Consider the following 71,291-nt stretch of genomic DNA (forward strand, 5'->3'; position numbering starts at 1 on the left):
GGGCTTCAAGTTCCTTAATATTTTCTCTCTTAAGAATTTATTTTAGTCACGCCATGATGATTTATCTGCCCCATGTTATCAGGAGGAGTCATTTAGACCTGGCAAATCTAGAATCTTGGTATCCTGATATGTTGCAGATCACCAAAAACATTCATAGCCACATTTCTATTCCTTTTATCTATGTATTTTACTTTGGGTACAAACCATCATAGCATATACTCCACCATAGACAGAAGGAATAATGAGAAAACATTGTTTTTAGTCTCCTTTGAATAAAGCCTTTAGCTACATAGAAAAGAGAAAGAAGAGATGATACATAAAAGTGAATGAATGAGAACAATGTAGGTTAGGTTTTCCTTATCATAAATAATTGATATTCATCTTAAAAGAGAAACCAGGAGATAATGCAGATGAGGTAAGAGTGGCTAATACAGAACAGACACTAGGAAAAAAAATTGAAGAAATAAACTATTTTAGGCAAAATATAAAATGTTCAGCCCTTAGGGTAGTTTGTACAGCTGTACAGAACACTAGAGATAGCCAGGCCTAGGGATGTCAATTTTAATGAATAGGATTCAGCAAATTTTTTCAATAAAGGGCAAAATGGGAAGTATTTTAGGCCTTGTGGGACACATTTACTCTCTGCCACAAGTTATTTTCCACTGCTTTTTTTTTTAAGATTTATTTGAGAGTTACAGTTACAGACAGAGAGAGGGAGAGACAGAGAGAAAGGTCTTCCATCTGCTGGTTCACTCCCCAAATGGCTGCAATGGCTAGAGCTAAGCCAATCTGAAGCCAGGAGCCAGGAGCTTCTTCTGGGTCTCCCAGCTGGATGCAGGGGCCCAAGCACTTTGGCCATTTTCCAGTGCTTTCCCAGGCACAGCAGAGAGCTGGGTTGGAAGAGGCAGAGCTGGGACACATTACAGTGCCCTTTGGGGTTGCCAGAGCCAGCTTACCCTGTTACATCACAGAACTGGCCACTCCACTGCTTTTTAAAAAGATTTAAAAAGGCCGGCACCGTGGCTCACTTGATTAATCCTTTGCCTGTGGCACCAGCATCCCATGTGGGCACCGGTTCTAGTCCCGGTTGCCCCTCTTCCAGTCCAGCTCTCTGCTGTGGCCCGGGAGTGCAGTGGAGGATGGCCCAAGTGCTTGAGCCCTGCAACCGCATGGGAGACCAGGAGGAAGCGCCTGGCTCCTGGCTGTGCATCTTCACAGCTCTGGCCATGGCAGCCATTTGAGGAGTGAACCAACGGAAGGAAGACCTTTCTCTCTCTCTCTCTCTCTCTCTCACTCTACCTGTCAAATAAATTTTAAAAAATTAATAAAAAAAGTTTTTAAAAAGTGCAGTTCATCATGCTACTTGCAAATTAAATACAAACATTTCTTAGAATACTAAGTATCTGTGCTTCTTAGCATAGTCAGAAGGATTTCTAACATAAAGGTATAATTAAGTAGAATAGAAAGGATCTCAGGTAGCCTGGAGCATCTTCACTACCTCATCCACCCATGTGATTTGGAGCCTGTAGATAATGTAGACATCAGGAAGCTTCTCACTTCTCACCAGCTGCTCTGCAGTCCTTCCAGGTACATCAGGCACAGCTGATATCTTGTAAATGAGCACTCCTGAATGTATCCAAGTTAAGAAGACACATAGGCAACTTCAAGAAGTTACAGGGGGTGAGAATTCAAGATGGCTAGATAGTGAGAAGCCACACTGACCTGACCATTAGAAATAGAACAGAAAAGCAAAAGATGGATCACATTCCCAGGGGACTGACAGAAATGTTCAGGGAAGAAGTGACAGAACAGACCAGAAACTGCATGGGATACAGAGGAGAGAGCACAAGCTGTCAATGTGGCTGTCCATGCCACCAGTAAACTCTGCATCCATGCAGCTGACTACTGCCTGAGAAACACTGTCTTCCCCAGAAAAGGGAGGAAAAAGTTGCCATGGCACCCCAAAACCAGCAATTTTAATGGAGGGAGAACTCCACAGTCAACTACAGACTTCACGTCCAGCCTGGGGAGCTGGCTGGGGTCTGAGCGGTTACAAAATACCACATGGCCTTCTTCATGTGTGAAGCCTTTACTCTTTCTTGAGGTAGGCTTTTGTTCTGGGCAGTGGAATGCATGCCTGAAGTCCCCCCAAAGCATAGACTAGGAACTTCCCAGACTGAACTTGAGATGGGGCTGGTTAGGATTCAAAAAATTCAGCATATTCTCCAGAGTGATGTGACCACAGCAGGGCCAGTTCTCTGTAACTGTTTTCAGAAATTGTTTTTATAGGCTCAGCTTTATCTCTGAAGCTTGTTTGCAGTACAGTCTAAAAAATATTGGAGAGTAGCATCCAATAGAAACCATATCAGGTTTTTGATTTTTAATTTTTATTTTGTTTTTAATTGATACATAATAATTGTGCAAATTTGTGGTAAGTGGTATGATGTTTTGATGAAAGTATACATTGAATAATAATCAGATCACTTTAGACATTTACCATTTATTTGTGATGAGGCCATTCACAACCATCTATTTTGAAATTTATAAGCCACTATTCTTAATATATACTTATTTATTTTCATTTGAAAGGCAGACAGAGGGTGAGAGGGAGAGAGAGAGAGAGAGAAAGAGAGAGAGATTTACTGGTTTATTCCCCAAATGCCTGCAACAGCTAGGGCTGAGCCATGACAAAACCAGGAGCCTGAAACTCAGTCACAGCTTCCTCAATGTTTAACTCTCTCTGTAAATCTCCTGATCTTTATTGCATGGACATTCTTTCCACTATTCATCTGGATCAAATCCATTTTCCTGGTTTGAGCTCTAATTTGGAGTATTATATTAAAGATTTTCCTAAAACGATGTGTAAGAGGGTTCTTCAAAAAGTCTGTGGAAAGTAGAACTGTGACAGTTTCTCAGACTTTGCTTATCTTTGATGAGTTTGACAGATTTGAGGACCTCTGCTAAGGGGTTTAGTAAAATGTCCTTCAATTTGCCTTTGTCTCAGTTACCTTTAGTGGCTAAACAAGAGTCACATGTTTTTGACTAGAAGTCAAAAAGTTTGCTCCATACCCCCTTTCATCTTGCACTCTTTGGGAAGAAATCATTAAGTATAACCATTATATAAGAGGTGAGGGAGGGGAGATGGTGCTTATCCTAGCAGTTACAATGCCCCTGAGCCTCATTTGAGTGCCTGGGTTGAATTCTCGGCTCCTGACTCCAGCTTCCTACTAATGCAGACCCTAGGAGGCAGCAGTGACAGCTAAAGTAATTAGGGTGTAGGGTCCTCCCACCAACATGGGAGACCTGGATTGAGTACCCAACTGCAGGCTTCCTTGCGGATATTTGGGAAGTGAACCAATGGAAGGGAGCCCTCTTTCTCTCTCAAATAAATTTTTAAAATATAATAAATAAATAAGTAGGTATAGTATCTACACAAACCACTTGTAATTCTTCTACATAGGAGATTTATTTAGCCTTCCAATTTGTTAATGATCATTGGTTTATATAAGTATGAATTCATGGCACTTATTTTATGGTTTGAGTTATCATCAAATACTGACATTTATTCCTTTGCTCAAATAGTTACAGTTTTGAACATAAAAGTTCTTCAGGGGTCCCTGTGTCCCCCTGGCATCTCAGCATGGTTCTGTGTTTTGTCCCTTTGATTGCTTTGTCCTTGTTGTTTTGAGCACTTCCCATGGCAATGACATGATGCTCCAGGCCTGTCTTGTAAATTTCTTTTCCAGGTCTAGAATCAGTCATTTCTCCATGGAGTCCTGGATCCTTTACTGGAAAATGGTGTTAGAAAATGAGATTTGGTTCTAAGAGTGCCTTCTACTATTTGGGTATTATTCCGCCTAGGTTGTCAGGGGAAGGTGGAGCACTGGAACCTATTCCTTCTAACTGTGCCCCTTAGCCAGCCTTCTATCCCCTCCCCCACCTGCTGGCTTTCTCATCCTCCAGTAAGCATTTATTAAACATTCATATAAATGTTTTTAAAGCTACTATCTGTGGGAGAGAACATGTGATATTTGTCGTTTCATGCCTGACTTAATCACTTAAATTAAGGGCCTCCTGTCCCATCCATTTTTCTGCAAATGACAGGATACCATTCTTTAGGGCTGAGTAACAGTTCATTAAGCAGACACACCACATTTTTTAATCTATCATTCTATCAACAGGTACATGGATTGCATTCATACATTGGCTATTGTGAACAATGCCACAATAAGCAAGACAATACAGAGGTGTCTCTGGATAAATATGAATAAGTGTGATAGCAAGATCATGTGGTGGATCTACTTTTGGCTTTTTGAGGAACTGCCATACTGCTTTCCATAAGAGCTGCATTCGTTTACCTTTTCATCAACAGTGCATTATGCTGAATGAATGTTTTCAAATACCCACTGTATCCCATAAATGGGCACAATTATTCCATGTTAACAAAAATGTAGAGAGGCCAGCGCTGTGTTGTAGTGGGTAAAGCCACTGCCTTCAGTGCCAGCATCCCATATGGCCACTGTTTCAAGTCCTGGCTGCTCCACTTCTGATCCAGCTCTCCACTATGGCCTGGGAAAACAGTAGAAGCTGGTCCAAGTCCTTGGGCCCCTGCACCCACATGGGAGACCCAGGAGGGGCTCCTGGCTCCTGATGGGCCCAGCTCCAGCCATTACATTCATCATTCATCTGGGAAGCGAACCAGCAGAGGGAAGACTCTCTCTCTCTCTCTCTCTGTCTCTCTCTCTCTCTTTCTCTCTATTTCTCTCTCTTTCTGCACCCCTATAGCTCTGACTTTCAAATATATAAATAAAAATCTTTAAAAAAATAAAAATGTGGAAAACCTTTATGGAATGGAAAACAATTAAAATTATTTAAATGTATTTGAGACTAACCTAGTTGATGAAAAGTAGCACTTTTTTATGTTCTAGAGATAACTTTTTGATTATTGCTACTATTTATCTATCATGTGAACAACCTCAAAATTTAATGGCTTTAAATGACAACAAACATACGTTAGCCCAGTCATAAATAAACACAAAAATCCAGGACTGCACACAAAAACAGAAAATTAGAAAGATAAAGCAAGCTACTGCTGCCCTCAGGACTTTCTAACTCAGAGACACTCTGCCCTACAGCTGAGCAATAGCATTTGGGCCCATAAGCCCCTTTTCCCACCTGTTCCGTGAGTTCCCCTGTCTTCCTCTCTTTCTGGATGCTGGTCACTCTGCACTGTCTCATGAAGTTAGGGACAACCTCCATATACAAACCTGCCAAAGTATTTCCCAAATAAAGCTCATGTGTGCACTTCAAGACAGATCTTTTCCTTGGTCAACTCCAAAATCCTTGAACTCATTCCCTGTAGGTCAGCACCATCTCCTCTTTAGCACAATTGTTCTGTACATCCTTTTGAGATACTACTGCATTTGCAAAATACACATCTGACAAAACACTGGTACCCACAATATATACAAGTTCTCAAAATTCAGCTAATCCTCTGCCTGCGGCACCGGCACAGCGGGTCCTAGTCCCGGTCAGGGCGCCGTATTCTGTCCCAGTTGCTCCTCTTCCAGGCCTGCTCTCTGCTGTGGCCTGGGAAGGCAGTGGAGAATGGCCCAAGTGCTTGGGCCCTGCACCCGCGTGGGAGACCAGTAGGAAGCACCTGGCCCTTGGCTTCGTATCGGCACAGTGCGCTGGCCGTGGCGGCCACTTGGGGGATGAACCAATGGAAGGAAGACCTTTCTCTCTCTCTCTCTCTCTCTCTCTGTCTAACTCTGTAAAAAAAAAATTTCAAAACTCAAAAACAAAAAATAAGCAAAAAAATGGTAAAATATTTAACAAACACTTTATCAAAGGAGACATACACAGATACTTTATTTTTCATCTTATGAAAACCTAAATTTTATTGTTACCCTTCAGTCGTCCCCTTCACTTTTTTTTATTTAATTTAAGGCATACAAATTTCATGCATTTCACATATACAGATTTAGGAACATAGCAATTCTTCCTATCCTAACTTCCCTCCCATCCACGGTCCCACCCTCTTCCTCCTCCCTCTCCTATTCTCACTCTTAATTTTTACAAAGATCTATTTTCAGTTTCCTTTACACTCATAAGATTAACCCTACATTAAGTAAAGAGTTCAACAAATAGTAAGAGGGAAAATAAAACACTGTTCCTCAACAGTAGATACAAGGGCTGTAAACAATCATTGAATCTCAAAATGTCAATTTCCCTGATCTGTGGTAACTAATAGAGTATCTAAAATGTAATATGTAGGTGTGAAATTGAAGTTTTGTACACTTGTGGTGCAGTTAGAGTCAATAAACACAGTCCTCATTCCATTTGAGGATCTCCTAGCTTCCTAAGTTATTTTTTAAATGTGCATATATAAAGGGTCACTTTTTGGGCTGTAATGTAAATTAAATCGCACTGGTTGCTAATGCTGCTCAGGTCATCATGTCCTCACTGATATTCTGCTGCTTGAGGAGTAGGCAGACAGAATAGTGACTCCCCAGAGAAGTCCACATCCTACTCTCTGGAATCTGTAAGTACGTTACATGGAAAATGGTGATCAAGGTAGAGATAAAAGTAAGATGCTGATAAGTTGACTTCAAGATGGGAGATGCACTGGAATTTCCTGGGCGGCCCAGCACAATGACCAGGGTCCTTGAAAGTAGAACAGGAATGCAATGGAAGAGTTGGAGGAACGCAGTGCAAGAAGGCTCAACCCGCCAGTCCTAGCTTAAAGATGGAGGAAGGGGACCATGAGCCAAAAAAGGTGAGCAGCCTCCAAAAGTTGAAAAATCAACAGATTCTACCCAGGGACACATTCTTCCAAACCTTGATTTTAACCCACCAAGACTTCTGACATCCAAAACTCTAATGGAACAGTTTGTGAGGTTGTAACCCACAAATTTATGGTGAACTTTAACAGTAACAATATAAAACTAATACAAGGAGTGCTTAAAATACCAACTAAGATGATTTGCCTATTTATCCTTTTAATTTTACAGTTTTTATTTCATTTTCTAACACCCTGTTGTTAAGTGCAAACAGATTTAGGACTGTAAGATCTTAGCAAATTAACTCCTTTACCATATAAGTTGCCCAATTTTATCATAGATTATCTTCTTATTCTGAATTCTGCTTGTCTTAAATTAGCATCATTACTTCAACTTTCATTTGATTAGTGTTAGTATGGCACATCTTTGTCCATTTTTTTCACTTTGAACTATCTGAGACCTTTAATTTAAAGTGAATTTCTTACAAATAATGTATAATTAGGTAGTGTCTTTTTTATCCATGCCAGAAACCTTTGTCTATTGATTGGGTCATTTGCACCATTAACATTTAAAGTGACTTTTTACATAACCAAGCTAATTTTTATAACTATTGTCTATTTGTTGCATTTGTCTTTTGTCCCTCCACATAATTTTTCACCTTTTCTTGTTTTAATATTATACTTTATAGGATTCAAATTATCATATTATTTTGCATATAATTTACATTTTTAAAGCTTTATGATTTACTTGGAGTTTATCATAAACATTTTAAAATAATCTAAGCTGATTTTCACAAGTCTGGAACTCAATGAAGGTCTCCCATGTGGATGGTAGGGATGCAAGGACTATAGCCCTCCCAGGGTGCATATTTTCAGGGAGCTAGAATCTGAAGTGAAAGTGGGACTTGAAGTCACACACTCAGATACAGGATGCAGGCATCCCGAGTTTTATCTTAACTACTATGCCAAATGCTCACCCATGATTTTAGCATTTCTTATAACAAATCTTGTACTGCTAAATTCTTTCTGCTTTTCTACGAATGGAATGAAAATGCCTTTCCTCCAGTTTTTGCTCTTTTAATATGTATTTATTTGAAAGAGTGACAGGGGAAGGACACAGATACATGCAGAGAGAGAGAGAGAGAGACAGAGAGAGAGAATCTCCCATCTATTGGCTTACACCCCAAATGCCCACAACCGGGGCAGGGCCAAGCATAATCAGAAGCCATAAACTCCTTCCAGATCTCCCACATTGGTGGCAGAAACCCAAATACTTGGGCCATCATCTGGTGCCTTCCCAGATGCATTAACAGGAAGCTAACTCAGAAGTGGAGGAGCCAGGACTCAAACTGGGACTGCATATGGAATGCAGGCATCTCAGGTAGAAGCATAACCCACTGCACAGCATTACCTTCCCCCATCATTTTTCTGAAAAACATTTTTACTAGATAATAAATTATATTTTCACAATATATTCTTTTCAGTACTTTAAAAATGTTCATTTACAGTTCTCTTACTTGCATTACTTGCAATATGTATGCTGTCATTCTTACCTTTGTCCTGTATTTAACGTGTGTATGTGTGTTCATGTGTGTGGCTTCCTTAAAGTTCTGATTTTGAAATTTTTTATTTTTATGTGCTATGATATATTTAGATGTGTACATTTTGTGTTCTTTTAGTTTGGTATTTCATAATGCCCAAACATTTGGCTTTTCCAAGGAGATTCCAAAAATTCATGGAAAGTTCAGATTATCTTTTAATTTCATTTTCCATAAACTTTTTGAAGCCCCTTCATATTTCCCATCCTCATTCCCCTGCGGAATACCTCAGTTCCTATCTATGAGGCCTTTGGATGCTTTTCTGTGTCTCAGTGATGTCTTTTCAGTTTTTCCAAGTAAAAAAAGAAGCATGTGTTTCAGTTGGAATAATTTCTATTTATCTACCTTCAAGTCCATTAATCTTTTTTCTGCAATGAATAAACTGATTTTAATCCCAATTAGATATTGTGAAATATGTATTTTTTATCCCTTCCATTTTTTGGCATGTAAATTCTAAAAACCCTGGAATTGTGTCACACTAACATGGGAGTGTGGATTTCTCTTAGAGTAATTTCATTCTCCTTGGATATATAGCAAAATCATATGGTACTTTTATTTTTAGTTTTTTGAGAGACCTCCCTACTGTTTTTCACCACCACTAACAGTGTGCAAGGGTTCCCTTCCCTCCGCATTCTCACCAGCATTTGGCACTATTCATAGTATCCAATAAATGAAAGCAACCTAAGTGTCAATCCTCTGAGGAGTGGATAAAGAAAATGTGGTACATACGTACAATGGAATATTACTCAGCCATAAAAAGTGGAATCTTGTCATTTGCAACATAAATAGAACTGAAGGTCACTATGTTAAGTGATACAAGAAAATCACAGAAAGACAATTACTGCACTACCTCACTCATATGAGGAGTCTAAAGAAAAGGTGATATCATAGAAGTTAAGAGTATAGTGGGGGCCAGCACCGTGGCTCACTTGGCTAATCCTCCGCCTGCAGTGCCGGTATCTCATATGGTTATCCCTCATATGGTAGTCCCGGTTGTTCCTCTTTCAGTCCAGCTCCCTGCTGTGGCCCGGGAGGGCAGTCATTATAGGTTATGTTAGTGTACTATGTATTTCGCTATTTAAAAAAACTTAGAAGACATATTTTGAATACTTTCACTATAAAGAAATGTTACATATTTGAGAATATATATTTGCTATGATTGGTTATTATTCAGTGTGTACATGTATGATGTCATATGAATATGTAAAACGTTTCTGTGTCTTAAAAATGTAAGAAAAATTTTAAAATAAGATTAATAAAGCAGTTTTTAAAAATATTAAAAATAAAATCTTTGGACTCTTTCAAGTCCTAAGTTGTATTTTTGTATGCTAATGAATTAGGGCAGTAGATTCTGGGCAGGGTGAGGGGTAGAGGAGGGGGCCTTGTGCTGGTCACCAGAAAGAACAAGGTGGGATTTGAGAATTAAGATTTTCAGTCCCAGGGGCCAGTCCCAGGGTGGGTGGAGTCAATGCCTATGATGCTGGGGTCCCTTATGGGTGCCATTTCAAGTCCTGACTTCTCTAATTCTAGTCCGGCTCTCTACTGGTGCACCTAGGAGGGTGGCAGGGGATGGCCCAAGTGCTTGGGCCCCTGCACCCACGTGGGAGACCAGGAAGAAGCTCCTGGCTCCTGACTTAGGCCTGGCCCAACCCTGGCCATTGCAGCCACTTGGGAAGTGAACCAGCAAACCAGGGGTGGAGGCTCTCTCCCTCTCTCTATCTCTCTGTTTCTCCCTCTCTCTGTGACCCTTCAAAAACAAAACAAAACTTTCAGTTCCAGAATCCAAGTTCCTAGGAGGAGAGCAGGGATGAAGCACTATGGCCAATGATTTAATCAACTGTGCCCCTGAAATGAACATTCCATAAAATCCCAAAAGGACTAGAGCAGAGAGCTTCCATGTAGTGAACAGGTGGAGGGGCCCAGAGTGTGGCACAGCCAGAAAGGGCATACAGCTCCATGTTACACTCAAAATACTTCACCCTGTGCATCTTTTTAGCATCCTTCATAATGAAAGTTTATCTTATTTCTGTGAGTTACTCTAGCAAGTTAGTGGAGTCCAAAAAGAAGGTTGTGGAAACACTAAGAGAGCTGGTGAGTCAGAAATACAGATAAAAACAACCTGTGTTTTCAAGTATCATCTAAAGTGGTTGCAGTCTTGTGAGAGCTAGCCCTCAGTTGGTGATTGATGCTGTCTCCAGCTAGATAGTGTCAGAATTAAACTGAATTAAGACATCCAGCTGGTGTTTCTTGCAGGATTGACTGCTTGCTGCTGTGTGAGGAATCCACCCCTCTCCCCTTTCCGGTGTCAGGAGCAGTCTTCATAATGATTGTCAACTTAGCAAACAGGAAAAGTCCTTGAGTTTGTTTATCCCTGAATCCTCAGACTGATCCAGTTTCATCTTCATCTCACATGTTATAGTTTTCATTTCTAGAAACTCAATTTGAATCTTATAAATTCATATCTCTATCATTTTGAACATTTGGAGATAGTTGTAACTTCTACTTTAATGTTCTTGTCTGTTAATTCTAATAGCTATTTCAGTTTTGTGTCATTTTAATCTATTCATTTTCTCTTTGTTGTTAATTATATTTTTTTTATTTCTTTTCATGCCTGGTCATCATTGATTGGATATCAGACATTATGCATTTTACCTCATTGAACTTTCTTCTAGGATGAAGTTAAGACATTGCTAAACAACTTAGGACTTTTGGATCTTGTTTTTAATATTTAATCATCAGAACTGTGGCTGTTTTGAGTCTAATGACAATTATTTCCTACTACTAAGACAAGAATCTTAAGTTCCTCATGTCCTAGTGTCAGTACCCAACGCCCACTGAATTTGCAAAGTTTTCCAGCCATGCTGATAGGAACATATACTATTGCCATCCCTGTTTGAATACTGGATACTGTTTCCTGTAATTGCTTGTTACAATGTAATTAATGATTTTGATTGGAAGGGGAAAAAGAAGAATCTTCCCCCTACTTAGAATTCCCCAAAATATAATTATTTCCTTTATTAATATCTTAGGCAAAGCAATGCAATTTTCCTCTCTTCCTCCTCCAGTATGTGCTCACTTCATTATGGTAGCCCCAGAACCACATCATGTTAACATCATCACATTTGTGAGAACTGGATTGTAATTGACATTTTTTTCTTTCGTAAAATTATCTTTGAATTTAAAATCTGATCTTGTCTGGCTATCAAATTAAAATTTAAGTTTTCTCCTTAAACATTTGTAAATAGCACTGTTTTGTAGTTTTATTCAGTGTTGCTGTTTTGCTCTTGAGAAATATGATGTTCATTTAATTTTTATTTATTTGAACATTGCTTTAGCCATTCTAGTTTATGTGTAGTCTGAAGAACTGTGCTGTATAGAATTTATTCTTTACTAAACAAACACAGAAAGAGTGCAAACAAAGCTTACAGAGCCAATTGACAGAATAATTTTACTTATATTGAATCTTTTATACAATTTTTTTATTTGTTTATTTGAGAGAGAGAAATTACAGACACAGAGAGGGAGAGACAGAGTGGAAGGTTCTCCATCTGCTGGTCACTTCCCAAATGGCCACAATGACTGAAGCTGAGCACAGCTGAGCTGAGCTGAGCCAATTTGAAGCCAGGAATCAGGAGTCTCCCTTGTCCTGGGCCTCCCACACAAGTACAGGGGCCCAAGCACCCAGGCCACTGCCCTCCTGGGCCACAGCAAAGATTTGGATTGGAAGAGGAGCAGCTGGGACCCAAACTGGCATACTCACATGGGATCCCAGCCCACCATGCCACAGCACCGGCCCCTTATGCGGAATCGAATACTAAAATAATTGCCACATCTTTCTAATTGCACATATTTGTTTTTATTCATGCCATTCTTTTAGTAGTTCATTTTAGGAAATTATCAATCTGGAAAATATTGAATATAAAGTTAGAAGTTACATTTACAAAAATAATGAAAGAAACCTGATTCTTCTCTGCAGACTGTTCAAAGAACACCACTTTTTAATGTAACAATCTCTAGCCATGAGTACCCGTGGAGACCCCATGCTCAGTGGTGCCTGGGGTCACTGATCAGGACTGGAGTCCTGGGCTGCAGCATTTGTGTGAGATCTGCCTCTAAGTCAATCAGCGGGCTGTGCACGTACGGAGAGCTCCACAGGTTTACGACTGAAGTAAGGATAGAGTGATCCAGAGAAGCTGGATTTGGTGAAGGAAAAGATGTGGTCACCACTCACTATGTCATAGAAAGAAACGTCACTATCCCCATAATCTAAGAAAATCACAATCTTTTGTGGATCCTTTTCTATACGGAGAGACTCATCTATAAAAATCTCTTGTAAACAATAGCCAAGAGCCCTGTATGCACCTCTCTTCTTCTCTAAGACTCTGAATTTTTTCCTTGATGGTTCGCTGGATGGTGCATTCTTAACCGTATTTTCTTCAAAAATGCCTAGCGTCCACTCATCAGCATCCTTAATGTCCACTTCCCAGAAATATCTCCCTGACGTAAAATCTCTTTGTTCCACTGTGATGAGATTCTGTGACTCCTCCCCGTGGTTCTCTTTTCCTTCTGTTCCAGAATTGTTCTCAGAAAGCCTTTCATTATGTATGGTCACCTTGGCTAGAAGAACAAAAAAGAACCACCACGGAATGTTTCAGAAAGTCGTTGCACAGATAAAACTCTAAAGAAACAAAGAAAATGAGGAGCTAGTGGTACAACAACACCTCTCGAGGTGTGTATGTTCAACTTGAATGTCCTCTCAAGGTGCATTTGAAGGGACTCTTCTTGTTTTATATCATCTTTGTTACAATTAGCATCTGGGCAGAGTGCCAGAGTGAGCCAGGACTTGCAATATTTACTTGAGAATATTTCTTTTCCATGTTCTTTATAAATTAGGACCATGGTTTAATTTATAGAAGAATAAATGTCTACATACTTATTCATTTAATAGGTCTCATGTAAACTAATCTCTAAAAATAGCAGCTGACTCTGCATTTCCAGCACCTATTACTTTGGGGTCTCCTCAGCTGAAAGGTTACGTTAATTCCTGTTTTCAAAACTAAGTGGACCCCACAGACAAGAAAGGAGGCCAATATGTGGAGATGGAAACACAATCAGTTAATAGTTCAGGCTAGCATTTGATGAGCTTCATGGTCTTCCATCTCTTTACCAGAATAATGGTACCTTGTCTTTTCCACTAGAAAATGGTGTTAATAAGGGAAAATGAGGTATGGAAGGTACATTGGAAAGGGGCCAAAAATCACTCACCAGGCTGGAACTTTTCCTTTCTCCAGTCTGAAAAAGAGCAATACAAATTAAAGGGCATACACCCAGGGAATGAAAAACAGAAAATGCTTCCTACCCTGGATGGCTACTTTCTCCTCCCAACTTTCCTCACTTCCTCCCAAAACCCCTCAGTCTCCAGTAGATCCAGGAACTACAGGGCAAGTGAGATGCTGTCTGTGCTCTGTCTCAGCCTAGGTAGTTTTCTAAACTGTTTAAATCTATGCTCTTCTTGGTTTGTCTTGAATGGGTAAAATTCTATCTTAATATATATTTCTGAATACAAAATATACTATCTATTTTTATGTTTTAAGAATTATTTGAAAGGCAGAACTACAGACAGATGGAGGAGAGAAAGAGAGAGAGAATCTTTCATCTGCTGGTTTACTCCCCAACTGGCCATAACAACAGAAGTTGGGCCAGGCCAAATCCAGGAGCCTGGAACACCATCCAAGTCTCCCACATGGGTGGCAGGAGTCCACGTACTCGGGTCATCTTCACTGCCTCCCCAGGCAAATTGACAGGGAGCTGGATTAGAAGTGGAGCAGCTGGGACTAATACCAGTTCTCATATGGGATGCCAGTGTTGCTGGCAGCAGGTTGGTCTACTGCACCACAAAACCAGCCCCTATATTATTATTCTTTTATACCTTATCTGTTTATTTGTGGTATAAAAATACTGATACAATAGATTCATTGTTTGACCAAAATCACTCTGAATTCTCCATCCCCCTTCTCAGCATGAACAGACTAACAAATCATGATGAGGCCTACACCAGCCTGTTGTGAAATTCACCAGGTAGTAACTACTTCCCCTTTCACTTTACCTCTAATTACCACATTGATAACAAATACATTTCCACAAGTTGCAAGTGGGCAGGGGTATGCGCACGTATGTGTGTGTATTTGTGGGTCCCTGTTTAGTGTCTATTATTGAGCTCATAACACTAGAGATATAGGCAAGATTTAGGAGCATTATTTACCAGGATACAGCAGGGCCTTCTTCCAATCTGAAACAGAACAAACCCAGGTAAGCCAAGGTGAGGTAGTAATCTGTGATCTCCCATTCCTTCCTCTCCTCCTCTTTTTCTTCCATTATTTCATCTTTTGTCTTTTCCTCTAAGGAGAGGAGCTAAGAAAGGGTCAGACACTGGGCGTCAGGTAAGGGAAAGGCCAAGTCTCTTACCTTCGAGGTACAGTTTCTTCCGCTGTTCTGAAAGAAACAACATCCCATGAGAGTCCCAGACAGGCATGAAAGGGGAAACAAACTACAGGGGCATGAGAGGCAGCAGGACTCACTGAGCTCGTTTTCGAGGCTTTCTGAAAGAGAAGGAGAGATAAAACCCGTCAGCTGAGATTTTAGCTGCCCCTGAGTTTGGCGAGTAGCCGGATGAATTAGATTTGGCCTTCTCTTAAGGATCTCATATTCTGGGTGAGAAGGGGCGGCAAACATGGATGCCCAGTCTAAAACAGGAAGTGCTAAGAAAAGTAGGGGATGCCTTGGGGTCACAGGGGAAGAAATAGCCATGCTTCATGAGACTTTAGAATTTATTGGGTTTGTCAGAAGCATATTCTTGAAGTATGAGTAGGGAGAGAATTCTGGGGAAAACATGCACAGAAGGAGAGAGAAACAGCTCTGGGTGTGATGCAGCCACGGTGTGGTTTGAGGAGCCACACTTTAGAGGCCTCCTGACCACGGTGCCCTCATCCAGCTTCCCACAGGGTTTTCTCCCCTGCACAGGACTCCTCGCTCTGTAGAGTGCCTGGTCCCCTGTGTTTCCTGTGAAATCTTTGATTTCCCTATCTACCCAGTCCTCCCCAGCTTTTGCATGAACCTCTAATTTGCCCTGGTAACCCCAATTTACCTTTGCTCTTAAATGCCGCTTCTTTTCCCTTCTTCATCTCCTCTCTTTCTTTAGCTTCTCTTTCACTTTTCTTTATCTCCCTCTCTTTGGCTTGACGTTCTCTCCAGCCAATGTAGCTGATCCCAGCGATGAGGAGACTCAGCACAGGGACGGTCCAAGCCAGGGCAGCTTTCCACGGAGACACCTTGGGGAAGAAGGGCTCTGCACAGGGGCGTACAGAGGCACTGTCAGCGACCAGCCTGGAGGAGGCGCTGCTGTTTCCCCACGACTCCCTTCCGGCCTCCTCCCCACTTCCTGCCCTTACTCCTCCCTGGTGAGGCCTGGGCCCCAGTCACCTGGGAGGAAGATGGCTGATGCGAGCTCCTGGCCGGAGAGGGGATTCTGGATGGAGCAGGTCACGTTGCCCAAGGAGCTGTCCTTGACTACGAGAGAAGCCTCCACCTGGAAGAGCCCATCGCCGTCCTGGGTCTGAGACGCGGCCGGCGATGGCAGCTTCCCTCCCGCGCTGTCTCTCCACTGCACCGTTGGCTTTGGGAACCAGCCTCCTGAGGAGCACAGCACTCGGATCCCACCGTCCTCAGGCCCCGTCATGTGAACACGAGGGATCGTGCCCAGGCCTGGGGAGAGAAAGCAGTTACCTGAGGCCTCAGGATCTCAGAGCGCAGGGCCTCTGAGGCACTGGACTGGGGAGGAGACTGGAGCTCGGATGTGAGCCTCAGGCTGACTTGTGGCTCTGTTTGGAAATCAACTTACTGCCTTGGCAATGTGTTTGTACTGAGAGAGCTTCGGGGTCATTTAGTGAAGAGGAAATAACGCGGACAGTTAAAACCAGAAAAATAATCTAATTCTGTTACTTAGTTTTCTCTCCTGATTAGGTTAAAAATAATGCTTGAGGATGTCAGTACTTATCTTAATACTACTGCTGAATAAATTTTCTGAGAACTTTTCTATGTCAAAACATCTTTAGATGTATTTTAGAATGAGCAGCATGGACAGTCTTATCCTTATGTACAACCTAGGAAGCAGACGTTTTACAAGGCAAAATAGTGTGTCAGCACCTCCCAGATGACAAGCCGTGCAGCTGAGGGATCCAGAGCTCCTACCTTGTTCCTGGCTCTGCAGCATGCCCCACACTCTGCCAAGCTCACATACCTTCAACATTCAACTCCACAGTGGCCTCTTGCAAGATGTCACCATCTCTAAAATGACACCAGTACTGGCCATCGTCGGAGGCCCGGACATTCTGTATCAGCAGGGTCACACTCCCGGTGTCAATGGAGTCGGTCACCAACTGGGTCCTGCCACGGTACTCCAGCATCTGCTCCTCACTGTGCTCCTGTCCGTCCTGGAATACCAGCACCGCCGGGGAGAGCTGCGCTCGGTACCACCGGATGTGCATGTCGGCGGCACTCTGCTCGGGGGACAGCTGGCAGGGTAGAGTGGCGTCTGCCCCAAGTGAGACCACAATAGGCTCAGCAGGACCCTTCACAGAAAACTGGGACCCTGGGGGGAATGAGTGACAGAGGTGAGATTATAAGCCCATTGATATTTCTTGATTTGGGAACTCAAACATATTTCTTATTTGTATAATTTATCCAGAAAAATAGTATGTGTTTTAAAATTTAAAAATTTATCTCTATAAAAAATCTGTGCATATATATAAATATACATATACATGTATATATAATGTTTTCTCCAACTATATTCCTCTTACTCTCTTCCAACAGATTCCACTCATTTCTTCAGAAGTAACAACTGTTTATAGTTTGGCATTTGAAAGGGCATTCCAAATAGTATTTATATGTAATTATGTAGAAGAGATTTATTGATAATTTTTTTTAAATATGGCAAAGTAACCCACTAAGCAATTATCTTTTCTGAATGGGAGGCGAGTGCAGGTTATGACTCTCCTCACTCACACCTTTCTGTCCTAGGTGGGTAAGTAGACACTAGACATTTCTAACCTTGACTTTGCCCTTGGGTTGGGGGAGGGAGAAATGACAAGATTTTATCCTAAAGATAAAAGTAGACTTTTAGAGGCCGATGCCATTGCACAGTAGGTTAATCTTTCACCTGCAGTGCCGGCATATCATATGGGCGCTGGTTCTAGTCCCAGCTGCTCCTCTTCTGATCCAGCTCTCTGCTGTGCCTGGGAAAGCAGTAGAACATGGCCCAAGTGCTTGGGCCCCTGCACCCACATGGAAAACCCGGAAGAAGCTCCTGGCTCCTAGCTTCGGATTGGTGAAGCTCCGGCCATTGTGGCCATCTGGGGAGTGAACCAATGGAAGGAAGACCTTTCCCTCTGTCTCTTCCTCTCACTTTCTATAACTCTACCTCTCAAATAAAATCTTAAAAAAAAAAGTAGACTTTTAAGAGAAGATAGGCCTTTTTATTTGTTTTCAAATAACTATGAAGGCTTGAAACCTTAAAGAATTTTTTCCTATGAAAATTACTTTCATGAAAGAGGTGCAGGATAGGAAGGCTTGTGTGTCTGAGGTGTTGAGAGGCAGGCAGCCCTTAGTAAAGATGAAGGAGGTGCCGCAGAGAAAATGGAGATTTTGTCTGAGTTGTAAAATATGCTCCTTCAAAGCCAAGATACCATGGAAAAGAAAAAAAAAAGAAGACCTAAATGAAAGATCTCTGTGAGTGAGATCCCAGTGGAAAGAACGGGGCCATCAAAGAAGGAGGTACCTTTCTCTGAAAGGAGGAGAGGTCTTCCACTTTGACTATGACCCTATCGGAATAAGATCAAAGTCAGCGAACTCTAAAGGCTTCCATAGCCCTGACAACTCATGACTAGAGCCTAGGGAGATTACTGACGCCATGAACAGGAGTGTCAAATTATTAAGTCAGCAACAGGAGTCACTGTGTACTTACATCCCATGTGGGATCTGTCCTTAATGTGTTGTCTAATGTGCAGTGATGCTATAACTAGTACTGAAACAGTATTTTTACACTTTGTGTTTCTGTGTGGGTACAAACTGATGAGATCTTTACTAATTATATACTGAATCGATCTTCTGTATATAAAGATAATTGGAAATGAAAAAAAAAAAAAAACCCTGGTGTTAAACTGGAAATGGCATAGAAAATTAATTAATTTTTAAAAAAATATTATGTAGGATCTCTGCCTTTAATGTGCTGTACACTCTTATTTAATGCTATAACTAGTACTCCAACAGTATTTTTTTTCACTTTGTGTTGCTATATGGGGGCAAACTGTTGAAATCGTTACCTAATTTATACTAAACTGATCTTTTGTATATAAAGAGAATTGAAAATGAATCATGATGTGATTGGAAGGGGAGAGGGAGCAGAAAAGGGGAGGGTTGTGGGTGGGAGGGAAGTTTTGGGAGGGGGAAGCCATTGTAACCCATAAGCTGTACTTTGGAAATTTATATTCATTAAATAAAAGTTTAATAAAAAAAAGAAAATTAATTAATTTTTTTAAAAAAATATTATGTAAGATCTCTGTCTTTAATGTGCTGTACACTCTTATTTAATGCTATAACTAGTATTCCAACAGTATTTTTTTTCACTTTGTGTTGCTATATGGGGGCAAACTGTTGAAATCGTTACCTAATATATACTAAACTGATCTTCTGTATATAAAGAGAATTGAAAATGAATCTTGATGTGATTGGAAGGGGAGAGGGAGCGGGAAAGGGGAGGGTTGTGAGTAGGAGGGAAGTTTTGGGAGGGAGGAAGCCATTGTAATCCATAAGCTGTACTTTGGAAATTTATATTCATTAAATAAAAGTTTAATAATAAAAAAATGAAAAAAATGCTCCTTCATCAAGTTACCTGAGCCATCCAATTAAAATTTTTAGTTAAAAAAAATTTAGTTGTATATTTTCATTGCATTTGAAAGAGACATAAAGAGGAGTGAGGTCCTCAATCTACTGCTTTACTCCTCAACAGATGGTGCTGGGCCAGGCAGAAACCAGGAGCCCAAAACTTAATCCCAGTCTCCCATGTGGTTTGAACCATTACCTACGGCCAGGGCATGCATTTGCAGCAAGAAAACATTTTACTGTAGAAACCCACAGTCACAAAGTGACTGGTAAAACTTGCATTGGCAGAGGCACAGGACATTGTGGTGCCCAGGTCCCACAAGTGTGTTGATTCTGGGGTGGGAAGAATTCAGAACAGAATGGCTGTGTGGGTGCCCAGGAGGACTGAGTACAAAAGGCACGGGTATGTGAACTTAGAGAAAGTGGCGCCGACCAGCAGAGGATGTGGACCAAACAGTCTAGGCAAGGAGAATGACAGTAGCCATTGTGCTGGATTGAGGCAGTGGTCCCCATTCTATTCTATCCCTGCATAGAATACTGGATTCTGTTGAAAATCAGGAGATATATGTTTTAGCTACTTGATATTAGGACGTTGGCAATACACAGTATGCGAGGAATTTAATTTATAAAAAGGTATTTGGCATTACATGTAGCGAACGCATAGTGTAAAACACCATTGTGAATTCTTCATGTGAGATCCTTACATAGCGACTTCTGCAACAACAGACATCTTATTACTTGTAGTTGGCTCTGCTTGTTTTTTCACTGCCTGCACCATCATTTTCAAGCTTTTCCTAAATCAGTGAATATTTACACTGCTTCCAACAATTGCTACAGACAGCATATCACACACATGGGAAATCATTTCTGTAGAACAAAATTTTTATAGAATTTTTTAGTTAACATGTATGCACATTGAAGTTCTTGGTACTCACCATCTAACTGACGTCAAATTAAGATGATAAGAAAAAAATCATTCTTGTGATCTTGTATTTGGTTTATCTCCAAACCTGGCATCTGAAGCACCATCCTACGGAGCCTATTTATTTTATGAAGGGAAGATTCATGTCCCATAAAGAATAGTAGTTTGTCCAAGATCTTAACCAATTAGAACTCAGGAGCTCTGAGTCTAAATTTGTGTACCCTACACTTTCCTTGGCAGGGTGAAAATTACAAAGATTATTTTCATTAACAGATAAATCAAAGGGCAATAGGCTAAAGTCACCTATAATCAGTGACATTGTAGATAAATATTGCAATTATGATTTTACAAGATCTACCCAAAGGAGCAAGGGGGGATGATGTGAGAGAGTTTTCTTGGCTGACACATGATCCACTGTTTCCATTTATGTAAGAGGAGACATTGAAAAGAAACCAATAAATAAATAGTATGAGGCAGAACACTGACCTGCTGAATACCAGGTGAACATCTGGAGAAGGAGCAAAGGGAGAAGAAAACCAGATGGAGACAGCCTGGGAAAACGCAGCATCTTCGTCAGAGCAGAGGGAGATGTTCACTCTGACAGTGAATTATGTTGAATTATTCTGTAAGAGAAGGGGATGAGACAGCCAGAAGTTTAAGAGTTCTTTAAAACAAAGGAATTTTCTGTTCAAAGACTTAACTTTATATTTTATTTGGGCTAATTCCCCCTTACAGACCTTAAGACAAGCAGCATCAACTCCCCCTCCTCCCTACTCAGTGGATTTTCCTTCTCTTCCTCTTTTTTTTTCCTGAAAACCAATTACTGCTACATTAAGTGTAGAATGCTGTAAACTATTCTCTTGTGCTCTGCTTCTGTCTTGCTTTTCTGCAGAGTCACCTCACCAGGGCTCTCTTGGAATTGAAAACCCCAAGTCAATGCTGAACAATTGAAGTCAGACAGAACCAGACCATTCGCCTCAGCCAATCTATCTTCAGTTTTTTTGCATTTGTTTATTTATTTACCACAAACAGCTCTTGTGGCTTAACTCCTTTTCTCCCCCTATGCCCCAGAATTCAAGCCCCTGTTTGCCAGTAACCTCACCTACCACAGACCCCTCTGCACATCACCACATATTTCTCTCTCACCATCTAGATGGAGCTGATGGATTTCTGAAAGCTTCGGGTCTCCTCAGCGCACCAATAAGCCCAGCTCCGTAGGCAGCTTGCACCTGGTTGTTCTCGTAGTCAGCATCCAAGGGTGTGGCTTCAGGGTCTGGAGCTGGCAGGTTTCTAACTTCACTAAATTGGGAAAATAGTCTTGAGAAGAGGGGCACACCTCGCTGCCAACAGCAAGGTTTGTGAATGTCGCTCCCAGAAGGAATCTAAGGAAAAAAACGCAGCCTGACTTTGCTGAAGTCTCAGTAATTTTAAAAGAGAAAGTAATAAAGTTCACCGCAGGGTACTTTGAACTGGGTTGGGCTACAGAGTAAGACCTGGAATACGTGCCCTTGTTGAAAATGTAGGTCCCTTCTCTCACTAGCAGAGGGCTGAAACCACATTATTCAGAGTGAACGAAGCATTTTCCTGTGTGATGTTCAGATCTGTGGGTCTTTGCAATGTTCAAATTACTAAATCTATTTATTAGAGAGTAAAAGCAAAAGAAGCGTAATTTCTTCTTACTATACTCTAACTAACATTAGAAGGCACTTGTAGAGTGGTGCAGGGGAAAGATCAGAGTTCAGAAACGGAGGGCTCTTTGTTCCACAAACTTAGGGCCCCCAATGGGAGAATAGAAAGAGTAACACGATTGTCCCAGACTACAATGTGTTCAGAGGAGCTTGCTTTCCATTTCAAGTTCTTCCTGAGCTCAGTGTTTCTTCTTGTCAACAAGGTTTATGGATAATCAGGGACCTAAGCAATTGTCTAAACAGTAGGATTGATCTGCTAACAGTTTGGCTGAAGGCACCAACTCCTAAATGAATATTCTTTAGTCTCCATTAGCGGCATGCAGCTTTTTAGAAATCAAGTCAATTAACATATAATCCACATACAGAATACGTGGCTTTTGAAATGTACACTTCAAAGAAGTTTCACAAATGCTTATGCTAATGTAACCACTACCTTGATCAAAATATAAAACAGTTCTGACTCTTGAATATTTCCCTCACATTCATTTTCAGCCACACCAGTCATATCAACAGTATTCTAATACATATTATGATGGTTTAAGCCTGCCTACTCTAAAACTTCAAAAACAACACAAAAGGAATCATACACTGTACGAAATGTATGCTTTATGATTTGGACCCTTTGGCTAAACAAAATGATTTTTGAGATTTAGCGATGTTGTGATATCAGCATCTTGTATATTTACTGCTGTTTAATATTATATTGTGTGGGCCGGTGCCATGGCTCGATAGGCTAATCCTCTGCCTGCGGCGCCGGCATCCCGGGTTCTAGTCCCTGTCAGGGGCACCGGATTCTGTCCCGGTTGCCCCTCTTCCAGTCCAGCTCTCTGCTGTGGCCCGGGAGTGCAGTGGAAGATGGCCCAGGTCCTTGGGCCCTGCACCCGCATGGGAGACCAGGAGAAAGCACCTGGCTCCTGGCTTCGGATCAGCGCAGCGCGCTGGCCACAGCACACCAGCATAGTAGCCACTTGGGGGGTGAACCAACAGAAAAAGAAAGACCTTTCTCTCTGTCTCTCTCTCTCTCTTACTGTCTAACTCTGCCTGTCAAAAAAAAAGATATTACATTGTATGAATACCATGAGATGCTTTGATACATGTATATATTGTACAATGTTCAAATCAAGATATGCATATCTATCTCTTAAAAATATTTATCATTTATTCATGGTAAAAAGCATTCAGAATTCTTTCTTCTAGTTTTTTTAAATATACCATATGTTATCTTTATCTATAGTCATGCTACTGTGAAATAGGATACCAGTACTTATGTATTTCTCCTAACCATAACTTAATACCCATTGATCAATCTTTATCCACCCCGCCATACTCTTTTAAACTCTGGTAATGATTATTCTGTCAGCTTCTGTGAGATCAATATTTTCAGATTCCACATATGAATGAGATCATGCAGTACTGTCTTTCTATACTTCACTTAACATAATATTCTTAGCTCACTTAACATAATGGCCTCTAATTCCTTATATTGCAAATAACTGGACTGCCTTCTATGACTGAATAGCATTCCATTGTGTGTATACAACACATTTTCTTCATCCATTCACCCACTGATGGACACCCTCTTTTACAGGACTGTTGGGAATGTGAATTAGTGCAGTTGTTATGGAGAATTGTAGGGAGATTCCCCAGAAAACTAAAAATAGATCTACTATAAGACCCAGCTATCTTATTTTGGGATATACATCCAAAGGAGGTTAAATCAGCATATCAAAGAAATACAGCTTCATGTTCATCACATCACTATTCACAATGGCTAATTAATGGAATCAACCTAGATGTCTGTCAGTGGACAGGTGGATAAAGAAAATGTGGTATAAATACATAATGAAAAATATCCAGCCATAAATAAAAATGAAATCCTGACATTTGCAGCAAAATGAGTGAAATCAGAGGTTATTATATTAAGTACAATAAATGAATCATATGAAGACAATTATTGTATGTCCTCACTATAGAGGCTTTAAAAATTGATCTGAATTTAGTGTGTTTACTAGAAACTAGGAAGGGTGACTAGAGGAGAAATAGGGGCAATTTTGGTAACTGCTACCAAGGCATAGTCAGAATTAAAAAAAAAAAAAAGGAAGAAAGGAAAGGGGCAAATTGAGGGAGGGATGGAGTTTAAGAAGTAAGGTTATCTTCTTAGAATTGTCTCCATGGAGTACATGAAATCTGTTCTCTTTATATTAATAAATTTTCAAAAGAACTATGAAGATAGAATTAGTGAGTTCTATGTTCACAGCACAGTGAGGCAATTATACTCCTCAATACTGGATTATGTACTGTGTGAAGAGGAGCTCATAACCTCCATACACAAAGAAAAGAGAAAGAAAGATAAATGTTAACTACTTTGGTCAGTTTACATTTTAAACATGTGTGTAATAGCATCATACTCCATAAACCTGTACAAGTATCACATATTAATCTAAAAGTAGATATATGTTGCTGCCTCTAAGTGCTTTGTGCATTACTTCACCTAATAATCACACAAAAGTTTCAGGGCATGTAGTATTATGAAACTCATTGTCAGATGACAAAACTGAGGTGCAAAGAGGTTGTATAACTTGCTCAAAATCACAAGCTCATACATCCCCTCAGCAGGGTTAACGCGGGAAGTCAAGTTCTAACACCTGCGCTACTAACTTGGCTCACACAGTATTTCTCCGGAAGAAAGAAATCAGTTGTTTCTGATCCTTTCTATCTCTTCTAAGCAAGTAATTATAAGATAAATTTATTATCTTGCCAGGTCAAAGTCCTTTTTTCTTGTTTTATTTTACTTTCAGTTTTGAATATGTTAGGGTGGCCAAGGAGAAGCCCGTTGCTGAAGGTATTCTGTGTAGGAGGCTTCTTGCTTCCAACTTCTGAATTCCTTTTAAAAGCTACCTAAGGCTACTCCTACGGCCCACGTTCTCAAAGCAGCTTAGACCAAGATGCATAGGAGAGCCCTTTGAGCACCAAAGAAGGGGAGTGGAAGGAGTGGTAGGGAGGAGTTCCCGCTGGTGCTGGTGTGGTGAAGGGCCTGAGAAGTTCAGGATGCCTCCATCTCTCTAAGAGGAACCTAAAAGCTGTGAGTGTTGCGCGAGCAGTTTCTGGGTGATGGGCAAGAGCGAGAGGAGAGAGGATTTGGGTCAGGATTGTGTGGGGTGCTGCTCCTTCTCCATGCAGGGATGAGTGGGGAGGCATTTCATGGAGCCCAGAGTGACGCTTGTGCTAAAGCCGTTTCTCTCCAAGGCTGCTTATGCCTCCCCTCCACCTCCCTACCCAAAGGACAGAATGTTCTCCTTGAATAAAAGAAGAGTTTAGACAGGGTGCACCCTTATGGCGGGTGGCTACTGACTGTTTCCCTGGAGAAGAGAAACACAAAATATACATTGTGCGTCAAAGGCTTCCTCTGTTTCCTGGCGGCTGTCTGAGGGACACAGGGGACTGCTTCTTAGAAGCCACAGTCTTCTGGCCCCGTGAGTCCCACTCTTGTTATCACTGCAGTGATTTGCAGGACCCACCTCCACATCATCCCGCCCCCACACTGGGAAACATGGCGAGTCCCCTGCACGTCTCCACGCCAACAGAGCTCCTCTCTATCCTGCTTCTCCAGGCGGCCATATGGGGCTCAGGTGAGGCTATTTTATGTTTTTATAACGAAGTTCTCTTGTTTTCTGAATAGAAGAATTGAATCACTTCTCATGTAAATCTACGCTAATTCTAAAATCCTCTATTTTGCCAGAATGATTGATCCGCTTGTGCATCAGGACAAATAAGCCACGATACAATTATTTTAGGGGAAAGCACCAGGTAGAATTACTTCACCTATGCGGTCTAATTCGTTCAGTTCTCAGCTTCTTGATGAATGCATTTTCTGAATGCTGCCAAAGATCTGGGTAAAAGCTCTAGCTTTGTGATTTTCCACCTGCTTCACAGAATTTACTACTCTTGCAATTTAAAAATCACTGGCTTCATGTGAAACTAACCTGGTGTTTGTAAGCTCCTCAGAAGCGGAAGCCCTTGTTGCCTTGTTCCCTACCAGACCTTCAGGCTGACTATGTGCCATCAATACCTGGGTGAATGAGGGGATGTTGGTGGGCCTCCACTGGGACTGCGTTCTAAAATGCCGGGTCATTCTGACACTCTACATTTGGCTCTGTTGATTCCACAGATTCCTTCACAGTGAGCGGCCCCTCGGAGCCCATTGTGGCTATGCTGGGCACAGAAACCGTGCTGCCCTGTCACGTGGTCCCACCCATGAATGTGGAGACCATGGAGCTGCGGTGGTTCCGCTCGCAGTACTCGGAGGTTGTGTATGCCTATCGGGACGGAATGGAGCAGGTGGCGGAACAGCTCGTAGATTTCAAAGGGCGGGCAGAACTGGTGAAGGACTACATCTCCGAGGGAAAAGTAGCCGTGAGAATCCGCAGTCTGCGGGTCTCAGACAACGGGATGTACAAGTGTTTCTTTAAACGAGATAAAGACTTTGAAGAAGCCACGTTGGAGCTCAAGATCATAAGTAAGTAATTCTCTGCAAATACGGGTAACTCAGGGAAATGTGAGTGACCCATATCTGATTTGATAAGATGATGTGAAATAGGGCACAAACCAGAATCAGAGGTGCTTGAAGCTGTTCAACGTTCTAGACGCTAGATTTTACCCCGGATGCTGTTGATCTGGGTGCACATGTATTAGGCTGTACCTTAAAGATGAGCCACTGCAGGGGTCGGCCTTATGCTCAATGGATTAAGCTTCTGTGCCTGGAACCAAGTCCTACCTCTGCTTCTAGTTCAGCTTCCTGCTAATGCTGGGAGGTGGCAGCAGATGATGACTCAGTTATTTGGGTCTCTGCCAGCCACTTGAGAGACCCGGATAGAATTCCTGACTCTTGGTGTCAGCTTGGCTCAGCCGTCTGTTGCAGGCATTTGGAGAATGAACCAGAGGATGAAAATCTCTCTCTCTCTCTCTCTCTCTCTCTCTCTCTCTCTTTCTCCTCTCTCTCTATCCACTCTGGCTTTCAGATAAATAAACTTTAAAAATTGAATTATTTCTATAAATATCTACTATGAAAATAAATAATTTATTTCCCACCCATGTCTCTCCCTGTGCATTTTGAAGGAAAGCATCACAATTTTCAAAATGTACCATTATTTCAAGGACCAGGTCCCTGCTTGGTTCCTGTGATGAGCGGGGGCTGAGCTGAGAGCGTTAGTGATCAGCCCTTGATTGCAGTATTCAGGGGTTGCAGTATGAGGGTTGTGTCAGGGCAGGTTGAGTCGAGGTTGCAGAAGACAGTTATCAACAGAGGGTTGAGGTCAGAAAGAAATAACCAGATTTCAGTAGCCAAGTGAAGCAGAAGTAGAGAAAACTATTAGCTGAGTGATTTGGGGGTGAAATGAAAGGATCCTTAAGAGAGAGACCAGTGAAGAAAGCTGGAATATCCAGAACAGAGTTGACCACAATGGATTTTGTCACCATCAGTGCTGTTCCATTTGTAATTACAACAAAACCATATTCTTGCTGTCTCGAACTCAAACTCAAACTCAGAAAGGTCCAAAATTCAAACTGACAAACCTCCCCCACCACTCCCATATTCCCTTTTATCTTCCATTTCTACTCTAAGATTATTCTATGCCCTTCTGGATATCTTGTTCTCTATATAGCAGTACAATTATACGGTTGATCTATAATTTAAAAAAAAAAACTGTCTTCAAAAATGTTTATGCTAATTTACTTCAAAAGAAAATTAAATCTATCTTTGATTCCTCAGCCATCAGGCTGGAGTGAAGATATGTCATAGTTATTACTGGAGCTTCCTACACCTCCTTCCCTTGAGTAAGGATTGTGCAAAAATGCTTGGAGCCAAGGCAGCCAGCATTACTGGGTAGCACAAGGATGCTCATCCTCTGAGGCTTTGTGGTGTCACTTCACCATACACTCCAGAAAGATTAAGTCATGAATACTATTAAAGTCTTGATACAAGGTCAGTGTTGTGGCACAGTGGGTTAAGCCACCACCTGCAACCCCAACTGTCCCTGTGGGTACTGGTTCATGTCCTGGCTGCTCTATGTCTGATCCAGTTCCCTGATAATGTGTCTGGGAAAGCTGTGGAGGATTTCCCAAGTGCTTGGACTCCTGCATTCATGTGGGAGACCTGGAAGAAGCTCCTGGTTTCTGGCTTCACCCCTTCCCAGCCCTAGTCATTGTGGGCATTTGGAGAGTGAACCAGTGGAAGGAAGACCTCTCTCTGTGTGTCTCTCCCTCTCTTTCTGTAACTCTGCCTTTCAAATAAATAAATAAATCTTAAAAAATAAATAAATCTTGATACAACTCTTCAAAAGGAGCCTGAAGTTTGCTGTTCCTTCTATGAAAGCTTATTTCTATTTCTTTTGAGGACTTTAGACCACTGATGCTTTTTTCCTACCCATATTATGCAATTGCTTTAATTAACTAATGTATCCTATGATATAGAAAGAGAGAAAAGTCTTCTTCATGCAGTTCTTACTCTAAACCAAATAGTGAAGCCTAAAGCTGAAAAAGAAATAGTTGGAATCAAGAGAGGGAGGGGTAATGCTAGAGTAAAGCTCAGGTAATGGCTGTAAAAGCAAAGTTAACACCACTATTAAGAAATCAAGTCATTTTCTTCTCTGTAACAATACAAGTATTTGTCACTTAAAATATCTTGCAATATGTTCTCTCTGCAACTTCCCTTGTCTTCCTTAACAGTGTATAGTAGATAATTTACAAAATGTTATCTTTGTATTTGAAAATGTTCCCTTTACATAAAATCCCATAGTTTACATGAATATTTACCTAACATTAACTCTTCAATGTTATATCATGACAAGATCATGTATTATATATTTTTTCACAAAAATATCTGTGCAACGATTTACACTGGTTGTCATATGATAAATTTCCCAAATTATTATGTTTACATCTCATAGCTTAACAATTCAAGTTTCAAATAGATCATAAAATTTGTTTGAGCATATCCATAGTTCAACAATTGCTCCAATTTATACTCCTAATAGCACAGTATGACAATAAACATTTCTTCACACCCTTTTTTTAAAAGACTTATTTATTTATTTGAGAGGCAGAATCATAAGGAGGGGCCTGGGAAGGGGGAGGGGAGAGAGAGAGAATGAATCTGCCATCTGCTGATTCACTCCACTAATGTCTGCACAAATGGTCAGAGCTAGTTGAGGCCAAAGCCAGGAACCTGAAACTCCATCCAGGTCTCCCACATGGGTTCAGGGGCCCAAGCACCTGGGACATCCTCTGCTGCTTTCCCAGGCACAATATCAGGGAGCTGGATCAGAAATTAAGCAGCCAGGACTTTAACACAATGCTGACTCCTCTTCACTCTTAATGACACTGAATATTATATTTTTATTACATTTTTACTTGTCAGGTAAAAAGTGATATCCTATTGTTTTTATTTAACCTTATGACAAATATGAATATCTTTTCATGTATGTCTTACTTGTGTTTTCTTCTTTCACTTTCCTGTTTATATGCTTTAATTAACTGTGTGTGCCTTCGTGGAGGGACTGTTTTCTGAATTTTTTTGTCAATTTATAGTCGCTCTTTTAGTCATATAAATATTGGAAACACCCTTTCATCTCTATTCATCTTATAATTTTATGCTGTCTTTAGTTAGAAGAGTTTTTAAACATAAATATAGAACTATCAACATTATCTTTCATTTTGGTTTTTATGGAAGCTTTTATATCAATGTCACCAAAAATATTCCACCTTCCTGTGTCCTCATACTTTTTCTGAAAATACACTGGAATTTTAATACTGGCTTTATATGTGTCACTATATAAATTTTCAAAAAATAAACTTGAAAAACTAGTTCCCAAATCAGGAAACTGAACATAATTAGAACCCAAGGGGCCAGCGCTGTCGTGTAGCAGATAAAGCCATCGTCTGCCATGCTGGCATCCCATATGAGCACCCATTCCAGTCCCAGCTTCTTGACTTCCAATCTAGATCTCTGTGATGGCCTAGGAAAGCAGCAGAAGATGTCACAGGAGCTTAGGCCACTGCACTCGTGTGGTAGACCCAGAAGAAGCCCCTGGCTCCTGGCTTTAGATTGGCTTAGCTCCAATTGTTGTGGCCATTTGGGGAGTGAACCAGCAAATTGAAGACTGCTCTGTCTCTCTGCCTCTGCCTCTCTCTAGCTCTGCCCTTCAAATAAATAAATAAATCTTTAAAGAAAAAAAAAGCCAGGAAAATCCGCTTCTCCCCTTTCAGCCTCATGGGAAATGACTAGCCTGATTTCTAACCTCAAAAATTAATTTTTATTTTTTTTTAATAAAAATTTATTTGAAAGACAGAGTTACAAAGAAAGAGAGGAAGAGACAGACATTGTCCATCCACTGGTTCACTCCCCAAATGGGGGCAATAGCTGGGACTGGGCATGGCTGAAGCCAGGAACCTGGAACTCCATCCGAGTCTTCCAGGTGAGTGGCAGGGGCCCAGGTACTTGGGCCATCTTCTGTTGTCCTCCTAGGCACATTTGCAGGGAGATGGATCAGAAGTGGATCAGCTGAGACTCGAACCAGAGCTCATATGTAATGATGGCGTCACAGGTGGCAGTTTAACCTGCTGCACCACATGCATTTTTGAATTTCACAAACTCTTTAATGTTTGTGTTTTATTGCTCAACATAATGTTTGTAAGTTTTCCCATGTAGTCACTTGTGTCTAAGTGTAATTCATTTCTGCTTTTTTAAAGTTGTCTTGCTTTCAACATGAAAACTTCAGCCTACAGAAATATTATTTTGGTGTAAAGTTTCATGGAATGTCCAAAATATTTTCTAGTGTATGTTTATGCCATTTGTAATTATTTTGGGAAATTTCAACCAATTTACACATACATTATTTTCCATTAATTTCTAGTGGAGTTATCAGAGTGAAGTCTAAATTCTCTATGAGATTATGGTAATTTATCTGCCCCCTTTTTTACAGCATCATGCTCTCAACTTTTTAAATTTTGTATTTTCAAATTTTATTTTTTATTTATATAAGGTAACAAATTTCATGTCTTTCATATACACAGTTTTATGAGCATAATGATAATTCCTCCCTTCCTTCCATCACACCTGCCCTCCCTCTTCTTTCTTTTCTTATTTTTCTTCTAATTTTTGCAATGAAATACTTTCAATTTACTTTATAACCACATACTTAACCCTCCACTAAATAAAGAATTCAACAAGTAGTAAGTAGAAAATCATTGTTCCTCAAGAGTATAGATAAGGGCTATAACAATGATCAAATCTCAACATTTCAATTTTGTTCATAAACATTACATTTTTGGACTCTATTAATTACTATAAATAAAGGAAAACATGATATTTGTCTTTTCAAGACTGGCTTATTTCACTAAGCAAAAGTGTCCAATTGCATCCATTTTGTTGTAAAAGATAGGATTTCATTTTTTTTACAGCTGAGTAGTATTCCTTATATACCACAATTAGCCTCTGCTAAGAGAAACTTTTTTTCAACTGTGATGTCTTTCTTTTATTTGTATGACCTATCTTAAAGTAATAATTCTCGATACTGTCTAGAATGGTATCTACAGTAGGCTCATGTTACCCATCTTTTGTATGTGTAATTTGCATAAGAAGCCAAATCCACTAGTTCTTGAAAGAAATAGTGACAAAATCTGTTCAGTCACATTACTGTGATTCTGCTTTAGCATCCTCTCAGTGAGAAGTAAAAGATTTTCACAGACTCAGAACTCCCTCTTGGGAGTCATGTCATTTTTCAGTATCTTCCCCCATCAGTCCACTGATTAATGGGGTATAAGTCTGACCTTTAGAAGCATATCCGTGCTTATCTTCCATTCTGTTAACCTTTGATATAGCCACTTCTGTGCTGAGGAATGGATATCCCTTCTTTCTCAACACAGGTAGAGCCTTTGTCTTCTTAGTTGGACTTGGAACTTCAACGGTTAAATTCTCCCAGGAGGTTCAAGGTCTATGTGGTCTCTGTTCTCTCACTTCCCAGTGTGACTCTGCTCCATTTTACTCAAGAACAGTTTCACTCAAACATTCACTTCCTTTGTTTAGGAGAGTTGGCAGCTCCCTTGAGTAATTCTGAGACGGATTATTTTCCAGATTTCTTTGCTTCCCTAAAGGGTATCCTCCCTAGGTCAGGGTCTGCTAATAAAAATTAGCTCTGCTGTAATTTTTAGCACCAGAAAGATAGTGTAGTTAAAGTTCTTGATGCATGTCCTACATCTGAGATATTGGAGTAAGACTGAGCTAGACATACCATATGGTATGAGGTACACTAATATATAATCTTAGAAGTCAGGGTACTCACTGTCTGAGAGACACAGTGGGTTATTCTAGAATCTGCTACTGTTATGTTGACTCTATTTGTAAATTCAACTTGACATGAACTGAAGAAAAATAAATGGGCTGGCCAGACAAAAGAAGGAGTAAGGTTTCAAAATAACTAGAAACAACTTTAATTCTTCAGAGACTCACATCATCTGGCTTCCTTCTTTTTATCTGTACTCGGGCAAAGAGAGAAAAGTTGGAAAAAATTGCCAAGGGAGATTGTTGAAGGAACTATCAGAAATCTCATTCTAAGCTCAAATAGTTTTCCTTGAGACTCCAGGAAATGCAATAGAAATTTATAAATAAAGATACAGAAATGTGGGTGTTTTTCTGAAACAATTCAACATAAACAAATTTTTCTGTTATCCTTCTGTGACCTAATTGTTTGGGTAGAGTGCATGTGACAGGCCTCAATGGAAGTGTTAATAACAGCTTCAAGTCTTCTATGGTTTTTGAACCACAGATACTGATATCTGTCATGGGAGAATAGAAGCCCCTTCCTCCCACGCAGACCTTGGTCCTTCATCCATCTCCTGCAGACCCTGGTCTTTTCATCCATCTCCCCACATGGGTGCTACTGTGTCACATTAGAGATTTCTGGACAAGCAGCAACAAGGTTTCACATGAATGGCTTCTCCACAGGTCTTGGTTCTGGCCCTCACATCCTCATGGTGGGTCCAGAAGATGAAGGAATAAGGCTGATGTGCACTGGCAAAGGATGGTTTCCCCAGCCTGAAATACAATGGAAAGGTGAAGGGGGAGAGAAGCTCCCATCTCTCTCTGAGGACGAGACCCAAGATGATGATGGATTGTTCCAGATAGAGGCATCCATCATCATAAGAGACAGATCAAAGAGAGACGTGTCCTGCTCCATGAAGAACCCCTTCTTTCTACAAGAACAGGTGGAAACAATTTCTATCCCAGGTAAAGTGTTGCTTATTATGTGGATGGGGTGAGAGTCAGGAGGGAGTACTTGGGGTATGAGATGGGGTAGGTTTGCCTGGTGTGTTTGTTTTTAACCACATGTGCGGGCTCTGTGTCAGAGCCCTTTTTCCCCAGGACCTCGCCTTGGAGGGCAGCATTTGCTGTGACTTTCTTCATGCTTGTGATTTGCCTGGGTGCTGTGGTGTTTTTGGCTTGGAAAGAAAAACAAGCAAAGAAGAGAGTGCAGAATGCCGAGGATGAAAGAAAGACAGACAGACAAGCCAAAGGTACACTGTGACTCATACATGGTGGGGTTTATAAATTTGTGGGTCTGTTAGACTGGCTTGATATAGGGGTGGCATCTGTTGGAGCATACAGAGATATACAGGTCTGCATTAGAATCCCAAGACCCTCAACAAGCCATGGAGTCCAGGACCAGTGTAGGAAAAACAATTAGAATCTAGTACTTGCTGATATAAACATGAAGTTAGAAAAAACTGAGCTTTGTAATTCTCAGCAAAGATATGAATTTTTTTACTCAGTTAAAATGTAGAAGTATTTAGGATCTGGGCTTAGCATTATAAACTAAAAAGCAGACTTTGGGTTTCTCTTATGTTTTTTCCATTTTAGGATTGAAGAAAGAGCTTGATAAGGTCTCCCTTTTCTTAGCCTTGTAGAGAAATGGAGTCCTTACTCCATGCTTGGTGTCTCATAGTTCATTATTTCTTTTCAGCCACACACAGCTCCTTATTTATCTTGTGCTAGAATGACTCAGACATTGGAATTATCTGCTCTTCCAAAGCATCAAGGCCTTTTATCCCCTTCCATAGATGTGTATATAGACCACACACAGTCTTGGATATCTATCGTCTCCAGTAACTAAGGTCACTGCTTCACAATAGAATAATGCATCCAGTGATCTAGGAAGGGAAGGGAAGCCCCACAGTTTGAGCACCATTGTCTTATATTTGCTGAGGGAGGCCATCAGTTCAGAGGCACTTACAGACCTGGGTCCATCAGTGTTAGAAAATGTGCTGTGTGTGCCCTAGGCCTGGTTGTGGGTCTGGGGGACATCATTGTTGGGAGCATCTTCATCTTTCTGTTATATAAAATCTATTCTGGTTTTTTTTTCCATTTTAGAAAAATTAGAGAAAGAGCTTGGTAAGTTCTTTTTCTTTGCTTTGTAGAGAAATTAGAGTCCTTACTCCATGTTTGGCATCTCACAGGTCGTTATTTCTTTTCAGCCACAAGGAAGGAACTGTATCAGCATGGTGAGTCCCGCTGGTGTTATGGTTAAGCCATTCATCTCATCTGTCCCTTTGTCCTTTTAAAAAATATTTATTTATTTATTTATTTATTTGAAAGGCAGAAGTATAAAAAGAGAAATACACACAGAGAGAAAAATATTCCATCCCTTGATCCACTCGCCAATGGACACATCAACTAGGGTTGGGTCAGGCCAAAGCCAGGTGCCCAGAACTCCATCCAGGTCTCCCATGTGGATGGCAGGGGCCCAAGTACTTCAGACATCTTCCACTACTTTCCCAGGAGGATTAGCAGGGAGTGCATCAGAACTGGAGCAGCTAGGGCTCAACCAGTCCTCTGATACAGGATTCTGGTGTTGCAAGTGATGGCTTAATCCACTGAGCCACACTATGGGCCCCTGTCCCTCTGTTCTGATCACCTTCTATTCACCATTTTTGGTGAAAGGGATCGTCCACCCTAAATTGCCTAAGATGGTCAAACACATGACATCTACACAGGACAGATGGAACTGAGAGCAGTGTATCAGTTATATGTACTCATGGCCTGGGGGAAGGGGACACTGTACAGTACACAGGACCACAGAGGAGTTGCCCAAGGGAGTAAAGTGAACCATCAAGGGAGGTAAGAGGCAAACTGTAGCAACAAGAAAAGGAGGTGCTCACTATTTTCTGAGGAAGTAATGTGGCTTAGCTTACTTAAATAAATTTGCATGCTGGCATGGAAATGATGCCCATTAGGTTGAGAACCAGGAGGGGCTCAGCTGGGTTGAGTATAGGGCTATGAGTGGGGGAGGGAGCTGTCCTATCTGGTGGGGAGCAGGAGAACATTTGTCATTTGAAATAATGTGATCCCAAAGATGTCAGAGCAACACATAATATTTTAGGCTTCAACATACAGCCACACCTTCACACCTGCACCCTCTTCTCAAAGGACCAGACCCTTAGATTGGTGGAATGCTGAAAATGTCAGTAGACCAGAATATGTAAAAGAACTCAAATACACTAGAATTATCATTGAGAGACAGACCACAGAAACAACACTTTCAGAAACCTCAGATTTCATATAGTCACAGTACATTTCATCCTCTGCAGTGAGGGTACCATGAATGAAAGCATCTAATTCTTTTCTTTTATTTCAGACTGGACAAAAGCAAATTTATATGCTGGTGAGTAAATCTGATGCTGTCTGTGGCTTCAGCTGACCCGGGATCTCATGAGACATCAGCAGACCATTGTCCAGAGACACGGCATCTTCTAGAGATTTTATTTTGAAACTGGTGTGGGGTGGGTGGCAAAGGAGTATCCCATTAGCTCACAAAATATGTTCTTGGCATGTTTTACCATAGAGTTTATTTTCTTTTTAGACTGGAGAAAGGAATATTTCAAAGCAGGTGAGTGATCTTATTACCTTGTTCCACTCAACCTCTTCTATACAAATGAGAAGCACTCCTGAGAAGTCCTCTCCTGGCTTCCTTTCTGTCCTGAGACCATGCATTCAAACAGCATACATGTTCAGACAGTCTCTGGCTTACAGCCTTTCAACTTTAAAATGGTAAAACAGTAATTTGGGTTTAGTAGAAACTGTACTTCGAATTTGAATTTTGATCCTTCCTTGTCAATATATATCATGATGCTATTTTTAAATATTTTTCTATTTGTTTATTTTTCTTTTATTTGAAAGTCAGATAGACATTGACAGAAAGAGACAGAGCCATAGAGGCAGAGAGAGAGAAAGACAGAAGGAGAATCTTTAAGTTGCTGGCTCATTTGCCAAATTTCCACACAACTGCTGGGCTTGGGCCAGGCAAAAGCCAAGAGCCCATAACTTCACCCAGATCTCCCACATAGGTGGCAAGGACTCAAGCACTTGGTTCATTAACGGCTGCCTCTCAGGTTGCACATTAGCTGGAAGCTGGATCAGAAACAGCATAGTTGGGACTAGAATCAGGCATTCTAAAATGCAATGTGGGCATCCAAGTGTTTGCTTAATTGCTTTGCCAAACATCCATCTCAACACAGTACTGTTTCATATCGCTGGGCAGTAGCAGCAAGTTGCAGCTCCTGATCATCCAGGCAAACACTAGGATAAACCACTGGATGCTCTGCAGGGTGCTGTGTTGATAGCATTTTTTGATATTGTGTTTTTATTTTGCCTCCCGTTATATCATCAATAAATTGCATGATATTTTCAATACATTGTTGTAAAATAGGCTTTATGTTAGATGATTCTGCCCAACTATAAGTGAATCTAAGGGATCTAGGTACATTTCAGATGGTACCAGATAATCTTTTTTTCCAGGTAATCTTTTCTAGGATGTTAGGTAGAATAGGTGTATGAAGGACATTTTCATCTTGATATTGTCAATTTACAACAGGCTTATTAGACCCACTGTAAGTCAAGGAGCATCTTTATATAACTATTCAGTGCCAAGTAAATAAATATATCTGATCTCTGGCCTAATAGGAAAATATTCATATAACTTGTGATACATATTTTGAAGGAATAAGAGATTATCAAGAATGAAAAAAGTGGATTAAAGGATTTCCTCCAAGGAATTACTATTTAAGCTGACACTTCAGCAGATTCATGGATTTCTTCACATGAACAACATTGGAAAAATGCTTCAGTCAGAAGGAAGTTTATTGTATAACCAGCCTGAGTCAGGGAAGAGCTTGTTGAATCACAATTAGAAAAATATAATAGGAGTACATGAGAAATAAATGATTTGGTCACTATATAAACCCATAGAAAAATGATACTGAATAGGCTTAAATGTAGGCAAGCACACAGTGACTGAGAAGATGACAAGACTTAACTCTTAAGAGAAAGAAAAAAAAATAACAGGCTACTTACAGAAGGGTGGAAGACCTCATCCTAAAATACACGATGCTGAGGATTGTCAAAAAAACAGTCATCCTGATTAGATTCTGGAACAGATGGCTACCTGAGGCCCTGTCCAACTCTGGACTTCGACTTCCTCACGCGTCTCCTAGAATAGAACACAGGTTGTTTTGCCTACCCTTCGGTTGTCTTTGTCCTGTTTCCTTCCTTTGTCCTTACACAGCGTTTCCATCTTAGGGCCAACAAGCCTCCCTGACTGACTGATCTTTCCTTCCTTGTTTTCCCCACCCCTGCAGTGGATGTTTCTCTGGATAAGAATACAGCTCATCGTGGCCTCACCATATCTGGGGATGGAAAACGTGTTTCTTTGAAAAAGAATGTTGTTCAGAACTCTGATGCTCCACCACCACAGGGGCCAGGGGGGTCTGGAACCATCTTCAGTGCTGTGGGTCAGAATTGCTTTGCCACAGGGAGATGCTATTGGGAAGTAAAAGTACTTGGGGAGAAAGAAATGGGACAAGGAGCTCAATGGACTCTGGGTATTTGCCCTGAAACAGTGAATAGAGAACGGTGGTTTGTGGAAAATACAGAGAATAATTTATGGTTGGTGGCCTACAAGGAAGGGAAGGTCATGACCCTCACCTCCAAGCCAGAGTCTCTGAAACTAAGAAGTTACCCTGAGAGGATAGGAGTTTTCCTGGACTGGGAGGCTGGGGATTTGTCCTTTTACAACATGGTGGATGGGTCCCACATCTGTTCCTACACTGGCATCAACTTCTGTGGGAAATTCCAGCCTTATTTTAGCCTGCAAGGTGCTGGCACATCTATGACCATCTGCTCAGCTTCAGGTCAGACTGAAAATGTTCCCAGTTCTTCTGCAGAGACATCAGTAACTCACGTAAGGAATTGTGATACAGATGTCCCTCAGGAAACTAACACTCTATTATCTCCATAAGAAATAAAGTGTCAGCCCACAGGTACCCCGACTGCTTCTACTCAAGCTTCTTATAAGTGTGTTTTCCAAAAAGCTGTTCTGGGTGGAGTAGGTCCATTTCAACCCCTTTCAAAGAGGAAGAGGCAGGAAGAGAAACAGGGAAACTGGGAAAAATCCAGGGGGGATTTCCTGTACAGTTCTCAATGGGGAACAGCAGTGTCTTTGTGGACAGCAAGGTTTGTTACACATAATGCCAGACAAGTATATGGGTCTTAAACCGTTGCTTAGTATGTGTTTATGCAAATACACTTAATTACATTTAAAGAAAAAATACCATGTATATGAGCAAAATTGACATTTTGAGATTTGATTATTTCTAGCCCTTGTCTATACTCTTGAGGAACAGTGGTTTTTCTACTGACCACTTGTTGAGTTCTTTATTTAGTGAAGGGTTAAGCTTGTGATTATAAACTGCATTAAAACTATGTCATTGTGAAATTTAAAAGAAAACCAGAGGGAGGGAGGATAGGGTGGAAAGTATCATTATGCTATTAAAACTGTACATATAATAATATCTAAAATCTGTTCCTTTTATATAAATAAATAGTTATAAAATGAAAATATATATCTTCTTCCTTTTTTGCTGTTAGATGTGGAGGAGGTTGATGTTGTAATGGAAAGGTCACATTTCAATGACTTCTCAATACATGTTACCACCATTGGAAATAAACAGAAATCTGCTAAACTCCATTGAAATGTAATAGCTCTGCTTGTGTGTTCTTCAGTTGCCAGTGCTCCATGGCCTTCTAATGTTAGAATCTGCCAAGGGGCAAAGTCCAATACAAAACCATAAATCAAGTCTTCTGAGTGGAGTGAGCCATTTTCTTTAGCAAATTCTCGCTGTTTAATAAATCCAAAATTGCATCCTTTGTGAGAATGTGAATGGCAAAGGAATTTGTATTGCAGTTTATATTTTCAGAGAGAAAACAGCTAAGTAGGAATGAAGAAACAACCATATCCTTATGGATAAAGAGTCACTGCAAATATTACAACTTTTCTTTTTGACCATATTCTTCCCACTGTATGGATTTCTATTGGTCTTTACTGTATCCAAGCCTTCACCAGCTACTTAGCACCAAGGTTATGCCTTCAATGATATGATATATGAGCTTCTGTTGTTAAATGAATGCTGCTTTGTGGATAATAGAAAATATACACTTAGATTTTTCTACACTACTGACAGATCTTTAAGCTAAATTCACTTTAACAATCTTTCTGAGAAGGTGTAGCCTCTTGTTGAAATTTCTTTATGCATAGTCACTAAGTGGTATTGAATGCAGTATTTGTACCGGGAAGAATCAATACAGAGCCCTGAGTCCTAACTTCCACTTAAAGTAAAGATAGGGCCTACACAGAGGTGATAAAGGCAGAAGAGGGGTTAATGAATGGTGGGGAAAATTAATAGGTTAATCCAATTAATGTGATAAGGAGGGATTTCTGGACAGCAGACTCTTGTACACAGGTGTCACAACAACAGATGGGAATGAAACTATAATATAGAACAGAGACAATAATGGGTTCATTTAAGATATTTTACTTTTTAAAAATAAAATTATTTATCTATCATTATTTAAGAGGCAGGGGAAAGAGAGAGAGAGAAAAAGAGAGACCTCTGGTGGATCACTCCCCCAAAGACCTGAAATAGCCAAGGCTAGTCCAGGCTTGAAGTGGGAACCAGAAACACAACCTAGATCTCTTGAGTGGCTGGCAGGAGCGGAATTACCTAATCCATTACCCCTGCCTTCCAGGGTCTGCATTAGTGGCAAGTTGTAGCCAGGAATGAGAGCTGAGAATTGAACCCCTCTCTTTTGTGAGAGATGAGCATCTTAACTGCTAAGCTAAATGCCTGGACCCTGGATATTTTACTCTTGTTGTACTCTCTGGAAATTCAGCATGAGATTTCCAAACGCATTTTTTTAAAACTTTTATTTAGCAAATATAAATTTCCAAGGTACAGTTTATGGATTACAATGGCTTCCCCTACCCCATAACTTCCCTCCCACTCACACTCCTCCCATCTCCCGCTCCCTCTCCCATTCCATTCACATCAAGATCCATTTTCAATTCTCTTTATATACAGAAGATCGATTTAGTATATATTAAGTAAAGATTTCATCACAAACGCATTTTTAGAATCTCTTCTGCAGGGACCTAAATTCATGTTTTATTCTACAAGATTCTTCTACCCATCACATCTCCACTCATTTTAATGGGATTCTGCCTTTCTGGAAGTGGACAATGAAAGACATTGTGAAGGTAGATGTCTTGTTTGATTCAGAGTTGTAGCAATGTCAGAGATACCAGTGTCTGCATTAGCCTCATCTGTAGCTGTGGGTAAGTTAACAAGCAGGGAGGGGTCTCCAAATAGCTTGTGGTTTCTGGAAAAGTAATGACCATAAATTCATCATCTGGCTTACTCCATTAATTCTTCATTGGTGGACAACTCTGGAAATCTTATTTTAATCAAGTTTATTACAATATGACAAGACATTTAAAAATTGAGTGGCTACTAGAATGGTCAAATGCCTAAAACAAGAATTGTGTCTTATGTAGGATTATCTCTCTATAGGTTGTATCTAACCCCAGGAGGCAGTGAGCCTAAAGGTATGGACTCCTGCTTCTAGAGGTTGGTGCAATGATGATATTTGCCATTTTCCAAGCAGTGGGAGTCCTTTCTTAGGATTGGCAATAAGCAAACCTGTTACACATTTGTTATTCCATTTACGTGAAATAACCAGAATAGAAAATTTCCTGAAGACAAAGGGTAAATTGGTAGTTGCCAGATGCTGGTGGGAAGAACAACTGAGGACCAACTGCTTAGTGGGTGTGGAGTTTCCTTTAGGGGATGATGAAGATATTCTCCAACAAAATAACGATGGTGGCAGTACAACATTGTGAACATATGGAATAGTACTAAATTGCATGCTTTAAAATGATCCAAATGATGAATTGTACTTATTTTACTGAATTGAAATTTTTTAAATAAAATAAATATGTAAACACTTGTGGAAGAATAATACATATACTCCATATTCTCACACCCATTGCAATATGGCTACTGTCTAGGTTCACCATGCACTGGTTACCTGCTTATCTGTGCCCAGTGAGATGGGGCACACACACACACAAGAGAGTATGCAAAGTGGGTCTGTTATTTACAGACAGGCAAGGAGGGACAGAAGGAGTCATGGATCCATTGTGAGCCAGTCTCACATATAAGTTTATAAGGGACGCAATATCATTAACCTATTGCTAGATATGGAAACTGAGGCAAAGAGAGGTTGTGCAGCTAATCAGATGTCAGATTGTGATCAGTAGGTGGGTATCACAGAGCGTGAACTAGGATACATCCCTGGCAGGATCAGCCTCGGATCATGTTGGAGGCTGGAGTGAGGGTACAGCACTCTCAGTTCCTTGATGATCATGCAAGCCCCTTTCAAGCAGAAGGTAACAGGAGAAATACATCTGGGAATCAGAATGCTACCCTGGTTTCCAGATTCCAAGGTTGCTGAAGAGGCTCTCCTCAGTCTATGAAACACTCTGCAGAACCTCCATCGGCATACCAGGGAATGCAGAGCCCCGGAGCAGGAAGATTCGGGGCAGGTGCAGATGTGGTGTATGTTGCCCATGTTGTGCAAGGAGAGGTGTTTGAGACCTGGTCAAGGAGATTCTGACCCATGGACATTCTCATCGATGAACCCCTTTCACACGGAGGAGATTTGGAGAATGGATGATGGCTCAGTATGCACTTCCTTTTTAAAAAATATATTTATTTACTTATTTGGAAAGGAGAGAGGGAGGATATATGTATACATGTGTGTGTGTGCATGTATGAAGAGAAAAAAAGAGACAGATCTTCCATACCTTGTTCTATTCCCCAAATGGCTGCAACAGCCAGGGCTGGGACAGACAGACGCCAGGAGTTTGGAACTCCATCCAGGTCTCCTATGTGGATGGAAGGGACCCAGGCACATGGGCCATGCTCTGCTGCCTTCCCAGGTGCATTAGCAAGGGGCTGGATTAGAAGTGGAGCAGCCAGGACTCCAACCAGCATTCTGATGTGGGACATCAGCATTGCAAGCTATAGCTGAACCCACTGCACCACAATGCTGGTCTCCCAGTACCCATTTCCATAATGATCCACTGCAATAGACCTCAGTCTCAGGTGACACAGAGGTGATGCCCTTCCTCACAACATCTTCCTTTTCAACACTGGGGAGCTTTCCTCTCCTGTTCCCACCCTCCACCTCTCAGTCCCACCTCCCTGGGGTGTGTGCCTCCTGGCCCTGCACGAGGAGCAGGTAGTCAGATCTCTGTTGGGTATCTGGCTGTTCAAATGTCCATGGATCATATCTGTGGTTTTCTCAGAATCAATCGATCTTGAGTGTGATGTATTTATATCTGGTATCACATTTGCTGCAAAGAAAGAAAATCTGTGATAATGACCCAATAACAGAAAGTATCAACTTCATGCCATTAACAGGTAAGCATAACTCTCAGTGACCAAAAAAATTTAAAGTGAAAGAACTTTCTGGAACACACAAAACAGCTTCTCTATCCATATATGAGAAGTCCTTATCAGCAGAGCGGGAATCACCAATATGGATGAAATGAAAATGTCCATGCCCGCAGAGTCCCAGGGAAATCTCAGCTTTCAGCTTGGAAACAAGGACAACTGTGCACTAACCTCTTCCTCTCCCCTTACTAAATTACTGGGGAACAGACAGTGGGAAAGCAAATTGCTGCTGCTTAGTCCTTTGGCTTCTACCACCGCTGCAAACTCCAATCTCATGCAGCACTGATCCTCAATTACGTAAATGGAAACCATAGATTTTGATGTCCTGTTAATTACTAAATATTTACTGAGTGTCTGTTATGTGTGATGGCTGAAAAGAAAGGCCGGCAAGTGGGAGTAGTGAGCTTCCCACTACCAAGTGTACTGCACCCTGCTGCTCTTCTAACTTACCTTTCTTACGGCTCTTCCTCCTACTCAGGCCTACAGCCACAACAAGAAGCAGTCCCAGCATAAGCAGTATGATCCACGACAAATTCATCCTGGACTCTGAAATGGAAACCCCAGAGCCCCATTAATGAAATGGGAGAATATCGAGATCATTCTTTTCATCTGAGTAGATCCTTGCCTGGAGAGGAGATGAGAATTGGGCCTCTTGAGGAGGCACTTGGTCCACTCCTGCCTGCTCCATGGATGCTGAGGAGAGAACACGTTTGTGTCTTGCTTTAGTTCTTACTCCTCTCAGAAACACACATGCAACACCCACAAAGGTTTTCCCCCTATCTTTCCCAACTATATCACACCATCCCTGGAATAGCTGAAGTGCAAAAGGATAAAATTGCACAGTCCACAACCATGAAGAGGCAATAAGAGAAATTGGGTTTTTTTCCAAAAATTTTTAAAATGTGTCTACTTTATGTATTCAGAAGGCAGAGAGGCACAGAGATCTCCCATCTACTGGTTCGTTCTCCAAATGCCCATAACAGCTACTGCTGGGAGCTGGGAACTCCAACACTCACTCCCAGGTATATGAGCTACCACCTGTTGCCTCAAGGATGCATATTATCAGGAAGCTGGAATTGGAAGTGGAGCCAGGACCTGACCCCAGGCACTCCAATAAGTGATGTGGGTATCCTAACCAAGTATCCCTTCCTGGAAAATTAATTTCTGATCTGGAAGAAAACTCACCATGAGGGGAAAACACAAGCAAAATACTATTTATTTTCACAATAGAAGAAGGGATTTTTCAGATACAGTAAAATGTAACTTAGTGTATATCCAATAATAAGCCTAACTTTAGGGATCTGGGTGGGTGTGTGAGGGAGAAACTCGGAGGAGTGGATCTCCTAAAGATCAGATTTGCAAGAGACAGCAGGTGTTTCATGAGAAGTAATAAAACAAATAAGTCTGGGTTGGTCTTGACAGTTATTCCCCAAACTTAGCGGAAATAAATGGAATCACCCACCTGAGAAAGAAAAGGTTGCTGTTTTCCTCTCACCCAAAAGGGGGTTGCTGATGGAACAAGTCACGTTCACAATGGAGCTCCTTGCCACCAATAAAGCCGTCTCCACGTGGAACAGCCCACGGCTGTCTTGACTCAGGGCCTCAGAAAATGATGGCATTGCCTCTCCGTGTCTGTCCATCCACTGCACAAGGGGCTGCGGGAACCACCCATCGGAAGTGCACATCACCTGCACGTCTCCATCCTTCAGTCCTTCCACAGTGATCAGTGGGGAAGAGCCCACCCCTGGGGAGGAGAGACTCAGTTCTACAATCAGTGACTTCCCTGGGAGGGAGGAGGGGACTCAGAGGGCTTGGGGGAAACAGCAGATCTTAAGGGGCAATCCGCTCCACTCAGATGAAAGCAGCTGGAGCATGTCTTGTCTTGTTTGTAATTTCTGTTTGGGTGTTGTTGTTGTTGCTTTGCCAAATCACCCTCAGATAGATTAATAAGTAAAACACAATTTCATACCCAACCTTTTTCTTCTGTCCCTGAAAACAAAATAACTTTACCAAGGCATGGATCACATGCACAAGATAAAACATAGTAAGAGTGTTCTCTCAAACTCTTAAAATCTATGTCCAATGGCAGAAAACAACGGAGCCCATTTACTTCTTGATGCGCGCTGCTATGGATACTTGCTAAAGGTGCTTATTAATTTAGATTCAAAGTGCATGGGAGGAAAACAACTGCATGGGAGGAACTTGTGTAACATCTAGGATTTTGGCCTGTCTTCAACAGCATTTGCTATCCTTGGAAAATCAATTCTCACAAATATCAGCAGTGAGGCGGGAAGTGGTTTTATCTTCTCCATCCCTGGCATGCATGCCAATCTTCATTTTTGCTTCCATGATAGATCTACTTTCGTCTTCAAATTATTATACTTCCTGATAATCACATTTTTCAGAAATTTAATAACACACTGAGGAATAATGAGTCCTGTGTAAAATTAGGGAGTAATCTTCTTAGATGTCCCTAAATATATGGTCACTTTATGGACAGACTGAGAAAAACACAAGTTCTATACTCAAAGAATTAACTTTGGTCCATTTAAGCTTGTGGTCTTTAAGTGTCTGTGACAGTTCTGGACACCAGAGGATTCAATATACATTTGATAAAAAAAATTTCAAATGCCAGCGAAATGTCCTAGGAGTTAGCATGTCAGTATGTTAGCATAGGTGTTGAACCCAGAACACATGTCTAGAATCCTTACCTACCACCTTCAGATCCATGCTGGCCTCCTGGTAGACATCATCGATTTCAAAAAGGCACCGGTACTGCCCATCATCTGACGTCCTGGCACCGTGTATCTGCAGGGTCAGTCTCCCCTCATGGATCGCATCACCCACCAGAGCAGTCCTCCCTCTGTATTCCACCATCTGCTCTCCAGCCACATGGTCCCCGTCCACATACACATGAACAGCGGGGTAACGGTGGGATCGGACCCACCTCACCTCCATGTTCTGTGCATTCACCTTGGGGGACAGGTAACAGGTTAACTCCACATCTTCTCCCACCCTGACAACGATGGGATGGGAAGGTCCAATCACTGTTAGGGAAGCTGGTGAATATGAAGACAAAACACAAAGGAAAGAATAAAAATGGAGTAAATGGTGCACCTGCACCGACATCTCCAGTATTCAAGAACGCCCCATGTGATGCCCAAGGCTGGCTTTTGAAAAGATGAGGGTTTCACAGACTCAGTGTAGAGGTCGTTCTTGTCCAAGGAAAAGCCATCTCACGATGTGTGCCAATCCCAATCACTGATTGAACCACCACTCACCCCTACCTGTAATTTATTCAGTTTACAGATCAATAATAAAATAATTCCATCATTAAACCTCACAGGATAAAATGAACACTATCACTTCAAATCTGGATGATATTAAACTATTTCTTAATATGTCTCTCAGTTTCTTAAACTATAAAAATGTCATATTATTGCCAAAATCATTAAGTTGCTGTGAAATTAAACAAAATGACCCAGATAAAGCCCCTGGATCACCATACAATGTGAGCAGAGGAGTATGGGCAAGATGCAAATGCTTTAAACTTGATAATTGGGAAGGAGTTGTAAATGGGTCTCTCGTGGATTTTTAGTAAGATAATTGAAGAAATCTTCCTCAAGTTAGTATTTCTGGTACCTCATAAGTCCAGTCCAGCCACCATATTTTATTTCCCCAAGGTTATATGTATGTGAGTTTAAAGACACATACCAGATTCAATGTCCTCACGTAATTTAGAGTAAAACCTTAAGAGAAAGAATTGGGGCACTTGACAGAACACAGAATGCAGTACAACCATGAATGTCAAGTTCTACCAGTATGGACAAGATCTTCACTGAGGGCTTTCCTGGACCACCGCTGTATAGCAATTTCAGTTCTCCACAGGCCATGCTCTACCAACTTTGCTCTATTATAATCGAAGGTTGTCATTTTATGACAAATGTAAAGATGGTTTAATACATGCTGAGACCACTTACAATAGAAATACGGGCATACAATTACAGATTCTCTGCACAGAAGTCAATGGCCAAAAACTTAACATCCTTATTATATCATATTCAAAATCTGCAAAGTGTATTTCTAGAGAAGAAATTCACTGGCAACACAATTTTAGCATTCAGATATTCCCTTCTAGTCTATCTAAAACGTGACTCCAGTTATTTCCAATATTTTGTTTGCTTTATCTTTTAAAATTTACCAAAAGCAATATTATCATGCATATTTGTTGAAATCTGAAGATAAGGGTAAGAATCAGAAAAAATAAACTCAGCAATAGTTTGCTACTATTTTTTCACCCATAAGTCTCAAATCACTTAATGGAAAAGGCCATTTCTTCTTCTCTGTCATTGTTAGGAGGATTTTCCCCTTGTCTGTGACCTGTGGCACAAATCAAATCTCAAACCAGTTTACCCTACTAGACATGGGTAATTAAGAGCTATTGTCAGGCCTGGATTCTGTCCCTGTTGATCCTCTTCCAGTCCAGCTCTCTGCTGTGGCCCAGGAAAGCAGTGGAAGATGGCCCAGGTCCTTGGGCCCTGTACCCGCATGGGAGACCAGGAGGAAGTACCTGGCTACCGGCTTTCGATTGGTGCAGAGTGCTGGCTGTAGCAGCCATTTGGGGGGTGAACCAATGTAAGGAAGACCTTTCTCTCTGTCTCTCTCTCTCACTGTCTAACTCTGCCTGTCAAAAAAAAAGGAGCTAATGTTGACTTTAATGGGAACGAAAGAAAGCAAAATATAAGTATGGAATTCAGTGAATTGGGAGCATTATAGATATACAAAGCTCCCATTTCTCCTGAATTCAAAGTTTAAAGTACTAGGTAATCATTATATTTTAATATTAATAATTGGTATTCTATACTGATATGATCACCTTGGGAGCTATACATAATCTCCTTTTTCTATAAATTTTAGCATCCAGCCTTTCACATCATTAGTGCTCTGATTTATTGTCTGGTTTTTTTGTTTGTTTGTTTTGTTTTTTTAATTTTTGACAGGCAGAGTGGACAGTGAGAGAGAGAGATAGAGAGAAAGGTCTTCCTTTTGCCGTTGGTTCACCCTCCAATGGCTGCCGCGGTAGCACGCTGCGGCCGGCGCACCGCGCTGTTCCGATGGCAGGAGCCAGGTGCTTATCCTGGTCTCCCATGGGGTGCAGGGCCCAAGCACTTGGGCCATCCTCCACTGCACTCCCTGGCCACAGCAGAGAGCTGGCCTGGAAGAGGGGCAACCGGGACAGGATCGGTGCCCCGACCAGGACTAGAACCCGGTGTGCCGGCGCCACAAGGCGGAGGATTAGCCTAGTGAGCCGCGGCGCCGGCCTGTTGTCTGGTTTTTTAATATTGGATGTATGTTCCTGAAATGCCTTCTGAATACTCACTTGAAAATTCAATCACATCTGGAGTGTGAAGTGCACTGAATTATGTACTAATGCCCTGAAACCGGACAGTCTTGTCATCCTACCCTCCCTGTGCTGTCAATCAGCACCTTCAGTGACGTGCTCTCATCATTCAAATGCCAATTTGATTCACCTTACATCTGGTGTTGTAGAACTGGGCACCATCATGCAGCTTAAAGTCAATCTGTTCATTTTAAAGAAGGGAAAAAATAGAGACTAGCCAGTGCTGCCATAGCTCATTAGGCTAATCCTCCGCCTGCGGTGCCGGCGCACCAGGTTCTAGTCCCGGTCGGGGCACCGGATTCTGTCCTGGTTGCCCCTCTTCCAGGCCAGCTCTCTGCTGTGGCCCGGAAGTGCAGTGGAGGATGGCCCAAGTGCTTGGGCCCTGCACCCCATGGGAGACCAGGAGAAGCACCTGGCTCCTGGCTTCGGATCAGCACGATGAGCTGGCCGCAGCGGCCACTGGAGGGTGAACCAACGGCAAAGGAAGACCTTTCTCTCTCTCTCTCTCTCTCTCACTATCCACTCTGCCTGTCAAAAAAAAAAAAATAGAGACTAATGGGTTGCCAAAACTGTGGTGACCAAGAACTTGCACTCTTAGGTTACATAGACAATGATTATAAAGGGAAACACCAGAATTTCTTACAGTTTTCAGCAAACCACACATGCCTCTAATATTGCTTCCTAAATATAAAATGAGGATAAATCTGTTAACCTTTATAACTATAAGAAAAATGAAACAATTCTTACAAAGCACTTGGCATATTGCTTGGAACATAATATTTCAAGTAACCAGTCACTGTTTTTTCAATCCAATAGCATATTTTGCCAGAGTAGGAACTGGAATTTTAGTCCCAGGATTTGTGAGCAGGCTGGGTTTGCAGCAACCTCGTGTGTGGGTCCTTTCCCTTGGCCTCTAATTCATGGCAAAAGCACAGAGACAGCCACAGAGCACCTGGGCCCTTCAGCTATACAGCACACCACCCTCCAAGCTCCTGGGGCTCAGCCCTTCTCCCCTAGCCTGACAGTGGGCAAAACGAAGCTCAAATTTTCCACCTTGTTTGTGTTCCCGGAAGTGAGCATGACTTGGGAAGAACCTGACAGGGATTGCATTTTGTGTCCCTGGTTTGCAATGGGCATGTGGAGGTGTCTCAGAGAACTCAGGGATGATTCTTTTTATTTATTTTTTTGACAGGCAGAGTTAGACAGTGAGAGAGAGAGATAGGTCTTCCATCCATTGGTTCACCCCCCAAATGGCCGCTATGGCTGGCGTGTTGCGGCCGGTGTGCTGCGCCGATCCGAAGCCAGGAGCCAGGTGCTTCCTCCTGGTCTCCCATGCGGGTACAGGGCCCAAGGACCTGGGCTATCCTCCACTGCATTCCCAGGCCACAGCAGAGAGCTGGACTGGAAGAGGAGCAACCAGGACAAAATCCAGCGCTCCAACTGGAACTAGAACTCGGGGTTCCAGCGCCGTAGGCGGAGGATTAGCATAGTGAGCCATGGCGCCAGCCTCAGGGATGATTCTTTACCTCAGATCTCACTGCTGGACGACAGTTGGGTCAACCTACTCCAAACACCCAATTGAAGTCCTGATCTGTAACTAACAAGCTCCATGGGTTAAGGTTTCTGTCAGAACAGGCAGAAGACGAGCTGCCTTAGATGGATAGGGCTCACAGGCACCTGTCTGTCCCCAGAATGTGGAGTTACCTTTGACCTAAGGCCTATTCCTTATCTTTATGGTCTGATGGGGTCAAATGTTTCACTCCAGAATCTAACAGAAATCAAGGTGTGTTACCTGATCTTCCTCAAGAACTCTTACATAGACTGAAAGGAAAGGTAGACCTAAGCTCTACTGACACACACATGGGGGCACACACACAAATGCACACACATTCCTGTGACAGGTGTCTCGATGGAGGGTGGGCGGGCATTTATGGGAGAAGGAAATGAGTGACCCAGGCTCATATGCACTGGGGCAGAAGCAGCCATCATGGGCTAAGAGACCTTGGACAGGAGTAAGGCGTGTAAGGTGGGAAAACAGAAAATGAAAGGGGTTACAACAAGTTATTTTTTAAACCACTTATCTGCACTACAATAAAATAAAACCAACAGACCAACCATAAATTTAAAAAAAAATGCAAGAAAGTTATCACCCCAGTCATAGGGTTCCAGGTGGCACCTAGGAAAGAACGTAACAGCCTCCTCTCTGCAGTGATGAAGTCAGGGATCTACTGGGATGAGGAGCAGGTGCAGAACCCATGGCAGGGTTAGAGGAGAGAGTGGAGGCAGTGACCTCCAATTATGATGAGGACACTGCCCTTTCTCACTCTAGGGAAGTTTGAAAATGGCCCCCAGGGCTGGCCAACTGCCAGGCGCCATCTCCAAACACTCAGAAGGCAGCTCTTTCGTCTCCTACATGCAGCAGAGGTGGTGTCTGTGTCATCTAGGTGTCCATATGAGGCTCGCTGGAACCCGCCCCTGGCAGATATACAGTGGGAAAGGCCCTAAAGGAGACCGTGGTAGCCTGCACTTGGCCAGTCACGCCAATATGAACGGAGCCTAAGACTTGTTGAATCCATGCCTTGGTTTCCCATTTGGGTTACAGGGTCTCAGCCTGGTGCCACGAGCTTTGTGCCCACAGGGCTCACCAGGCATGGCGGGGAGGGGCAGGTCTTACTCACCCATCTCAGACTGGAGTTTCTCTGGAAAAAGAATGAGAATAACATATTGAGGAAATTGGTCTAAAAGAAAGGAGAAAAGTTATCTAAAAAGATAAAATAAATCAAGTACAGTAAAATGAAACAAAGCAAGTTCTACATTTCATTGGAGAGTTCAATATGCAATGTGAAATGATGAAAAATACTGATTTTTTTACCACAGATCATCTAGTATTCCTGCTAGTTTTCCTTTTTTCTGAACAACAAAAAAATGCTCTCAGTATTATCACCCAATAATTCTGTTTGTTTCTGCAGATATTTAACTACTAGTTATAAAAAGCATACACATTAATTTTGTAAATACTCAGAAAATATAAAAATATGAGGACATAAACTTAACATTTGTAATTCCAAGCTGAGACATTATAAGCTCATGTATATATATGTGTGTGTATATATATATATGAGTCACAAATATATTAGTCTGATTCATATAAATGAGTAAAGAAAAATTAAATGTTATAAGTTAATATTTTATAAATATATATGTCTTCTTTTAACATCAACATATAACATTTAATTTTTCTTTACTCATTTATATGAATCAGAATAATAAAATACAGCCAAATATAGATTGCCTCAAAAATCTTAATCCAGTTTTGTGATTCAAAGTCAATAACCTATGTGATTCAAAATATCTATTTATAGCTATATAGATAAATATGATCTTTATCATTAAATAATTTATCAATAGGATTAAGCCACTAAAATTATTTGAAAATATTTTTGTTATTTTTATAGTGACATGAGAAATTTAACACTATATCATTTTATTGGGTTTTCTTTGGTTTTTGTTGTTCTTGTTGTTTTATAAGTGAGAACACTATTAAGATGCTATGTAAATAGTTTTCTCCACCTTGCTTATTTTTGTCTGATAGGTCCCTAGGCCTAATTGGCAGAATGCAGCATAGAAAAAAAAATTCAGTTGAAGGAATATAGTTTTGTTTTCTTAGAATACTTGTGGTTAAAAAAAAAATCAATGCAGAAACAAGGTAGAATTTGAAAATAACTGCAGTACTTTCAACAGTTATTTAGTCAACATACAGTGCATCTATTCCAATTATAAATGTTTTATAGATTTTAATAGAGATTACTAAACGTGAGATTTGTCCTGACCAGAAACAGGAGGCGCCATGGCTCTCTGAGCAAGCTGGTCCCAAGGCGGAGCACTGACCTGGGAGGGTGATGACGGACGCCTTGTCCTGGCTGAGGACAAGGTTGTGGATGAGGCAAGACACGGTCTCTGTGGAGGCATCCCTGACCACAAGGGTGGCTTCCACGTAGAACAGGCCATGTTCATCTTGGATGTGATGCTCAGAGACAGACAGCAGCTGCTCTCCCTGGCTGTCTTCCCAGCGCACCTGCGGCTCCGGGAACCAGCCCTCTGCAGTGCACACAAGCTGCACTCCACCTTCCACAGGCCCCTCCATGTGGATCCGAGGGGCCGACCCCAGGCCTGTGGAGAGAAGTCACAGCCTTGAGCCCCAAATGATGGCAGCACAAATCACACACAGTGGGATCCCAGTGATGCTGCCCACGGGCGAGGGTGGGCACTCAGGGGTCAGGGAAGCAGAAGGTGGTCTAAGGCGTTCTTCTCATCAGATCTGGAGTTCAGGTCCACTTCCTTCATTCTCCAGTCAGTATCTTTTCTTTTTTAAAAAAGATTTATTTATTTATTTGAAAGGTAAAGTTACAGAGGCAGAGAAAAAGACTTCCATCTGCTAGTTCACTCCCCCAAATATGAGCCAGAGCTCACCTGGTCCAAAGCCAGGAGCTTCTTCCAGGTACCCCATATGGGCTCAGGGGCCCAAGGACTTGGGCCACCTTCTACTGATTTCCCAGGTCACAGCAGAGAGCTGGATTGGAAGTGGAGCAGCTGGGACTTGAACCAGTGCCCACATGGGATGCCTGCACTACAGAAGATAGCTTTACCTTCTATGCTACAGTGCCAGCCCCTATAGTGTCTTTTAAGTTCAGCATCTGAGTGCATGCTTCTTCAGATGCAGACAGGGGAATAGGAGACGGGAGATAGAATAACATTTTACTTCTTTCTTTAATACAGCAAACAAAGGTGTGTCATCACTGACCCATGAATTCTTTGATGCCACTAACCCTGCCTTTTAATCTTAATATTATTTGTATCAGGCACTTCTTTTTGACATTTCAGATGATAATATGATCTAATTTAAACAATATTAAATTGTTTATATTTAATAACAATATTAAAGATAAAGTCACAAATCACCTGAAAGAGAATTAATCTTCTCTCTCTCTCCTTTTTTTGTGGGGGGAGGTTGGTGGTAGTGACCTTGGGATAGACATAAACTGCAGTGTGTGGAATGGAAGTTCCATGCAGAGTTCCTTGTGTCTAGATATCCCCCTTCAATGGCAAGAGTGGCTTTGAGAAATCCTACTTTAGGACAACTTACAGAGCCATGAAGTTCTTTCTCTGTCCTACACTACACTTCCCAAGCTCAAAGGGAACTATATTTTCACAACGTACCAAAATCCGTGAAATACAGCAGAAGCAGTATTAACAGGGGTGGTGGGGGCTGCTGTAGTGGTGTAGCAGGTTTGCTACCTGCAATGCCAGCATCCAATGTGAGCACCAGTTCAAGTCCCAGCTGTTCCAGTTCTCTGCAAATGCACCTGGAAGACATCCCAAGGACTTGTGTCCCTGAGCCAATGTGAGAGATAGGGACAGAGTTCCAGGCTCCTGGGCTTAGTAGATCTAGGCCACATTTGGGGTGTGAAGCAGAGGATGGAAGAATACAACAGCATTCTTTAGAACCTGCCGTTCACAGGGTGTCCCTACGCCTCCTGCAAGTGCCCCGTTTGTTGAATGGTGGAGCACGAACATCTCTGTGAGAGCACAACGTTAACCTCTTCAGCCGCATCACTGGCTTTCTGCCCAGGGGCATTGACAAAGAAAAGTTCTCACACCTCAGTCACCCCAAACAGAAGGACTCTCCAGAAAGTTCACAGAAAATGCCTATCATGAGACAACCATGTGTAGATTTCAAAAATTTTCAACCGAAATAAATTAAGCTTTTAATTCCACTTCCATGGACTTTTAAAGTCCCCAAGGGGGATAAGGAACAACTGAGACACAGATGAGGAGCAAAAGCTGGGCTCACTCACTCAGCAGTCGACTTGCTCTTGCACACCAACCTTAGGTGGCACAAACTCTTGCCTCAGAAAAACTGCTAATGAATGAGGTAGGTGCTGCAGCCTGGCATGTTAAGCCACTGCTTGGGATGCCCACATTCCATGAGGCAGTGCTGGTTTGAGTCACAGCCACTCTGCTTCTGATCCACCACCCTGCTTATACACATGGGAAGCAGTAGATGATGGTTCAAGTACTTCAGTTCCTGCCACTCAGGTAGGAGGCCTAGATGGAGTTTCTGGCTTCAGCCTGGTCCAAACTGAGCTGTTGCAGCCATCTGGGCAGTGAACCAGAGATGCAAGGTGTTCTGCCCCCGTGACTCTGCTTTACAAACAAATAAATAATTTTTTCAACGTTCCTAGGAACTACATGTCTTATATTTCAAATAATCCTCAAGAACAGTCAACTGGGTAAGTTTTAAATTTGGAAGAATATTTCACAAGTGAGCTTGTTTTAAAGATTTCAGAACTGTTTGTTTTAAGTGCATCAGAGTAGACTATGGGGCACTAGGAATGGCTTTAATGACTCAACGGGAATTCTTCAACTGGCAATAACCTTCCCATATGTTAATAAGCTCCTCTCTCCAGAATCCTATGTCTTTTCCTAGATACTCACCTGCTACTTTGAGCAGCAAGCTTGTTTCACTATAATAGTCGCCCTCTTGGAAACAGCACCAGTATTGTCCGTTGTCAGAAGCCTGGATGCTGCGTATCTTCAGAGCCACACGTCCTTCTGCGATGCCATCTTCTATCCACTCGACTCGGCCTCGGTACTCCTCTTTCTGCACCTCAGTCATCCCAGCTCCATCCCGGTATGCAATTACAGGTGCGCCGGGCTCTGTGCGGTACCACCTCACCTCCGTGTGCACCACAGTCTTCTTGGGAAGGCGCTGACAGGTGAGTAGGGCCTCTTGCCCCACCATAGCCACAATAGTGTGGGAAGGACCAGTCACTCTGAAGTCATCTACAAATCAGAGCACAAAAGAGGAAGCGTCAGCCAGAAATGCCAGCAGGAGGACCAATGTGCTTGCTCTGGGTTCTCCAACCTACAAAGACAGAGAGGGGTGGGCTTTGCTCTCAACGTTTTAGAGAACTCCACCAGGATTCTTTGTGTACTCCTTTGTTACAGTCACAACTTTGTGTACTGAAAGTCAATGTAGTTCAAAAATTTGAGCAAAAATGCCAAACCTGTCACTCACTAGCTGGACAATTTGGAGCAAATCTATTATTCTCAGTAAGTCTTTGAGGTGTATGATCTTAATTTCTTCATCTTTAAGACACTAAAACTATCATGTCTGGGTTGTTTTTATACTCAAGGAAGTTAATACATAAATTTATTTATTTACTAAAAACTTGATTATTATTAGTGATTAACATTTTAATTAGTTTCTTAAAATTTAGATAAGGAACTCATTGATTAGTCTTTTCAGCATCTCAGGATCACTCATTCTTGTCCTAGGTGAGGAACTGAGGTTTTCTTTTTCTTACCCTTTCTCTAAAGAAGGTGACTGCGTGACTGAATTAAGCACAATGCATGGTCCATGAGAACCTTCTGTGGTGGGTTAAGTTCATAGAGTTTGAGTCCTGCAATCCAATTCTAAATCATGTCTGACCTTCCTTGCTACCTGCACATCAGATGTTTAATATTGGCACGCGTTGTTACTTTCAGGACCTCGTCTGTCATTTATGCTGTGTTCTTTCTATCTAAATGCCCCACAGCCGCCTGACCTTTCTCTGTGCACACTCAGTCCTCCAGGAGCAAACCTCACCTTGTCAAATAGATGCTGCTCAAAAAGTCATCATTAAACTTAGGTGGAGATCTGTTTGTATTTTTTATTCCAAATCTGAAGCAAGGGTTGAGGCCATGCCAGTCCTTTACAAACTAGGAAACCACAGCATGACTAAGAGAGAGGATGGCGGCCTCATAACCTCACAAAACTTCCACAGCACAAGTCTGGAGTCCACCTTCTGACATCTTCACAAGATTTGTTTGTTTGTTTTTTGTTTTTTTTTTAATCAAATTGTCATTCTATGTTTTCCTTGGGGCTCTGACTTTTGTCTCTGACATCAACATTTCATAATTCTTTTTCAAGGTATAACATTTTGACTGCCAAAATTCAACTACTGGGGCTGGTGCTGTGGCACAGCGGGCAAAGCTGCCACTTGCTGTGCCGGCATCCCATATGGGCACCAGTTCAAGTCCAGCTGCTCCTCTTCTGATTCAGCTCTCTGCTATGGCCTGGGAGAGCAGTAGAAGATGGCCCAAGTCCTTGGGCCCTTGCACCCACGTGGGAGACCCGGAAGAAACTCCTGGGTCCTGGCTTCAGATCAGTGCAGCTTTGGCCATTGTGGCCAATGGAGAGTGAACTATCAGATGGAAGACCTCTCTCTGTCTCTCCTTCTCTCTGTGTGTAACTCCAACTTTCAAATAAATAAATAAATCTTTAAAAAACAAGTCAACTACTGAGGCTTCCAAGTCCATTTCTTGGAAGTCTCCTTCTAGTTTTCTTATTTCCAAGCACTTTTATGTTACTGAGTTCATGGTATGAGGCTGGCATTGTGGTGCAGCAGGTTAAGTAGCCATTTGCAATGCTTGTTACCTCATATCAGACTGCTGGTTCGAGTCCTGGCTACTCCACTTCTGACCCAGCTCCCTGATAATGCACCTGGGAAGACAGTGGATGATGGCCCAAGTGCTTTGGCCCCCATCACCCTGTGGGAGACTCAGATGGAGTTCCTGGCTACTGGCTTCAGCTCTCTCTCTCTCTCTCTCTCCCCTGCCTCTCAAATAAATAAAAACAAAATCTTTAGAAAATAAAAAAGAAGTAGCTGTTTGTCTTACCCCCAAAGTTCACAGAAGTAGGAGAATAGATGAAAACACTAGCAAGTTCCAGCCACTGGTCAGGTGTTTCTCATTCATGGTCTCATTTAATGCTCAACCTTCAGGTGTACATACTGTCATTATTATGACCATAAAGGTGGAGAAACCAAAGCATAAGAGGCTCAGCTAACTTCCCCAGGGTGACACAGCTGGAAGTGGAGGAGCCCTTTTTGGAATCCAGGTGCTTTGGCCACTGGGCCCACACTCTGAAATCGTGTGCCAGTCCTTAGAGTTTAGAACTGATCCCCAGGACTGGATCTCCAGAGCATTACAGTATATGGAAAGGGAAGAAAGGGGTCGTACCTGGACGCTTCAGGGTCAGCAGGATGAAGAAGAAGGAGGCAACCGCACCAGACAGACTGTACTGCGAGAAGTCCAACATCCTGCCTGGAGCAAGCATGAGAGAGCGTGAGACCCAGCATCCGTGGCTTCCAATAGCTGTGCAGTCTGAACAAGGAATGAGCATCCACCCCTCTACTGTCCAACAGGGAAGCAGGCTTGGCTCCCCGTCTGCCTGGTTAGGGAGCACAGTTCTCCCTTACCTACGGTGTTACACTCTCAGCTCTGTTTCAGGCCTGAGGATGTTTTCTGATTGAAATGAAGAGCTAAGTGCCAATCTCATTAAAAACAAAACAAACAACCACAAAGTCCTCCTGAGGTTCTGTCTGTGATGAGCGTGGAGGAATTGCAGAACAGGTTGCAAACATCTTTTGCTCATCCTCCTTCCAGCTCTTCCTGCAAAGTCCTTCTTCACTAAGGTTTCCTGGGTGTAGAAAGAGCAGGGAGGCTGTGTCCTGGGGCTGCAGCCAGGAGCCAAGGGGCACCGGGTGCTGTGGAACGTTATGCAAAGAGTCCTGGGGCAGTGCTCTGGAACACAGCAGGATGACTGAAGCAGCCTGTCAGGACAGTCTCAGAGACACGTGGAGAAGAACAAGAGAAACAGCCCCACTGGCAGGGCCCGGCAAATCCTACAAGCCCATCGTACCAATGTAATAAAAATACTCTAGCAGATAAAAGTCTAAAACTTCCAGGACAAAGACAGCGTTAATGTTGATTGAATGTTGAACAAATTGGAAACTCAGAGTGAAAGAAGCCAAATGCCTGTTGCTTCTGTTGCATCACGTGTTTATTGAAAGAAAGAATTGCTTCACGCCGAGCGGAGCAATGCTGAGCCATGACTGCTTCCCTTTGCCAGAATCTAAAGCAGTCATCTGTTCCGGAGCAGAAGAAAAACTCAACAGTGGAACATGGAGATTGTGATTCAGGTGCTTCAGGAGATAATTGCTACTCTGATGTTCTTCTATTTGCTTTATAAAAATGCATGCTTTCATTTCAGATATCACTAAAAAGACTGATGGGGCCCAGCCACAACGGCTAAGCCTAAAAGAGCACTAAAATATTTACATAAAACTGAGACAGAGAGCAGGCATTGGACGCAGCAGCTAAGATGCTGCTAGGGATACCTGTAACCCACCCTGGAGTGCTTGGGTTTGGTTCTGACTCTGCTTTGAGCCGGCTTCCTGCTAATGTGCTCCCTGGGAGGCAGGTGCTGTCTCAGGTACGTAGGTCCCTGCCACCCACATGGGGGCCCCAGATGGAATTCCAGGCTCCTAGCTTCAGTTTAGCCCAGTCCAGGCTGGAGAGGGTATGGAGAGGGTATTTGATGGAGTGAACCCCAGCAAATAGAAGACATCCTCTCTCTCTCTCTCTCTCTCTCTCTCTCTCTCTCTCTCTCTCACACACACACACACACACACACACAATTTTAAGAAAAGGATGAGACTTAGCATCACAAGACAGCACAGACCTTTAGCAACTGCCACTTGAAGCTCATCAGCCACTTCCACCAAGGCAGATACTCCCTCACCTTCTCTTGTAAAAAGCGGAAATATTCTCCCCTCTTAGTAAGGGCAGAAACAACCCACAAAGTCCGTGCCACACCAGCCACCAGTTGTATGAATGGAAAAGATCCCACTTTATAAGTTTGTGTTACTTTAGGTCTTAAATGCACTCCAAATTAAAAACAAAAAATTGTCCAAATCAAGGAAGCTTTTGAAGATGTTGTGAAAATGAAGCCCAGTCTTCTCTGGTGCTCAGGGCAGATTTGCAGAGGTGCAAAGGGGAGAGCAGCTGCCTCAGGCCAGGGTTCCCAGTGGAAGGGCAGCAGCCCCGGCGCTGGAGGACATTTGCGCTATGTGGAGGCATCTTGGGTTATCACTGGGGGTGGGGTGGGTGGTACATTGGTAGAAGCCAAGATGCTGCCAATCATCCTGAAACTCACAGCAGGGACCCAGCCAGCCAGAGCATCAGGATGCCAGAGACCCAGGGAAAAGCTTGCCATGGACTATCTGCTGTCAGCTCAAAATCACCAGTTATTTTCTATAAATAAATAACTTGACTTAAATGTCAAACTTTAAATTAATACCTTTTAACTTAATTTTTGCCATCTCCAATTTACCATTTCAACGTAGACCAAAAATTCCATACAACTGCTGTTGACACTGAATATGGTAAACTTTGATATTGTCGAGATCTATGAGCTAAGACATGCATGCATCACTAAATTCCCAAAAGCTCCCCTTCACTTAATTTTCTGGATGAAGTGCAAGTGTTCAGGTGCAATAGTAAGTGGAGGTTTATGTTTAGGCACTTGGTGAATAACAATTCTGAGTTCCAAGGCCTATCCCTATACTATCAAAATCCATGTCAAAGAAAATTGCAAGTTACTATATATTCTGAGTTATCAGAATTTGTTTCTCTAACAAAAAAAAAAAAAATCCTAGAATGGTAAATCCCCCAAATGCCAAGCAGCCACAATGTGTGCCTGGTGAGAATGAATCAACTGAGTTTTGTGAAGTTTGGAGCTTGCACATTTGTATAAACTTTAAAAAGAGTGTCTCCTCTTCTGGTGTCAATCATTGTTGAGGGTCCCAGCTGCGCACCAGGTGACAGACAAAGCTGTCAGGGCCCAGAGCCGCCCGTGACAAAGGTACAACAGGATCCTGGTTCACTGATTGTTGATCCAGGAGCCCCGCCTCACCCAGCCTGCTTCACAGGAACACTGAGCAGATCCCATGAGCTCCCAGAGCACTTTGAAACGTGTGGGGTGAGAGAGACATGCAAGGCATTACAAGAAGTCAGAGAGTTGCCTACCAGGACGCGTCCTCACTGCCTGTGTGCCCCACTTGTACTCCGTGGTCCACTGCCCCCAAAGCCCCTGACCGCCCTTCCCCGGGGAGTTTGCAGACCACTCACGTGCCTCCCTCTCTCCCTTGTGGTGGAGCCCGCAGCTGCCAGAGTGTCCTTCCTCCCCACAGCAGGCGTCCACAGAACGACCGGAGACAACCGTGGGACAGCCAGCTAGGGGTGGAGGCGGCTCCCGGCTCCCCAGGGCTTTGGGTGAAGGGAGGATCGATGCTGCCTCATGCAAGCTGACAGCAGAGCCAAATCCCCCAGGCAGGCTCTGAAAATGAGAGTCCAATCGGAACAGCAGTCGCCTCCCGCCAGTGCAGTGTGTCAAAAGTGAAACTCAGAGGAGACGTGGACTTTGAGTTCAGCCGTGGGTCCTTCAGACCTGCAGAGAACACTGTGATGTGGCGATTTTCCTCACCCTCCCTGGAACGTCAGGGCTCTCTGGCTGGTCTCCATCTGACACCCACCTGTGCCATGGCCAGTAAGGTCCTCACCCACACCGGGAGCCCCGGCAGCACCAAGCGTGGGTGTATGTCTTCACCCTTCCCTTCATTTCCACACATCCGATTCCCCACCTCGTGCCAAGTTTCCACCAGAATGTGGCACTGATCAGGCTGCAGCGCTGGAAGTACACTGAACCAAGTACCCCATGTGTCTTACAGGAAGTAGAGCCCAGACACTGAGTACCTTCTCCAGGGCCGGAGTCCCAGGCCACGGTCCCCTGAGGGCTGGTTCACTGCTCTTTTTCATTGGTTCTTTATTTCCCTTTGCTAAGTAATAAAGGATTTAACCACTCTCAAATCCTTACCAAAGACCTTCAATAGGCTTTTTAATATAAAGCTAGGGCACAAAGAGCGTGATGACAGACGTCACAGGGACATTTTTTGCATGCTTTTTCAGCCAGGTGTTCTGTCACATGCCCTTTAAGTCTGCTCTACTCTGTAGGGTGTCTGAAGATACATTGTCATGGTTTCCAGAGTTCTCTAAAATAAAGTTCAACTTAATTTCAGATTTCCATTGTGTAATAGTATAATCATATGCACCATTACGAGGTTAAAAGGTTTGAATTTATTTCTTCTTGAAGTTTCTTGCCCTCCTCTCTTATGATCCAATAGCAAGTCCCTATGTAGGCCCTCCATTTGAGGTCACTGTTTTTTTTTTTTTAACTTATTTATTTATTTGAGAGGCAAAGTTACAGAGAGGCAGAGGCAGAGAGAGAGAGAAAGAGAGAGAGAGGCCTTCCAACCTCTGGTTCACTCCCCAAATGGCCACAACGGCCAGAGCTGGGCCAATCAGGAGCCAGAAGCTTCTTCCAGGTCTCCCATGTGGGCACAGAGGCCCAAGGACTTGGGCCATCTTCCACTGCTTTCCCAGGCCACAGCAGAGAGCTGGATCAGAAGGGGAGCAGCCGAGTCTTGAACCGGCTCCCATATGGGATGCCGGCACTGCAGGCAGTTGCTTTACCCACTACTCCACAGTGCCCGCCCCTAGGTCACTGTTCTTACCGCCCGGACCTCCAGCTTCCTCCTCAGTCTAAGGGCCTCCTCACTGTGGAGGGTGAGGGGGCTGAAAGGAAAGAAAAATCATTAAACACTGATGAGGGGACAAGTGTCTCTTGACTCTGATTCTCTCTGTTACAATACAGGGGTCCGCCCACCTGGTTCCGCAGACCACTCCCCCCAGCCCCCAATGACACGGAAGACTCGCCACAAAGGGAACGCTGTCCATGGCAAGAAGATGTGAACCCTGGAAGCCCGCGTGTCTCCCGGGAGGCTACAGCAAGAGCGCGCTCTGCGGAGACAGCAGGCAGTGCCATCAAGGCGGGGAGACGGCGACGGCCAGGGCGCACCACCAGAGGGCGACGTCCCAGGACAGGTGATGCTGGCCTCGAAGCCCGCCCTGCCCCACCGCCTGCCTCAGGACCTGAGAGCGACCCTGGGCAGGGGCGGGGCTGTCTTCAAGGGCTGTGAAGGCCGCCGAGTTGTTCTGGAAATCACCGGAGTCATCGTTCTGCCGAAAAACGCAACAGCGCTAGGCATAAACATTCAGTGGTGGGAAGGTACAGGGCTTTGTTTCCTGGCACCTGAATTTGTGGTGTGCAAACAGCGTACCCATCACATACCTGCTTTGCCACTTGGTGTGGAATCTTCCAGAAGTCTTGTCACGTGTTGTGTGTGGTCCGCACGTGAGCAGCACGGGCTGCTTACAGAACCTCTGTTGGAACTCGTGGGCACCTTTTCTCCCGAACCATTCACGAGCACTTTCTTAGCGGTTTGCCCATTTTGAAATCAGAACCGTGTCCTACATAACGCTATGTGTTATGGAGGCGCTCTGTGTGTAGGTGCACGTCGGTGTGGGAGAGAAAACCAAGGCAGATCTCTGCGTTCTGACGAGAGTCCCCGTGCCGGAGCTCAGGCAGGACAATGCCCACAGCACAGCCCGAGTGACAGAAGAGCGGGGTCCCCAGAGGGGTCTGCGGGGAGATCCGCGCGGAGGGAGCGGCCTGGCTGCACACGGCCACCAGAGGGCAGCAGAGCCACGCCCGCGTCTCCCCGGTGGTGCAGGTGGACCCCGTCCCTGACAGCGCTTCCAGGAAGGTGCACCCTACGGGGTGGTGTGTTCCAGGCAAACAGCGTGAGGATGCGCTCAAGCCCTGTAGGGATAAAAAGAGGTACTCCGTGTCCGGGAGCGTGTTGTAGGCCCCTCGTGGTACCCCGGGCCCGTCAGGACAGGTGATGGGCGCGTGAAGCCCCCAAGGCTCCGAGGTGTGCCGGCCCCCTCCGCAGGCCCTTCCCCGCCCCGTGTCACCCTGGCCTCGGCAGCAGGCGCACGCCCAAGAAGCCGGGCTTCTGCTCCTGAGGCCACGGCTGAGCGCTGCAGGAGCTCCCTTCAAACCAGGGGGCAGCCGGAATCGCCCTCTGGGAGGAGCCCGTCAGCCACAAAGTGCGATCCTGCGCATTGAGGGCCCTGCAAAGTCCGGGAAGATCGTGGTTGCTGAAGTTCACGTCTCAGGGACCCGGAGACAGCAGATGCCCAGGGACTGACTCACCCAAACCAACCTTAGCAGAAGATTCCCACAGCAGGGGCTGGCCAGTAGGGGTGTGTGTGTGTGTGTGTGTGTGTGTGAGAGAGAGAGAGAGAGAGAGAGAGAGAGAGGCCATGTAGGAATGGGGCTGGGGCAGTCAGCGCTGGGGACCTGAATGGGCTCAATGCACTGTTAGATCTCTCTCTCCTTAGAATCCAAGAAGTGGCAAACCTGTCCTCTAAGATTTTTAAGTTTAGCTTTTAGGGGCTGGCGATGTGGCATAGTGAGTAAAGCGGCTGCCTGCTACCCCGCATCCCATACAACTCCGGTTCAAGTCTCAGCTGCTCCACTTGCGAGCGCTTGAGAAAGCAGCGGAAGATGGGCCAAGTGTTTGGGCCCCTGCACCCACGTGGGAGACCTGGAAGAAGCTCCCGCTCCTGGCTTCGGCCTGGCCCAGCCCTTTTGGGAAATGAACCAGCAGATGGAAGATCTCTCCCTCTCTTTGTACGTCTCCCTCTTTCTCTCTGTAACACTGACTTTAACATAAAAAAATTAATTTGCTTTTAACTTTAGTCTTATGAAAAAGTTACAAGAGGATAAAACAATACGTATCATCCTTTCTGGTCTGAAAATGATAAAGTTATGTACAACTGAGTCCATCGCGGGTTCAGCCTAGAAGAACAGCGTTCTTCGGAGGAGTCCTACGCACTGGTGAGACTCACGCCAGTCAGCTGGGAACCAGGCAGGTGTCTCCCCTGGGCCACACTCCCCCCAGCACCAGAAAACCTGCACTCACGGGTATCCAGGCACGGCTCACGGAGTGAACAAACAGTCCTCCTGATCCTGACAGGAGGAAGTTTAAAGGAAGCGCCCGTCCGCCAAGCCTCCTGCGTCTGAGTCCCGCCTCTGGGTTCTGTGGCTTGGCCCTCCTGCTGCTACGGAGGACGCCGTCTCAAGAGCGCATGCCCAAGCAGCCTGTTGCAGTTCCGAAAGCCGCCGGAAGAGGGCACGTTTGTTCAGGGAAGCGCCGGGGTTTCAGGAAGGCTAGGGACGTCAGAGGACTGAGAATTGTGTTAAGCGTCCCACAGCGTGACTTTTAATCTTTTCCTTTATCAGCGGCGTTTTTATATTTTACTGGTAAGTGAGGGCAAGAGTCGGAAAATTGCTGCCGCGGAACCTGCTTCAGTCTCTGCGGGTCCCACACTCGGGGTTAGGAGGGTGGGGCAGGAGGGAGGGGAGGGGGGAGGGGTGTGCGGGGTGCACTGCTTCACTATCTTAAATATTTTGTTACCACACTTCCTTCCCGGACTCTTAGCGAAGAGAAATTGAGAATCATAAATCCAGAGCTCAACATTTGCAGCTTTAAGAACAGACAATGTAGGTAAAATACGTTGTAATGATTCAGTGACTGTGATGGAATCACAAACTTCTTCATGGGATGCATCTTGAGACCCTGGCTGTCTGACTCGTGGTTGCTCTGGCAAGAGGCTGGAGCAAGCCTTATTGAAACACGGCATTTTCAGCCTCAGAGAAAAATGCAAGGGTGTTCATGAATTCCACACCCTTGCATTCCAACCAACCTTGGGGAAAAAAAAAACACATCTGCACTGGAAATTTACAGACCTTTTTTATAAATGCAAACTAAGGTCAAGTTTATTATTCCTTTTATTTATTATTTATTTATTTGAGAGGCAGAGGCAGAGAGAGAGAGCTGAGTGCCCACTCCCCAAGTGGCTGCAGTGGCAGGATCTGAGCAGGTGCCAGGACCTTCCTCTGGGTCTCTCACACAGGCACAGGGGCCCAAGCACTTGAGCCATCCTCCACTGCCTTCCCTGGCCACAAGCAGGGGGCTGGATCAGAAGAGGAGCAGCTGGAACATGAACCAGTGCCCATGTGGGCAGCTGGGACCTCCGCAGGCAGAGGCTTAGCCTACCAAGCCACAGCACCACCTCTGTGTGCAGACTTTTTCATTGTCATCGTATGACACCATTTGTATATCTGTACATTGTATTAGATATTATAAATAATTAAAGGAGGTGCATAAGTTTATGCAAATCCGATGCCATTTGATACAAGGGACCTGAGTATTGGTATCAACTGGAAAATGGAAGCAATTGCTGAGCAGTTTCACAATCACATCTAGGACATCAAATAACTACATCTGGCTGTGACAATATAAAAATTGGGCATGAGAAACATTTTTTAAAAACTCTATTTTTTTCAGGGCCGGTGCCGTGGCTCAACAGGCTAATCCTCCGCCTTGCGGCGCCGGCACACGGGGTTCTAGTCCCAGTCGGGGCGCCAGATTCTGTCCCGGTTGTTCCTCTTCCAGGCCAGCTCTCTGCTATGGACCGGGAAGGCAGTGGAGGATGGCCCAAGTGCTTGGGCCCTGCACCCCATGGGAGACCAGGAGAAGCACCTGGCTCCAGTCTGCGGATCAGCGTGGTGCGCCGGCCGTGGCGGCCATTGGAGGGTGAACCAACGGCAAAGGAAGACCTTTCTCTCTGTCTCTCTCACTATCCACTCTGCCTGTCAAAAACAAAAAACAAAAACTCTATTTTTTTCTTCTTTTAAGATTTATTTATTTATTTGCAAGGCAGAGCTACAGAGAGGCAGAGGCGGGGGGTGGGGGGCGGCCTTCCATCAGTTGATTCACTCCCCAAATGGCCATGACAGCCAAAGCTGAGCCAATCCAAAGCCACGAGCCAAGAGCTTCTTCCGGGTCTCCCACACAGGTGCAGAGGCCCAAGGACTTGGGCCATCTTCTACTGCTCTCCCAGGCCACAGCAGAGAGCTGGATTGGAAGTGGAGAAGCCAGAACTCGAACTGGTGCCCATATGGGATGCTGGCACTGCAGGCGGCGGCCTTAAACACTAAACCACAGTGTTGGGCCCCCCAAAATACTCTGTTTAAAATTGACCTTCCCTCATATTTCTTTTAAAAATATTATTTTTAGGACTAATGTGAGCCAAGCAGATTTCACACAATTTCAGACCCCGTTCAGCAAAGAATGAACACTGCAGCCTAGCAAGTGTCCTTGCTCATGTGTGAAATCCTAAGAAAGCAATGCCTAGGATGTGAGAATTTAGCAATGGCAAAATACAAAAAAAAAAAAATGTAATTCTGTATACCACCACCAGCATATTACACATAACTCACAAATGGAAGTCTGTTGTTATAATAGTAATAAAAACAAAACCTTCAGATGAATTGAGCTGAAATAGATGCATTCTCTGAGTGAAGAGGAAGAACTAATGAAGCCCCAGATACAGAGGGTCTTCAAAGGACGGGGGAGAGAAGAGCCCGTGGAGAGCCGCAGGTGTGAACCTGATGTCACGGAGCAGCCGTCCGCAGGAGACCTCTCTGCTGCAGCTGAGCCCCCGGAGCCTGAACTGCTAACCTTCCTCTCTGGAGGAAACTCCCAGGCTCCATTTCAGAATGGCAGTGTTCAACCTGGCCGTTGTGTTCCAATTACCATTGGAACAATATATAACACCTAATGCCTATTTACAGGAAATTAATACAGAGGGAGATGAGGGTTTTAGGATTTCGTGGATTGGAAGCCATTTGCCCTTTAATTAAAGAGGCCACCGTCCTCCAGAGAGAAACGCACACTCTTCGTAGCGAGTAACTCCTGACGTAGCTGGAGCTTCCCTCTCCTTCTTCCACCAGCGGCAGGCACGACCACAGCTCTGCCAGGACTGACCCACCAGCTGGCTTCCACCTACCAGCTAGCGTGCCTCCACCTTCTGACATGCACTCCTGGTCAAATTCTTTAACAGAGTAAAGCAAGGACAGCAAAGATGTAGGGAAAGAAGGAAGGTGGGGACAGCAGGAGGAAGGGAAGAAGGGAGGGAGGAGGGGAGAAGGAGGGAGGGGAATGGGAGAAAATGAATGGGGATAAAATGAAATAATCCTCGTGTTTAATGACTTCTAAAATATTCAGGTCTTGGTGTCTATTTCTGTTCACAATGTATAATTACACCACCCCTCCCACTCTTGGCTGGGGACAGACTCCCGCACACCCCAGCCCACCTCCCAGCCCCCATGCTGCCCTCTCTGGGCTAGCCGGTCGAAACCCACCATGCAGATGGCCCCCAGGCTGCCCTCACCAGCCCACAGGTCATCCCCCATTAGGCCCCAGGCTTAGTTTGACCTGCAGCGTGCTGCTTCTGCATCATCAGCTTCCTGCCTGCCTCCCCAACGCCATCTGCCGTCTTGGGCTCAGGGCTGCTCATCCACATCAAGACGCGGCCTCTCTGGAGGGACTCCTCCTTCCTGCAGATGTATTCCTAAAGGAGCCAGGAACTCACATCAATTTCCCTACAATTACAGACATCAGCTTCTCGTGGAGAGGGGAGGCACAGAGGGTCGGAGCCAGGCTGCAGACATGTGAGAACCAAGAAAGAAACGATTTCTCCAAAGCCTCCTTGTGCACTGTCGTTGGCAACCACAGGTGCTGGCTAAACTTTCGTTTTTCAGTTTGCGTTGTCCTTGGGCATAACTCTTCATGGGGCCTTGGTCACAGAGCGTGTCTGCAGAGACGGACACGTGGACGACACCTGCTTGCCTCTGGATTCAAGTTGTCTCTCTCCTCGTGTTCCTATAAACAAGGCATCGGTGAATAAACCGAAAAAAAAAGAGGCTCGGGAGAGACATGTTTTGTAGTTCTGATCAAAGAGGAGGATCTCTGATAAGGGCTAGAAATCTGAATGTGGTTAGCTTTCTGGTGATTCTCTCTCCCAGAGAGAAGCCCAAGTATGCCATCTTACAAGCAAAGAAAATAAATCAATAGCCCCTGTTTTATTTTATATGTCTTTGGTATTTTTTTCTCTTCCGTGGCCTAGTCACAAGGTAGCAGCTCTGGCTTATGTCACTGGATAGCAGAGACCACTGAACGGCCCGAGGGTCCAGTGTATGTGAAGACTCTGATTATTTTTTTTAAGATTGAATGGTTCATTTGAAAGGCAGAAAGAGAGAGAGAGAGGAGAGAGAGAGAGAGAGAGAGAGAGAGAGAGAGAGAGAATCTTTCATCTGTTAGTTCACTCCACAGATGTCCATAGCAGCCAGGTCTAGGCTAGGCTGAAGGCAGGATCCAGGAACTCCATCAAGTCACCCATTTGGGTGGCAGGGCTGAAGTACTTGAGCCATCATTAGCTGCCTTCCCAGGCACAATAACAGGGAGCTTGACTGGAAGCAGAGCAGCCAGGACTCAGCCTGACACTCCCACTGTGATGCCAGGATCATACGGGTGCCCACAATGCCAGCCCCAAGGCTCTGAATTTCTATCTGTTCACCTCAGCTGTCAGACCTGATACGGGTGGCCTAGAGTGGGGTGGTGAGGAAGATAACTCCAGCTAGCTGTGTGGAGCTGAAACTCTACATTTATAATTATCCAGGAAACTACCCAGCCCCCAGTGATCTACTATCTGGAGGTTCCCTTGGGTAAGAGAAACTAGATCCTGGCCAAGATCCCATGAGAGAGAATCATGGTGACAGATGATGTCCATCACCAGTGAAAGACCAGAAAAAGTAAAGGCACAGACAACATTGTTCCCCAGGATTCAGCCCCAGTTTGATAAGAGAATAATGTATATGAGGAAAAAACATGCATTCTTTTTTTTAAAAGATTTATTTATTTATTTGAAAGTCAGAATTACACAGAGAGAGGAGAGGCAGAGAGAGAGAGAGAGAGAGAGAGAGGTCTTCCATCCATTGGTTCACTCCCCAATTGGCCACAACGGCTGGAGCTGTGTCAATCCGAAGCCAGGAGCCAGGAGCTTCTTCCGGATCTCCCACACAGGTTCAGGGGCCCAAGGAGTTAGGCCATCTTCTACTGCCTTCCCAGGCCATGGCAGAGAGCTGTATCAGAAGAGGAGCAGCCGGGTCCTGAACCAGCGCCCATATGGGATACTGGCTTCAGACCAAAGTGTTAACCCACTGTACCACAGTGCCAGCCCCAAAACATACATTCAATACTTAACTCAAATCAGCTACACCAGCTTCCAGATGGCATTCAATATTTGTTTCTTTTAATCTGACTCAACTCACATCATACAAATACACTCACTGTGTATTTGTACATTGCTGGGTGTTTCCATGTTCATGGTGTGAGAGAGACACATCCAGAATCTATAGCTCACGAAAGAGAGGCCCCAAGGTAAAAGCACCCTTTCCATAAGCACCCTGAAAGTCTAATGTGAGGAATCAGGGTGCACTAGACAGAGATTTTCCTTCACAGGAACCGAAGCCAAATTACATCAACCCGACTCTAGACCACATTCAGTTGATCCAGAGATACTGCTGCCCTAGCTTCTGCCTGATACAAACAAAGCTAACTAACCTCTGGGGAAATACAACACTGTTAGGAGCCTCATATTATCATTTGCATTATTCTTCTGCAATGACCTCAATAAAGAAGAAGCATAAAGAAAGACCAAAAGTAACAGAAGGCCAGGAAAATAACAGTAAAGGAATTGGACTCTGACCCATGTAGTTACAGTCAGGTCAATACAATAGAATAACTTTTTTTAAAAAATTAAGAAGCATAAAATGTATACTCACGGGAGGGAAGAGCTCTGGAAGCAACACAGGTCAGGTGAAATAAAGTCGCAGACAAGGGCTGGTCCTTGGTGCTCTGGGGCAGAGGAGGGCTGGTCCTTGGCGCTCTGGGGCAGAGGAGGGCTGGTCCTTGGCGCTCTGGGGCAGAGGAGGGCTGGTCCTTGGTGCTCCGACAGTGCCTGCTGACTCCCACCACCTGTAGGACTCTTGCCCATTCCCAGTGCTGGCTGAACAGACATCGGGCCAGGCAGAAGTTAAGAGCTGGACAAGTGAAAATCTAGTAAGGCCTTAGCAGTGACAAAGGGAAAGTGAAACTTAGACATCCGAGGGGCCTCATGTTCACAGCGAGATCCCATCACAAGGTATTTCTTGAGCTTTGGTACAACACAGAACTCCGAATCAGGCCCAGAACTTCTGAGGCAGAATGGAGACATCTCCTTGTCAGGCTCACTCAGGAAAACCAGGAGGTGCTTCGGATCTGGGTCTGCCTCAAGCAGAAGGCGAGTCTTTCCTCTTTCCCTTTCCACTTTCCCAGCTCTTGAAGCTACCTGGGGAACGAGGCCAGAGAAGCACACCCCGCACACTGAGGAGCAGGGCTGCAGGCTGCACTGAGCATTGCAGGGACTGAGACACTAACGAAAGCTGTGGCAGGGGAGCTGGGACCCTGCTACTGCTGGAGTGGCTTACACTAACAGTTACACACACTGGCCATCATTTTTAAAAAGTGTATTTTATTACTGCAACAGCATTTAACATGAGATCTGCCCTCATAAGAGATTTGATTTTTTTTAAAGATTTATTTATTTATTTGAGAGGTAGAGTTAGAGAGATGGAGAGACAGAAAGAAAGGTCTTCCATCTAATGGTTCATTCTCTAAATGGTTGTGATGGTCAGAGCTGAGCCAATCCAAAACCAGGAGCCAGGAGCTGCTCCTAGGTCACCCACTCAGGTGTAGGGGCCCAAGGACTTGAGACATCTTCCACTGCTTTCCCAGGCCATTAGCAGGGAGCTGGATCAGAAGTGGCGCAGCCAGAACTCGATCTGGCACCTGTATGGAATGTCAATGCCACAGGCAGAGGCTTAACTCACTACACCACAGTGCTGAGCCCCTCGTAACATATTTCTAAGTAAATGCATAGTTGCAGTGTCAACTGTGGGTGTAAGGTCATACGGTAGGTCTCTAGAATTTACTTAGCTTGCAGCATGACTGAAACTTTGTGTTGATAGAACAATCACCCCCATCTCACCCTCTCTCACCCTCTGGGAATCATCACCCAACTCTGTTTCTATGAGTCTGTCTTAGATATCGCATGTAAGTGGAACCAGGCAATGTGTCTTTACCTGACTTACTTCACTTACCATGATATCTTCCAGGTTCCATGTGGTTACATGTGGCAGGATCTCCTCGTTTTTTAAGGTTGAATAACATTCCATGTCTCCAAGGCTAATGTCACATTTCTTTTATCTGTGCATCCAAGTAGACAGACATTTGTTTCTCAGCTACAGTCTTGAATCACCTGTGGTATT

General features: G+C 43.4%; 3 protein-coding genes across 3 annotated transcripts; 1 reads left to right on the forward strand and 2 right to left on the reverse strand.

The window, feature by feature from the left end:
• Positions 1-12,496: 12,496 nt before the first annotated feature.
• Positions 12,497-22,432, reverse strand: LOC133756497 (butyrophilin-like protein 1). The gene is made up of 11 exons (XM_062187170.1): positions 22,361-22,432; positions 21,386-21,621; positions 20,720-20,790; positions 16,676-17,026; positions 15,859-16,140; positions 15,524-15,724; positions 14,958-14,978; positions 14,845-14,871; positions 14,642-14,668; positions 13,645-13,671; positions 12,497-12,996 (listed from the first exon to the last, which is right to left on the reverse strand). The coding sequence occupies exons 1-11, from the start codon at positions 22,430-22,432 to the stop codon at positions 12,497-12,499; spliced, it is 1,815 nt and encodes a 604-aa protein (XP_062043154.1).
• A 3,045-nt stretch (positions 22,433-25,477) lies between these two features.
• On the forward strand, positions 25,478-38,270 carry LOC133756498 (butyrophilin subfamily 1 member A1-like). The gene is made up of 9 exons (XM_062187171.1): positions 25,478-25,556; positions 26,096-26,443; positions 32,927-33,208; positions 33,328-33,495; positions 34,349-34,369; positions 34,453-34,479; positions 35,613-35,639; positions 35,838-35,864; positions 37,612-38,270. The coding sequence occupies exons 1-9, from the start codon at positions 25,478-25,480 to the stop codon at positions 38,268-38,270; spliced, it is 1,638 nt and encodes a 545-aa protein (XP_062043155.1).
• Positions 38,271-42,498: 4,228 nt separating this feature from the next.
• On the reverse strand, positions 42,499-57,368 carry BTNL2 (butyrophilin like 2). The gene is made up of 8 exons (XM_062187172.1): positions 57,290-57,368; positions 54,722-55,069; positions 52,115-52,396; positions 50,905-50,925; positions 45,537-45,884; positions 44,288-44,569; positions 43,276-43,371; positions 42,499-42,725 (listed from the first exon to the last, which is right to left on the reverse strand). Exons 1-8 carry the CDS (start codon positions 57,366-57,368, stop codon positions 42,499-42,501), a joined length of 1,683 nt encoding a protein of 560 aa, XP_062043156.1.
• Positions 57,369-71,291: the final 13,923 nt, after the last annotated feature.

The sequence above is a fragment of the Lepus europaeus genome, chromosome 3, assembly GCF_033115175.1.
Source record: "Lepus europaeus isolate LE1 chromosome 3, mLepTim1.pri, whole genome shotgun sequence".
In the NCBI taxonomy this organism is placed as follows: Eukaryota; Metazoa; Chordata; class Mammalia; order Lagomorpha; family Leporidae; genus Lepus; species Lepus europaeus.

Bases quoted from the DNA above. Each gene is read 5' to 3' on its own strand.
- LOC133756497 (XM_062187170.1), bottom strand. From the start codon at position 22,432: ATGACTGGTGTGGCTGAAAATGAATGTGAGGGAAATATTCAAGAGTCA. The intron at 14,669-14,844 runs GTAAGAGACTTG...GTTCTGTTTCAG, and splicing joins GAAGAAACTGTACCTCGAAG to ATTGGAAGAAGGCCCTGCTG. The intron at 13,672-14,641 runs GTAAATAATGCT...GCTCTTTTTCAG, and splicing joins GAAGGCCCTGCTGTATCCTG to ACTGGAGAAAGGAAAAGTTC.
- LOC133756498 (XM_062187171.1), top strand. From the start codon at position 25,478: ATGGCGAGTCCCCTGCACGTCTCCACGCCAACAGAGCTCCTCTCTATC. The intron at 25,557-26,095 runs GTGAGGCTATTT...TTGATTCCACAG, and splicing joins GGCGGCCATATGGGGCTCAG to ATTCCTTCACAGTGAGCGGC. The intron at 33,209-33,327 runs GTAAAGTGTTGC...GCTCTGTGTCAG, and splicing joins GGAAACAATTTCTATCCCAG to AGCCCTTTTTCCCCAGGACC.
- BTNL2 (XM_062187172.1), bottom strand. From the start codon at position 57,368: ATGTTGGACTTCTCGCAGTACAGTCTGTCTGGTGCGGTTGCCTCCTTC. The intron at 55,070-57,289 runs GTACGACCCCTT...TCTGATTTGTAG, and splicing joins GCTGACCCTGAAGCGTCCAG to ATGACTTCAGAGTGACTGGT. The intron at 50,926-52,114 runs GTCAGTGCTCCG...TTCTTTTTCCAG, and splicing joins GTCCGTCATCACCCTCCCAG to AGAAACTCCAGTCTGAGATG.